Raw genomic sequence first — 72089 nt, 5'->3', positions numbered from 1 at the left:
AAAATTTTATTAAATGGCTTCTGAGGTCCCTTCCTTATCTAACTCTAAGATCCTATTACTTTTTTTGGGGGGGAGGCATTTGGAATTAAGTGAATTACTCAGGGTCACACAGCTAGTAAGTGTCTGAGATCAGATTTGAACTCAAGTCATCCTGACTCCAGGGCCTGTGCTCTAGCCACTGAGCCACCTAGCTGGCCCTGTCTAAATTCTCTTATAGAACCATGGAGGGGATATCTTGCTCCACCCCAGCAATGGCAGAATCAGGGAACTCCTCCAAATTCAAGTGACTAAAGACTGGACATCTTCCATTTAACCTTCAACAAACAATTATACTTGTTGTGTTCAGAGAATACTGTGTTTAATGTTGAGAGGGCTAGACATGGAGATAAGACATGGTCCTTACCCTCATGGAGCTTATAGCATAGTAAGGGGATAACATGAAAACACACTGTAGTCTCTATATGTCACATGACATCTGAGGGGAAAGGCTTTTTGCCAATTCCCATGAACTCTGTCCTGAAGATACTTGGTGAAGATCATGAAGAAGATAGGAGAAAGAATGGGGACTCTCCTGTTTGCTCTCCATTATCAACATTAAAATATTGTGTGGGGCAGGGGACAAGGATTTGGAAATCCAAGCCTCCCAAAGGTTTGCTGCAAGAGAAAAACTTCACTGTTTGATGTTGGCACATCATCCAAAGTCCCTCCCTGTTTAACGAGCTTTAAGCTTTCATTCGAGACACAAGACACTTAAGGGAAAAAACATTGCCACAAGGCTAATGACGACCACAGCTGCCAGCACGCCTTCCATTGCAAGCAAGTGAAGACTTGAAATGAAGTCAAGCTCTGGTTTGTTTTAGGAGCATCACTGTGACATGCCCGTGCCGGCAGAGGCTCAAAGTGCATTCCTTAACACTAGGACTCTGAGGTGCTCCACGCCAAGAGCCCAGTAGTAATAAGAAAGGGTGGGGGGAGAGGTGTGCATACAGTTCTGAAGCTCTATTCAACTACTGTTCTTTGAGGCTGTCATGTAGGTGCTGGCTCTGATATTCTGATGAAGAAAAGAGTGGAAAGGATGAGGTCAAACAAAGGGTCGGGTAGCTTCTACTTTCTCAATAGAATGGATGGCCAAGGTGGTTTATCAATTTAAAAACAACATCAAAACACCACAAAAGCCTACTTTATCGTTTTTTTTAATAGAGTAATTATAACAGGTGAAATTATATATTTAAGCCAAAAGCAGACCAAAAATCCTCTAGCCTAGTCTCTTGAAGCTATGGGATATGGTCATAAAATATTACAAATCAAATCCAACAGATAAGTATATATGGTATGCCTATGAAGTGTTGGGGCAGCTAGGTGGCAGAGTGGATAGAAAGCCAGGCCTGAGGTCCTCTTCCTAAGTTCAAATCTAACCTGAGACACTTACTAGCTGTGTTACCCTAGGAAAGTCACTTTACCCTGTTTGCCTCAGTTTCCTCATCTGAAAAAGGAGCTGGAGAAGGAAATAGCAAACCACTCCAGGATCTTTGCCAAGAAAACCACAATGGGGTCATGAAGAGTCACCCATGACTGAAAATGACTGAACAACAACAATAAAATAAAGTGTTGAAGGTAGTTTTTGTGTGTAGCTTACAGAATCTTATGACTTGATATATTGCATTACACCTAGCATATTGAGTACTGATTCTGTTCAAAGATCTGTGCTGGGTTTTAAATGTAGTTACAAGTTGTGGTTCCTCTTTTTAAGGAGCTATTAGTGCAGCTGAAGAACTTTTATATGCCCACCACAGGAGAGAGAAATGACCTCGGATTATTCTTGTTACCAGTTTTGATGCTGTGAATTACCTTGCAGACATGGGAATTTATAATCTTCTTAGAACATTGGAAAACTAGGCACTTTATGAGTGAAAACTATTTGTTGTGGTCATTTATAGATGTAAAGACTTATAGCAAGAAATTTACAAATATTCCTTCTTTAAAAAGTTTTTCTAGGGGCGGCTAGGTGGCGCAGTGGATAAAGCACTGGCCCTAGATTCAGGAGTACCTGAGTTCAAATCCAACCTCAGACACTTGACACTTACTAGCTGTGTGACCTTGGGCAAGTCACTTAACCCCCATTGCCCTGCAACCCCCCCCCCCAAAAAAAAACCCCAAAAACAAAAAAACAAAAAAGTTTTTCTAGGGGGCGGCTAGGTGGCGCAGTGGATAAAGCACTGGCCCTAGATTCAGGAGTACCTGAGTTCAAATCCAACCTCAGACACTTGACACTTACTAGCTGTGTGACCTTGGGCAAGTCACTTAACCCCCACTGCCCCACAAAAAAAAAGAAAAGGTTTTCTAAATGCCCCCTGAGATATTTCTTATGCCCACATTAGACAGGCTGGTACTCTGAAAGGCTGTGGTTAGGCAAGTATTGCAGAGACTTGGGTATTCACTTTAGGACACAACACCAGTGGATGGATATTTCATTCCACTACAGGAATAGCAGGATCAGAGGAGAACTCCACATTGGATTGGTTTAAAGGGGATACACTAAGTTTATGTCTGATACTAAAATATTACACAGAGTAGGAAATTTTCTGATTAAAAAAAAAAAAAGAATAAAGACCTCATAGACCTACAGCCAGTCATAGTGGCCCCAGATAATTGTCTATACTTTTTATTTCTTACCTTCTCCAGTCAGGTCTTCTTCATTTTTTGTTTTGTTTTTGGTTTTGGTTTTTTTGCACGGCAATGAGGGTTAAGTGACTTGCCCAGGGTCACACAGCTAGTAAGTGTCAAGTGTCTGAGGCTGGATTTGAACTGAGGTACTCCTGAATCCAGGGCCAGTGCTTTACCACTGCGCCATCTAGCTGCCCTCAGGTCTTCTTCAAATGTTTCACATCAATGTTGGTCATTGGGTTAATACCCAGGGCTTTGATATAAGTGTAACAAGCACAGCACTTGGTATGCAGTGTTTGCCATTGTCAATGAGAAAATTCTGTGCGGAGGTCACACATAATAGGGGTCCCCTTTAGAAGGTGAGACCCATCAACTACGCCCATTTGCAGATGATAATGGGTTGATTGGTTCAAGCCCCAGAACACTGTATAGTAGTTGAGATCCACAACCACCCCAAAAAGTTTGGTTTAATGATATAAATAGGAAAGAAACAAATGGAAAATCGACCCAAACTATGACATTCAGTTATATGGGCAGGTCATTGAATTAGTCTACGGATATATTGAATCAATCAACCAATCAATAAGTATTTATTTAATGCCTACTATATGCCAGGCATTATGCACTGATAGGTACTGCCAATAGACAGTGAACTGGCCCTGGACTGAACTAGAAGAAGAGATCATTTTTTTTTTTTAGCAATAACATTCTCTCTGAAAAGGTCATGTGTTATGGACCACCACACTCTCTGAAGGTTCAGAATTACTGATGACCCAAAGGGTAATGGAGAGATGTATGGTGGATAGAAATAGACTGTAGCATGTGTACATTGGTAATTTGGGGCATAAACTATATTATCCAGGAAATGGATGATTTGAAAACCATGGAATGATAAAAGACCTAGAAGAAGACCATCGGTGTAACAGGTAGATATTCTGTGGAGGACTTTTGGGAGCATGTGGATAAGATTAACACAGGACAAGAACTCATGAGTGGTATACGTAGTGCAGATGACAGAGCACTGGGCTTGGAATCTGGAAGGCCTGAGTTCAAATTTGACCTCAGACACTTACTTAGCTATGTGACTCTGGGCAAGTCACTTGACCTCAGTTTCTTCATCTGTAAAATGGGCATAATAATGGCATCTACCTCCCAGGGTTGTATGAGGATCAACCAAGATAATCATTATAAAGCACTTAGCACAGTACCTGGCATATAGTTGTTGTTTTGTCCTTTGTTCTCAAAGAGGATCATGATATTGGGGTGATGTCATGACTTGCACTAAATTGCATTTAAGTGAGAGAGGGCTGTGCAAGTTCACCAACCTCACTCTCCTCCAGAGCCATCTGGGTCCAGTGGCAAGATATAGATCAGGATGACTGGAGATGGCCCCGGATGTTGAAGGTAGTTGGGGTTAAATGACTTGCCCAGGGTCACACAGCTAGTAAGTGTTTGAGGTGAGATTTGAATTCAGGCTCTCCCAACTTCAGGGCCAGTGCTCTATCCACTGCACAACAAATACAAGAAGAAAGAAAGACAACCCCTGTGTTCAGGGAACTTACATGGGGGAAAATAACACCTAAAAGGGAGGGTGGGAGAAGAAGCAGGTACCTAGCTTGGGGGTATTGTTGAGAAAGTCTGAGGGACTAAGGACCTCCTGGAAAGGAATGAAGATATAGCTGGCCTGTGCTTCCTCCTTTAACAGGTAGGTTCTGGAAGGAACCAACCAATCTGAGGGAGAGATAGTAGGAGCAGAGGGTATTTCCAATGCTAACGCCCAGGAGTAGGGAGAGTTTCTAGACTAAAGAGGTTTCTGGAGCATGATAGACAAAATCTGGGAGATTCAGGAATGCAGACAGGAGAGGGATGAATCAGTTGTCAAGTTTTGTCAGTTCCATCTCCATCACATCTATTATATCTATCCCTTTCTCTCTACTCATACAATTAATTCCCCAGTTCAGGCCCTAATTGCTTCTCATTTGTACCTTGTGTACTTTCTACTCATTACTATTTGTTCTATGCTCTGGAATCAAGGAAAACAAATGCAATCTGTATTCCATGATTGTCCTTCATATATTTCAAGAAAGATGCTTCTCTTCCCCAGTCTTCAGTTCTTTCAGTTGATCCTTATGTAGTATATTTTGGAGTATTCTTACTTGTTTAGTTTCCTTAGATACAGAATTACAGAAGTTTGCGTTTGGGAGGGACTTCAAAGCCCATCTACTTTAACCTATGTCTGGAGGAGAAAGTGAAGCTGATGATTTTGCACAGCCCTGCCTCATTTAAATCCATTTCACTTGCAAGTCAAGGCTCACTGTTCTGATGTCATCAGTCCTTTGAGAATGAAAGATGCACAACAATAATAAACAAAAATTCCCATTAAAACAGAACTTCTTTTCTGTGTGTCAAATCTGGACTCAGACAGTTACTAGCTGTGTGAGCCTGGACAAGTCACTTAACCTCTGTCTGCCTCAGTTTCTTCAACTTTAAAATGGGGGAAAGAATAATACTTACTTCCCAGAGTTCTTGTGAGAATCAACTGAGATAAGATTTGTAAAGTGCCTGGCACAGGCTGTGGTTCAGCTGTTTCAGTCATATCTAACTCTTTGTGACCCCAACTGGAGTTTTCCTGGCAAAGGTACTGGAGTGGTTTGCCATTTCCTTCCAACCTAGTGGAGTCCACTGAACTCCTACATTTTGTTTTTAAAGATTAACTACTGTCTAGTCCCCCATGCCCTTATTCTTTATGTGAGTAATTTTTTAAAGTGTACAACTTTGGCCCTATTAAATATCTTTACATTATGTTCTGGCCTATCAGGATATTTTTTCATCCTAACTTATCATCTAGTAGATTAGTTTCCTCACTAGAAATTCCATATATCATTAAAATCACATATTCAGATCCCACCCCCTCAAACCCAATGGGCATAATGCTTAAGAATTAATTAATTAATTGTTATTTCATTGTCATTTGAAAACCTGATAAACAGGCCATCTGTGCCTCCATTCAAGTTAGCGATAAAAAGGAGAAAAGCCTGTGACCAAGGACAAGCCTTTGGACTATACCATTTGAAGCCTCCCTCCAGGTTAACATGGATCCATTAATCAGTACTCTTTGGTTCTGGTCATTTAATCAACTCCAAATCTTTGTATAAATGCAACAATTATTCTTGTTATTGTTATCAGGTGCTCTACTTTTAACAGAAAGAACACTCTAACAGGCATCCTATCTAGTTGAAATTTCCCATTATTACTATATGCATCACAAATAGATGGCACTTTAGAAGGTGCTTGATCCTTTCTGCTCCCTTCTGGGAATGCAAGGACAAAGAATCTCACCAGCTTTTATCCTACTCCCTTTCTTTTCCAATGTTAGAAGTTAAGCCACAGTTTATTTATTTATTTATTTATTTGTTTGTTTGTTTGTTTGTTTGTTTGTTTGTTTATTTGTTTGTTTGTTTGTTTGTTTATTTTTGGGCAGGGGTTAAGTGACTTGCCCAGGGTCACACAGCTAGTAAGTGTCAAGTGCCTGAGGCTGGATTTGAACTCAGGTCTTCCTGAATCCAGGGCCAGTGCTTTATCCACTGCACCACCTAGCTGCCCCTAAGCCACAGTTTATTATAATAGCTAGCTCAATTTCAGCTTAGGGATAACATAAGGGCTCTTAGTTCCCCACCGGGCCTTTCTTTGTTGTTTTATGTAGTTTATATCAGGCAAAAAATTATGAGTACAGTCATAATACCTCTGAGCTCCCACTTAGGAAAATTCCTAACATTCAGACAGAGGTTTCTCTCTCTCTCTACTAATTTAAAGTTTTGTTGATTTCCAGCTAACTCCTGGTCACTGCGGATTTGAAGCAAAGTCAGAATTCAAGAAACATTTAGGTAAAAGAAGTGAGCAGAGAATATTAATGTCTATTGTTAGACACACCCAGGGAGGGGAATTTGAGGAAAGAACAGACCTTTTCTTAGAACTTTCTTTTGTGCTCACAGTGGTGAATATAGCTAGTAGCTTCAGTCCCAGTCCTTTGCTCAGAGATGCCTTTATGGGTCAATTGGTTCTCCTTGATTTCTCCCTTCTCTGTTACAGAGCTCAGCCTTCCTTTGACTCTCTCTTTTTAATTTCCCCTTTTGATTTATTCTTTTACCCGTTGTTCCAGTGCCACTGACTCTTTCTAGCTCCATTCATTAAGTTCTGGGTAGGGATAGGGATGTCAACTCTTCCCTTTCATTCTGTCTCTTACTAAATGTTTGTAAATTCTGGACCATGACTCAAGTCTGCCTTCTGGCTCAAAGATCACACTAGTCCCAGTTTACTCTCAGGGCTGACAGGCAATGCTTGTAATCTCTGAACTACACATACCAGGATGCCAATCAATTCTCAAAAACCTATTACATTCTCATCATCTCTGCATGCCAGTGTTCTTCCATATAATTGCTTTAAAATCTGAACTTGTTAAGAAGCTTCCTCTGTATCTTTCTCAATCTTTTTAAATGCCTTTCCTTCTTTATTGTAATCCCTTATCAGGACCATTCTAGTCTGTACTGTCAAAAGTACATTTGGGAGAATATCTTGTCCTGAGTCATTTCCTTTTTAAATTTCATTGGAGAGAAGGGATGAGTAGAGGACAACATGCCCTCTGGGTACCCAACCTACCAGTGTTAGTGAGAGTTGGGGAAGCAGTCCCAAAGGGATGTTACATTGATGTAGAAATGAACTGAATGCATTATATGCTTTTGGCCTAATGACACTGACATTACTGTAAGGAAGTATAGATGACTAGCAGTTAGCAAAATGACTAGCATTGCACAGATAGGCCAAATGTTTTTGGAAAATGATTTGCAAAGTTTCTAATTAGAAAAAATACCAGACTAGTAGTTTTCAACAACTAGGAATCTGAGTCCTAGTTATACAGTACTGATGGAATTGGGAAGGGCCCCATGGACCTGGTACGTTGTTTGAATAAGTTAGAAGCAGGGCATATATGGTACTGCTATAAGTAATAATCCTGATAATAATGATGACGATGATAGCTAGCATTTATATATCACTTTATGGTTTGTAAAATATGACATATGTTAGCTCATTTGTTTCTCATAACTACCCTGGAAGGTAGGTGCTATTATCATCCCTGTTTAAAGAGTTAGGAAACTGAGGCTAGGAGGTTAAATGATTTATCCAGGGTCATGCAGCTAGTAAGGGCCTGAAGAAGGATTTGAACTTAGGTCTTCGTGACTCCAGGACCATTACTCTATGCACTGTGTAAATTAGCTGCCCCAAAGTCCCCAACTGTGGGGAGGCAGATTACATAAGGCAAATGGTCATTTCCATGCATACCATCTTGACTTTAAGTTTCTTGGACCCTAGTTTGGACACTTTGCCTTTTTCACCAATAGGTCTTCTTGTGAGGAATAAAACCCGCAAACATTGTAGGTTCATGTGTGATATTATTCAGATACGGTAAATACAGGTCAGTTATGGTCAGGGGAGTGAGAAGGAAGAAAAGCCATATTGACTTTAATGGTGCAGTGAATGGAATACTATCAGATGTGATGAAGTTTTCATTTAAGCTATTTGGGAGTTGACTGCACAATCTATGCAAATTATATGTAAATACCTCTGAGGTATAAGCAAAGTGTTATTTTTTCTTCCCATTTCTCTCCCCATATATCTTCTTTCATCTCCAACTCTTTTCTTGGCCAGAGATCAAGCACAATTTCAGAAATTCTGTTGAGACCCCAAAATGCCAGGGGCCATGGGCTATGTCATCTGTTTTTTTTCCATAGTTTTCACTTCCAATTAGTTGAATGCTGACAATATGCCTGGAAGAAGACACAATCCTTACCCTAGAGGCTTGCAATATAAATTAGCTCAGACTCCTGAATCATCTAGTCTCACCATCAGGAAATGTGAGGAAAGACAGAATAGATAGGGCTGGCTTCTACAGATCTTTTCTACATATGTACCTGCAAAGAAAGCTGTGTTCCTTAGTTTCAAAAAATAACAGCTTGTGTTTATATAGCATCTTCTGGTTACAAAGTACTTTACATTGTGAATTATCTCATTTTATCCTAACAGTCCTATGAAGTTGGTAATGCAAGTAGAATCATAGCTTAAGAAATGGAAGGATTACCTGTTGTTGTTCAGTCTTGTCCAACTCTTCATCACCCCATTTGGGGTTTTCTTGGCAAGGATACTGGGGTGATTTGCCATTTCCTTCTCCAGCTCATTTCTACAGAGGGGAAACTGAGGCAAAAAGGGTTAAGTGACTTGCCCAGGGTCACACAACTAGTAAGTGTCTGAGGCTACATATGAACTCAGGAAGTTTATTCTTCCTGACTCTAGGCCTGGTAGTCTATCCACTGTACTACCTAGCTGCTCCTGGAAGAATTACAGGATCTTAGATATAGAGCTTTAATTTAAGAGATGAGGAAATTAAAACCTTCCTGGGTTACAAGGTCAGTCAGGGAGTAAGGGACAGAGCCAGTATTTGAAGCCAGGTCCTCTGACTTAAAATTCAACTGTGTTTCACTCTCATATTTCTTCTATCCTCCCCATTTGGAAGATTAGGAAATTGAAACTGAGAAGCTAAGTAGTTTGCCTAAGGTCATACATCAAGCCAGTAAAAAGCAGAGCTAAGATGTAGATGCACTAAGTCTTCTAGTCCAATGTTCCCTCCATATGCTGCCTCTGACATGAAAAATGATCTAACATAAATAATGGAGATCTAAAATGATTCCCTTAATGGAAATGGACCTACATGTACAAAAATATTCATAGCAGCTCTTTTTGTGGTGGCAAAGAATTGGAAATTGAAGGGATGCTCATCAATTGGGGAATGGCTGAACAAGTTGTGGTATATGAAATGTAATGAAATACTATCATGCTATAAGAAATGATGAGCAGGCGGATTTCAGGAAAACCTGGAAAGACTTCCATGAACTGATGAAAAATGGAATGAGCAGAACGAGGAGAACATTGTATATAGTAATGCAGTATACAGTACACAATAATAACAACATTGTACATCAAATATGTACAGCAACATCAACTATGAATGCCTTAGCTATTAGCTTGGATCTTTTGATCCAAGACAATTCCAAAGGACTCATAATGAAAAAGGCTATCTACCTCCAGAGATTAGTTCTATTTTCACTTATTTTGGTGTTTTTTTTTCCTTTTGGTCTTTTCTTCTTTTACAACATGACTAATATGGAAACATGTTTTACATAATTACATGCAAAAATGACTTCCTTAAAAACCATTAGCCATCTGATAACTGGAATTAGACTGTTAGTGATGAAAACAGTGACTAGAGTTATGCATCTGATAAGTGGAAATTCAGAATCAATTGGCATTGATTATCTACTAATAAGTTTTTATGAAATTATGAAATTTGGTTCTACATAACAGATACTTAATAATAGGTTGGCCACATAACATACCACATAGCATCCTTTTATTCATAGATGTGTGCCCAGGGAATAAAAATAAGTTGGACAATTTTAGCTCAAAGGTAACCTAGTTTGGAAGGTGAAACTAGTACTCCAAAGAATTCCAATATGGATTTTGATGATCAGATATTCAATTCTAGCTATGTTGCTGTTCCCTCCTCTCTGTATGGAACAATTGACTGTATGAAGTATATTTTTTTTTGGTGAGGGGAGGGGTTCAGACCTGTGATTTCATTGGTACAGTGAATATCTTGTTAAGGAAACTACATCTAACAGTGCTGATTGGCTACTGTTCTGTCTCATGCCTAGAAAGCATTTCGTTCTCAGCTTTGGCCTCTTCTTTCCTTCAAGGCTCATTTCATTTTCTATCTTGGCCCTAACCCTGCCCTTTGGGACTTAAAAATCACACCTCTACTGCTGTCTCATCCTGTGGCTTTTCTCAGCACCTGCGCTCTGCTCACCACTGGAACATCCATCCCTGTGCATGGCCTGCCTTCCCCTTCTTCCATTGGTGAAGTCCTCCTGAAGCCTCTATTCTGTGAAAAGTACCAGGCTGGCCTGCCTTCATTCCCTCCCAGCTCAGTTCCTCACCCTCTGGACTTCAAAATCCTCCTGGAGCAAGTGCCTTCATCCCTCAGACCTCCTTCAGCTCCCTTTTATGTGTTGTCCTTTCCTCCTTAGAATGTGGGCTCCTTGAAGGAAGGAACTATCTTTTTTCATATATTTGTATCCCCAGCACTTAGCACAGTGCCTGACACATAACAGGCTTAATAGATGATGATTTATCGTAGTCTTAGATGGCTTTCTGGAGAGCTGAGAGGTTGAGTGCCTGGTGACTTGCCTGGAGACTTGCCCAGTCCTTCACACTTGTGTCAGTGGGAGGATTTGAAGTCACATTTTTCTAGCTCCAAGGCGGGCTCTCTACCTGCTTACACCAGGATGTTTCTTCAAGCAAATCATATGCTACTTAAAAAGAACTTAAGCAGGTAATTGTGGCTTGATAGCTTTCTTTCTCTCAGATGGATGATAAGGTTCTTTTTTAAAAAAAATTTTTATCTTGGACCTCACAAAGAACATTGCTAAGGAGGCAGCACAGAAATTCAGGCTCAAATCCTGCTTCTGATGCTTAATGAACTGTATGCCTGAGGGCAAACCCTTCAGCTTTTCTGAGCCTCAGTTTCCATATCTGAAAAATGGAGATCATAATAGCATCCACCTCCCAGGGCTGTTGTGAGAATCAGATGAGATAATAATTGTAAAGTGTTTAACACAGTGAATGGCACACAGTTAAGTGCTGCAGAAATGTTAGCTGTTATTATGACTCTCACCTGTTGTCATCTTTGTCAAAGTGACTATGATACGAGCAAAGAACCTCAATTTTTTTTTTTTTTTTGCTTTCGAGTCAGCAATTCAAAAGGCATTTGTTAATCGCTTCCTATATGCCAGGCCTGGTGCTAAATGTTGTGGGGATAAAATTTTAAAGCACTTTGCAAATCTTAAAATATCACATAAATGCTAGCTGCTATTGTTATTTTTAATAATAATAAAATTATAATACAAAATATGCATTAGAGGCATTGAAACATTATTAAAAGGTAAATCTAATGAAAGGATTTAAAAATGCATATGATACTTTATAAACATTTTTTATATGATCTCATGACAGTTGTGAAGGAGAAACTACAAGTATTATTGTCCCCATGTTACAGATGAGGAAACTGAGGTTCAAAGAAGCTGAATAACTTGCCTGTAGTCATTCAGTGTATTAAGTGTCAGAAGCAGGATTTTAGCCTGGAACTCTCCTGATTCTGAACTTGTTCCAATATGATGCCTCCTTGGCAAAGTTCTTTGTAGGGTCCAACTAGAGATGGAGGTAAAATGACTTGTCTAGGGGTCACATAACTGACAAGTATCTGAGGTAGGATTTGAACTCTGATCTTCCCAACTCCAGGCCTAGCACTCTATCCATTGTACCACCCAGATGCCCCTATGGAGGGCCTTCTGTGTTTAAAACGTTCACTAAAGTCCAATCCAATACATCATTGAAGCCTGCATCTAACTGTGGAATCTTGAAGGTTATGATAATAGAATCCAAGTTTCTGCAGGTCTGACCAAGATGGAAAGGGTCTGAGTATGGGCTTGGTGAGTTCAGAGACTTATCACTAGAGGTTTGGACTCGATGTAATTTTCTTTTTCTTTCTTTCTTTCTTTCTTTCTTTCTTTCTTTCTTTCTTTCTTTCTTTCTTTCTTTCTTTCTTTCTTTCTTTCTTTCTTTCTTTCTTTCTTTCTTTCTTCCTTCCTTCCTTCCTTCCTTCCTTCCTTCCTTTCTTTCTTTGGAGGGGGCAGGGCAATGAGGGTTAAGTGACCTGCCCAAGGTCACACAACTAGTAAGTGTCAAGTGTCTGAGGCTTGATCTTTCTTTCTTTCTTTCTGGCAATGAGGGTTAAGTGACTTGCCCAGGGTCAGACAGCTAGTAATCCCCCAGACTAACATTTAGGGGGCAAGGTGGATAGAGTGCCAGGCCTGGGGTCAGGAAGACTCATCCTCCTGAGTTCAAATCCAGCCTCAGACACTTAATAGCTGTGTGACCCTGGGCAAGTCACTTAACCCTGTTTGGCTTAGTTTTCGCTTATGTGAAATGAGCTGGAGAAGGAAATGGCAAACCACTCCAGTATCTTTGCGAAGAAAACACCAAATGGGGTCATGAAGATTTGGGCATGACTGAAATGACTAAAAAACAGTACTTAAGGGAGTAGATAGAAATACTTCTAGTCTAGTACCTCCTCTTTTTGGGGAGAGCAGAGTACTAGTCTCCAGCCCTAATCTCCTGCTTCCCTTCCTGGCAAGAATAAAAGTTGCCCTTTGATAAGGGGTGGGGGGTGGAGGAGAGAAGAGGCTAGATATATTTTTCTGCCTTTCTTTGGGTCACACAATGACACTCCTATATAACAGCAGGGGGACAGACCATGCTACATGTGTAGCCTCTCTATGCATGGAGTCTTTTTTGTGTGTGTGAAGCAATTGGGATTAAGTGACTTGCCCAGGGTCATACAGCTAGTATAAATGCCAAGAGTCTGAGGCAGGATTTGAACTCAGGTCCTCCTGATTCCAAGCCAGTACTCTATCCACTGTGTCACCTAGCTGCCCCTATGGAGTCACATTACAAATGGATGCTAAGTGAACATTTAGAAAGGTAAGCAGTGACTACTTTTCAAGAAAGCATTCTGGCTGTACTGGGTGATCTCAGATGTTCCTTCTAACTTTGAATTTCTAGGAGCCTGTCACTTTATTGTTTACCAAGGCATAGCTGGGTTGTGATCTGCCTTGGCAAGAATAGCCACATGGATGAAATCATAAAGCTTTGAAATGCACTCATACACACACACACACACACACACACACACACACACACACACACGCAGAGGTCCATTTATTTAACACACCAAGGTTGACAGTTTTCCAAGGCACTGTGTTATTCCCAAATAGGGAAATACACAGACATGATCCTGCAGCTCTTAGATTCATAGCATATAAGTCGGAAGGGACCTTACACATTATCTAGTCCAGCTCCTTCAATTTACAGGCAAGGAAACTGATGCTTAAAGAGGTGGTGAGACTTACCTCAAACCACATAGATGGCACACATCAGGGCAGGGATTCAAATCTATATCTTTGAGTCAAATGAGAAAACATGTCAGTCAATCAATTGATAAACCCTATTGTGTGCCACATATTGTGCTAAGCACTGGGGAAATACATTTTTTAAAAAAGCAAGGTGGTTTCTGATCTCAAGCAGTTTGTAATCTACTGGGGGAAGACAAAATACAAAAGAAAGCTGAAAAGGGAAGGAGATTATGGGAGGGAAGAGAAGGCCCTAGATGCCGGGCATAGTGGAAAAGTGAAAAAACTCAGAAAATACCCAGAGTAGTGCAGCCAGGTGTGAAATGAGATTTTCTGTGCTGAGCAATCTCTTTAAGTGGAGGTTTGGAATTCATGGCTCCACCCTCCAATCAGAGAGGCAGAGGACAGAGATGAGGTGGAGGACCAACCCTGCTGATGAGATCTTGCAGGATAATGAAGTCATCCTAATAATAAGCTTTTTGGGGCCTGGTGGAGAAGTCAGAGAAGTCCCAGAATAGTGCAGCCAAGTAAGAAATGAGGAGAAATATATAAAGCACTGGACTTGACATGGGGAAGACCTGAGGTCAAATTTTGCCTCAGACATTTACTAGCTGTGTCACCCTGAGTAAGTTTCTTAACCTCTCTTTGCCTCAGTTTTCTTATCTTAAAAATGGTGATAATAATAGCAATACATTTCCCAGGGTGGTTGTGAGGATCAAATGAGATATTTATAAAATCTTAAAAACCTTAAGCTTTGAGTAAAATTGATTAATGAATTCTTCAGTTGTCATATAAAAATAGCACAATGACCAAAAGGTAAATTGGATAGTCCCAGTTTCTAGTAGGTTCTTCCTCATCTCTGAATTTTAGTTTTGTGGGCTTCCTTCAAGACTCACCTTAGAGGCTGTTATTAGTTTTTCCCAGTCCCACCCACCCACCCACCCACCCAATCTGGCAATGCCTTCTCTTCTAGGGTGATCAACTATTAAATCTATATATTTTTTATATTTCCCTAGTTATTTACATATTCCCCCCACTCTAGCCTCTTGAGGTTAAGGATCTTTTAGAATTTGCGTTCTAACTTCTTCATTTAGCACTATTTACCACACATGTTGTTGTTCAGTCATATCTGACTTGGCAGAGTACTGAAGTAGTTTGCCATTTCCTTCTCCAGCTCATTTTACAGATGACGAAACTGAGGCAAATAGGGCTAAGTGACTTGCTCAGGGTCACACAGCTAGTATCCGAGGCCAGATTTGAACTCAGAAAGATGAATCTTCCTTCTTTCAAACCCAGTGCTCTATCCACTGCCAAATTTGAACTCAGGTCTTCCTGACTCCAGACCTGGCACTTGATTCACTGTACCACCTATCTGCCCCTTACCACATATAGTAAGTGCTTAATAAATGCTTATTGACTGACTGACTGATAAAGTACATCATGAATGGAAGAGGCTATTATTATATTGTGATGTAGTAGAAATAAGGGTAGATATGCGATCAGAATGACATAGCAAGTCCAGTGCTCTATTTACTATGCCACAAAGCATGGAACTGAATATATGGAATCAAGAGGAAGACAGGATCAAACTCCAAAGTCCAAGGCCTAGACTATTTATTCTATGCTTGACTAGATTAAGACTCTCTCTGGGACAAAGTCCAAACTAGCTTTGCCCCCCAGAGTAGCAGGAACACCCGGAGGAACAAACCTCTTTTGCCTGACTTCATGCCCAGTCTGTACAAATCAATACTGATGGCACCACCTTGTGGCCATATTAAATTTTAGTTTTTCTATTTCCATACAGATAAATTGAAAGAATCATATAAGATTTCCAGCCAAAAGAGGCCTAAGAGGTCATAGAGTCTGATCTCATAGATTAGGAAACTGAGTAGCTTGTCAAAGGGCAGGCACATCATGATTTAGTGTACAAGATAAGACTATAAACCAAATCTTCTCACTCCCAGTGGCGTGTTCTTCCTACCATACTATACTGCCTCAGGGGTCTATTTTTTAAAAAACATTAATTCTTATTTTAGGGAAATATTAAACTTAATTGAGACATTCCTCGTTAAAAATGTCTACATATTTCCTTAGGAAAAAAGTGATATATGACTAGAGCAAAATAAAGAACAGCACCTTTTTATGCTATCATAGGCTTTTTTTTTAAGACTTGGAAGGAACCTTAGAGATTAGCCCAAGCTAATCACTAAGAAGATTGAGTTTCAATGAGATCAAGAGATTTGGTAAGGGTTGTCCAGTTAGACAATCCAAGAGGAAAGACAGGAACCCTGGTCTGCTTCTCTGTCCAATACTCTTGTTATTACGTTGTCAACCAGTAATGGGAAAAGCACAGGCTCTGCTGGCCATTGTTGGGCCTTAATACGTGACTTTAATCTGAAAGGATGGTATGTGAGGATGGGATCTAACAAGAACAATAATGACAACTTACTTCCTCAGTACAGTCAAAGATCTTTGAAAAAGAAATTATTAATATATTTTGGTTTTATATCAACCTATCCACCATCTACATTTCCCAATGTATCCTTGTTCCTATCTCTCAGAGAGATATTCCTTCATAACAAAGAATTTTTAAGAGAATTTTTAAAAAAGCAGTTCAGAAAAACTAGCCTAAAAGATATGATATTATCTATACTGTTCTGTACCCCTAGTTCCCTCCTTCTGTTAAAAAAAAAAAGGCAGGAAAGTACCTTCTCATATATCTTCTTCAGGGCAAAAGCTAGGTCATTACAGGGCAGCTAGGTGGTGCAGTGGATAGAATCTGGGCCTGGAGTCAGGAAGAATTATCTTTGTGAATTCAAATCTGGCCTCAGACATTTCCTAGATATGTGATTCTGGGCAAGTCACTTCACCCTGTTTACCTCAGTTTTCTTATCTGTAAAATGGGCTGGGGAAGGACATGGCACAACACTCTAATATCTTTGACAAGAAAAACAAAAATGGGACCATGAAGAGTAGGACACAAGTGAACAGCAGCAACAACCACAAAGGTCATTATAATTTCATAGCAATCGGTATCAATTGTTTGTTGTCATTGTTCCTTCCATTTCCATTGGAATAGTTGTGAATATTCTGTTCATGTGTCTTCTGTCTTCCCATGCTTCTCTGTAATCCTCATAGTCATCATTTCTTACAAAACAGTAGGATTCCTTTAAATCCATGTACCATAACTTGTTTAACCATCCTCCAATGGATGAGCATCTACTTTGTTCCCGGTTCTTTGACAATACAAAAAGTGCTGCTATAACTATTTTGGTATATATGGGCCTTTCTTTTTGTGATTGATCTCTTGGGGCTAAATAAATAGTAGAGGAATCTGTGTCAAAAGATGGGACATGTTATTCACTTCCTTTGTATCACTACAAATTGCTTTCTAGAATGATTAGACTCATCATCCACAACTTTCGTCATCTTTTCTTTTTTTTGTGAAGCAATTGGGGTTAAATGACTTGCCCAGGGTCACACAGCTAGTAAGTGTCAAATGTCTGAGGCTGAATTTGAACTCAGGTCTTCCTGACTCCAGGGCTGGTGCTCTATCCACTGTGCCACCTAGCTGCCCCCTTGTCATCTTTTCTAATTCAGCCAAGAATCTTTGATCATTTTCATAGCCTCTCAGAGGCCATCTACTCTAATCTAGATGACAATTGGTAGTTGCTGGAGTTGGGAAGATCTGTGTTCAAATTCAGTCTCTGAAACTAGCTGCGTGACACTGGGCAAGTCACTTAATCTCTGTTTGCCTCAGTTTCCTCAACTGTAAATGGGGATCACAACAGCACTTAACTCACAGGGGTGTTGTAAGGATCAAATGAGATAATATATGTAAAAAGTATTATAGCAACAAGTGCCTATCACATAATGGGTACTACATTAATGCTTGTTCCTTCTCCTTAATTTGACAACAAACTTCTATCATCACTGACAAAGGGCCTTATACATAGGTAAGTTTGACCACAGTCAAGTAAGGGATGGGTGAGAAGGCTTCAGAGATCCATGACTCTATAAGGGAAGATCCTCATCCCCTTCTCCTTGCCTTCATAGGTAAGTATGTGGGTAGTTATGGCCAAAAGAATTCATTACCTAGTAGCCAAAGTTCATTCTCTACTCACCAACCCTTGACTGATGACCTTCTCTGAACTTCACAGGCCCTCTCCTTATATAATAAACAAAGAGTCCATTGCCTACACTTGAACAGTCTCTATTTTATGAGCACATGCCAAATCTCCCATTCTGCCGGCTTAGACTTCAGAAACCCAAGTTCATCTCCACATTGGGAGGAGGTATCAGAGAACTCTCATTGAAGGATTTTAATATCTCTTGAAAAAAGGAGTCCTGGAGACATTAACTAGCTGTCCATGAGTCACTAGTAGTCAGGAATAGAACTTGAGGATTCCTACTTTTGTGGTGATTCCCAGTCAACCACACCCCTTTTGTATCCAGGCTAACTATGGGTGAATTCTGAAATCTTGCACATTTCAGGGACCGTGAATGGGTCATTATACTCTATTTTGGGCTAAACCAACCTTAGACAGTAGAGATTGCCTGATTGCCCAGAGTTCACCAACATAGGGATTTTCACCTGAGTTTACTCCACCAGAATTGAGGAAACATTCTTTTTATCCTCCGGGTAATGCTATACTTCCAGCCAAATGAACAGCAGATGAATAGAAACCACAAAATTAAAGGTAATGCTGGCGCTGGGGCTCAAACCAGAAATGCTGATCCAAGAATGAAGAACCCTGAACAATTTCAGACACGTCAGACACACAAGTCGGACCAGCTTTAGGCAGCTATCCTTTATGTGACTGGCACCGACACAGAAGATACTGTACTGTTCCTGCTCATTTACCTTGGCACTGGGCTGAGTCAACCCCCTTGTACTCTGGCTCAGTCTTATGCAGACTGTTATGTACAAAGTCATCTTTGTTCAGGGCTTGTTTTCATGATCACTTTGAGCCTCTGTTCTCCTTAGAAGGATACTTTTGTTAGATTTTTTTTGGGGGGGGGAAGGACATCTCCCCTCAGGGTTCTAGAGTACCCTGAGGGTTTAAAGTGTTTTTTTTTTTCTGCTGCTGTTGGCTCAAGCCCTTACCAACTACAGTTCCCTCACTGTTAGCAGCCAGTGACTTAGGGTCACTGAACTCTTACCATCAGGTAACTTTTTCTTTCTTGTGGGGTAATGAAGGTTAAGTGACTTCCCCAAGGTCACATGGCTAGTAAGTGTCAAGTGTCTGAGGCTGGATTTGAACTCAGGTCCTCCTGAGTTCAGGGCCAGTGCTTTATCCACTGCACCACCTAGCTGCCCCCCTACGTAGCTTTTACAAAGGGATAATTACTTCAAAGATATAGCAAGAACAAATTTTCAAACATTTTCCCCCAATAACCCAGGGACATAACATCATTTTGAGATTATTGTTGCTGTTCAGTCCTTCTATCATGCCTACTTCTTTGTGACCTCATGAACCATACTATCCATGGGGTTTTCTTGCCAAAGATACTGGAATGGTTTGCCATTTCCTTCTCCAGTGGATTGATATTGGGTGGGGTAAATTAGGCTCATGACTTATCTCAGTTCTTAGAAAGCATTGGTCCTACTGAGAACACAAAGGTGGCATAGCCACCTGCTAGTCTCTGCTAGGCTAGAGTCCTGAACGTCATTCCAGATGCTCCCCACTCCTCAGGATGCTGATGTTACAAAAGATCTAGCCTGGATTTCAGTGGCTTGTGTTCTGTTTTTAGCCTCTGAAACTCCCAAGGTGGAAGACTCTACTTCCTAAAACTAGAATAAAAAAGAATAAACAAAAAGCCCAAGGACCCAGACCTATTTCTTAGCCCATATATAGCATCATGGCCTAAAGGCCTACCCTTTTATTGTATGGTCTCATTGACTATGAGTGGAATCAACCTTGTTCCTCTAGAAGCAATTGCAGCAAAGAGACAAAAGTTTGGTCAAAGATGACTCAGGCCTTTTTAAAGATGTTGATAGTTTTAGCTATCCAGCCAATGGAAAACAGGCTCCTCCCAACCATCCAATAGATCAACTAGAACCAGTTACAAAATTTCCATGCATGCACTTCCCTTATGCATCATCATGATTCTCCTGGAAGCAGCTCCCTAGCATCTTCTACTTCATCTTAGCAAGTTGATGGGGGTGAATACATGTTCCAGACCTCCATTACATATATATTAAGAAATGAAGGGCATATAAAAACAAAGGCTATCAATAACACATTTAAAAAGGATATCTTGATTGTAATAAATTCAAAGATAATAGCTATAATTCTGGTACTCGCAATCCATTCTTCTCCTTAAAGCATTTTGGTTGATGATGGAAATGTAGGATCTTCTCCTACATGATACTTTAAACTTCTGGTGACTCTCCAGTTATTAAAAATACTTTAAAATTTTGCCAGTGGTATGTATGTTGGGACAGCTAGATGGCACAGTACATAGAGTTCCAAGCCTGAAGTCAGGAAGACTCATCTTTATGAGTTCCAATCTGGCTTCAGACCTTTACTGGCTATGTGACCCTGGTCAAGTCACCTAACCCTGTTTGCCTCAGTTTCCTCATCTGTAAAATGAGCTGGAGGAAGAAATGGCAAATTATTCCAGTATCTTTGCCAAGAAACCCCCAAATGGGGTCATGAAGAATTGGTTATGACTTAAAAATGAGTCAACAATAACAACTGAACAACAATGTGCCTTAGTGTACTGGAATTGGCATATGAAATGGTTCATGGGGTTTGGAGATACGATACTGGACCCATAGAGGGCAAGAATTCTTGGAAACAGGAAGATGGCAAACCACTGAAAGAGAATGGGCCAAACAGGTCCCTTTGGGACAGCTCTCTTCTAACAGTGTCAAACTCCTTGGGAATCCATATCGTTAAAGGCTATCTAAAATTTTGAACACGGCAAAAACAAACAAACAAAAAACCTCCCAAAACAAAACAAGAAAATCTATAAAAGTTTTGTGTTCAAGAGACACATTACATTGGGGTGCAGTGGTGAATTCAATTTATGCAGATAGTCAGACTAGGTATTTCAGGCCAAATTCCTCAGACTTACACAGTAGATTCCTGGGATAGTTTTACCTTGAATGGGTATAAGTGTACAAACAGTTAATGGCTGTACTCTTTTGTACAACAGTAATTTATCTCCATTACCATATTGCTTATTTAGCTGTGAAATACCTGGAAAAATTGAATGAATGGACCAATGGGCAAAGCTAAATTTTCCAGCTTTGACTTTGAATGAGCTGATTGGCTCTGACTCTTTTGTCTCAGATGAAGCAACGTTTAGGCCAAGAGATTTAGATTTTACATGTATATGATAAAAAAAGGCTTTTATTCTCTTTGGAGAATAAATAGAGAAAACAATATGACTCTTAAAAGATAAACTGAAAAGTTATAAATAGGCTTAAAAATCAAGCACACAAATAGAAGTTAGTGAAAGCAAGACTTTGCTGTTGTTCAGTCATTTTTCAGTTGTGTCCAACTCTTCCTGACACATTTGGGGCCATCCCTTATCTTTTTTCTTTCATTTCAGTCACTTTTCAGTCATGTTCTATTCTTTGCGACCCCATTTGGGGTTTTCTTGGCAAAGATCCTAGAGTGGTTTGCCATTTTCTTCTCTATCTCATTTTACAGATGAGGAAACTGAGACAAACAGGGTAAAGTGACTTGCCCAGGGTCACACAGCTAGTAAGTATCTGAGGCCAGATTTGAACTTATGAAGGTAAGTTTTTCTCACTCCAGACTGGGTACTCTATCCACCACCCCACCTATATGATTCGTAGGCAAGACTAGACAATGCAAATGAGAAATACTGAGAAGATTTAGTTCACTGTAAGCTCAATTTGAGTCAAGTGTGAGATAACTTCCTTCAAAGTGAAAATGTTCTTAGGCCATATTGATAGAAATATTATGTCCAGAATGATAATAGCAAGGGAAAGATAGTTAGATTGCTTCTGGAATATTCTGTTTGATTTGGGGGTGCCACATTTTAGGAAGGGAATTGACAAATGAATGAAAGTATGTCCAAAGGAGAGTGACTCAAAACCATGCCATTGGAAGATCATTTGAAGGAATTGGGGATGTTTAGCTGGGGGAAGAATAGACTTTAGGGGCAGATAATATCTGTATTAAATTATTTTATGAGGCAAAAAGGGAAAAGGACCCACATGTACAAAAATATTTATGACGGCTCTTTTTGTGGTGACAAGGAATTGGAAATTGAGGGGCTGCCCATCAATTGGGAAATGTGGTATATGAATGTAATGGAATTCTATTATGCTGTAAGAAATGATGAGCAGGAGGAGTTCAGAGAAACCTGGAAAGACTTGCACGAACTGATAATGAGTGAGATGAGCAGAACCATTGTACACAGTATCATCAACATTATGTGTTGATAAACTGTGATAGACTTGACTTTTTTCAGCAATATAATGGTCCAAGATAGTTCCAAAGGAGTCATGATGGAAAATGCTCTCCAAATCCAGAAAAAAAAGAACTGTGGAATATGGATGCAGATCGAACCATACTATTTCTTTTGTTTTTGGTGCTGTTATTTTTCTTTTTTGACGTTTTTCCTTTTTGCTCTGATTCTTCTCTTATAACATGACTAATGCAGAAATATGTTTAATGTTGTTGTGCATATATAACCTATATCAGATTGCTTGCTGTCTTGGGGGGGGTAGGGAAGGGAGGGAGGGAGAAAAATTTGAAACTAGAAATCTTATAAAAACAAATGTTGGGGGCAGCTAGGTGGTGCGGTGGATAGAGTACCGGCCCTACAGCCAGGAGGACCTGAATTCAAATCTGACCTCAAACACTTGACACTTACTAGCTGTGTGACCCTGGGCAAGTCACTTAACCCCAATTGCCTTGCCAAAACAAACAAACAAACAAACAAATGTTGAAAACTATCTCTACATGTAACTGGAAAATAATAAAATACTTTTATAATTAAAAAAATGTTTTATGAGAATTAGACTGTTCTTGGCTGGAAAGGGTTGAAGTCACAAGAAAGTAGTTTCAACATAAAGAAGAACTTATCCATTAGAACTGCTAAAGAATAAAATGGAATTTCTATTGAGGTAATGAGTTCCCTATGAGTGGAGCTATCAAAAAAGTGCAATGGGTTGCCCTATGAGATTGGAGCTCTCTGTTGCTGAAAGTGTTCAAATAGAGGGTATAGTGTTCAATAGAGACTTTAGGATCAGAGTACTAGGAAGGGGGAGGAAACAAACATTTATTAAGTACCTACCATGTTCTAGGCACCGTGCTAAGTGCTTTATAAATATTATCTCATTTGATCCTCAAAACAACTCTCTGAGGAAACTGAGGCAGGGAGAGACTTAGTGACTTGCCCAGGGTGTCACAAGTTAGTAAAAAGCTGAAACCAGATTTGAACTCATGTCTTCCTAACTCTAGGCTTAGCTCTCTATCTATTGTGCCACCATTTGACTAGATAAACTCTTAAATCATCCTTTCTAGCTCCAAGATTCCACGTTTCTTTGAATGGTCTTGATATTTGTATACTTATTTTATTTTTTTTCTATATCCCCAATTCCTTCAAATGATTCTCCTGTGTTTGGTTTTGAGTCACTCTCCTTTGGACACACTTTCATTTGTCAATTCCCTTCCACAATGTGGTATCCCCAAATCAAACACAATATTCCAGAAGCAATCTGACCCATTTTTCCTTGCTATTACCATTTTGGACGCTATATTTCTATCAATATGACCCAAGAACACTTTCACTTTTCTTAGGTGATAAGCTCCTGAACATCAGCCCAAATAGATACTTCATGAATAACCCAGGATGGTGGTGATGTCTTATGATGCTGCTGACATTTGACCTTTAAAAACCTAGGGGATTTCCTTGGCTCAATCTGGAAATCTTCAACCAGATACCTATTAAGGCAAGTTGTCATAATGTTGGATTGTGTGGTTATTTCCAGGTCCCCTGGTGACTCACTGCTCTTTTAATGACATTCCCAAGCCATTCATTAACCTGGGTTAATGTCTCTGTTTGATGTCTCCTTTGTTGCTATGGAATTGTAGTGTTTGTTCAACAGAAATAAAAAAAGAGGGGTAAGAGAATAGCTTCTGTATATACAGGTGTACTGTATGCACCAGTGCTTCAGCCAATCAAATCTCACACAAATGTCATCAAGACATTATAACCAAACTCCACCATAACATTCCTAACACCACTATTAGGCCAAACAGCCAAGCCTAGTCAATCTTCTTAATTTCTCCCACCCAACAACAGCTTGGTTTCTACTTTGGTGGATTCCTCTACCCTTGCCCCAGTTTGGACTCTACCCACTTCTAGCACCAAGGGAGTGATTCTCTCACTCCTAGCTACTAACAGACTATAAGTCTACTAATAAGGTTATTTTGACTAGTATCATGTTTTCCAGCAACCTTAACATTAAACAATGTATGTCTTTATCCATTGTTAGTTTGAGAGTCCCCAAATACATTTATTACTATTAAAAAATACATTTTATTGATGCCTTTCATCTTTCAGTTATAGCCAATTCTAGGACACTCTCCACGTTGAATCCTCCTTTGTGATTAAAAAAAATAAATACAATTAAGCAAAAATATCTAACATAGTGATCATATCTGTCAATGTACAAAACATTTTGTCCTTTTTCTCTTCTATGAGGAGGGGATATGTTTTATAATCTCCTGTGGGAGACTTTCATTGTTTTTTTTTAATTACTCAGAGTTCAACTTTCTTTTAATAATCTCTTCATTTCCTTATGCCTAAGGAGAGATGTGGTTATAAATAAGAGAGTGGTGTGGCTAAGGATTCATGAGAAATAACTATGTGTTTGAATAAAATTTGAATGGAATTTGTTTGAGTTGAGTTCAAACACTGAATATATTTGAATCAAAATTGGAATATAGAGGTGATGGGGAATATAGTGATAAGTACTCTAAATTTGGGGACCCTGTCTTTCATATATAACTTTACCTTTCTCTTTGTATGTGTGTAGATTATATACGTGTATATGTTGTATATTTATGTACATACACGTAAATGTATTTATAGTTTGTATTATATTATTGTTTATATTATATGTAATAATAGAATATTATTATATAATATAGTTTATATTATGTATTGCAACCCCATATCTACATCCATACATATGTTGGAATATATAATATATATTATATATGTGATTATATATGTATATATAGATAGATATGGATCTATATATCTATTTCTCTATATCGGTTTATATGGATTATTCATTTTTCTCATGACATGCTCTTGCTATGGCTACTCTTCCAGTGATTTGACACCATCTCATAAAGTCTTTACAGGCTTTTTTGTTTCCTTCTTCTTCATGATCATTCATTTTGGGGGCAAAAAGAAGGGAAATGAGTCTACAGAAGTCTGAATTGAAGTGACAAAGCAGGAAGAGAGAGGAAATAGTATTCTTTGCTCACCCCTTTACCTCTTATGTACCTCCATGGTCCATCTTGGTTTTCTTCCAAAAAGAAATTATTTAAGAAGTGGGGAAGATTTCTCATGATTATGAAGAGGGAAGATCAATAATATGTTTTTCTTCTTGTTCTAAGGAAAGAAAGGATAATGTGAAGTGGTAGGTGGAAGGTGATAAAAGGGAAGGCCAAAGTTAGGAAAAGAAGCCATTAATGACAGTGTTGGGAATGGGGTAAAAGTTGTCCTTCACTCATTTATTCACTTACTCTCTCAGTCAACCAACAAGTATTTCTTAAGAGCCTACTGGTACTTCAGCAAGTCAGTAAACATTTATTAAGTGCCTACTATGTACTTGGCTTTGTGCTAAGCCTGGGGATACAAAAAATGCAAAAGACAGTCCTTGTTCTGGAGGAACATACAATCTAATGAAGGAGACACTATACAAACAAGTAGGTACAAAGAAGCTATACATAACATAAATTGGAAATAATAAACAAAGGGAAGGCACTAGAATTAAAGGGTTTGGGGAAAGGTATTCTGTAGAAAGTGGAATTTTAGTTGGGACTTGAAGGAAATAGAGAAGCCAGGAGGGGAGGATGAGGAGGGAAAGCATTCCAGATGTGCAGGACAGCCAGTGAAAATACTTAGAGTTAGAAGATAGAGCTTCTTCTTTGATGAGCTTCAAGGAGGTCAGAGTCTATGGAGACTGCAGGGGGTGTAAGGTGTAAAATGACTGGAAAGGTATCTGTGTGTGTTGGGGGTGGGGAGAAGTTATGAATGCTAAACAGACAGATTTATATATGGAAGTGATTGAAAGACTTTGGCGTTTACTGAATAGGGAGGTAACACAGTCAGATCTGAGCCTTAGGAAGGTCACTTTGACAGCTGAGTAGAGGAGAGACTGAAATGGGGAGAGATTTGTGGCAGGGAGATCAGTGGGTTATGACAACAATACAGGTGTGAAATAATGGAGGGTTTGTACCAGGGTGGTGTCAGGGTCAGAGGCATACACATAAGATGCAAAGATAAAGTTGAAAGATCTTGACAACAAACTGGATATGGGGAGTGAGAAAGAGTAAAGAGTCAAGGACGATATGTAGGTTATAGAATTGGGTGATTTGGTATATGGTAGTATATTCAACTGGGCAATTAGGAAGAAGGAAGGGTTGTGGGGAAAGATAATTAATTCTGTTTTGGACATGTTGAGTTCAAGATGTCTATGGAACATGTAGTTCAAGTTCTCCAATAGGTAGCTGGAGATGAGAGAATGGAGAGCCATAGAGAGATTAGTGTTGGATTGTAGATTTGAGAATTATCAATACAGAGATAGTATTTGAATCTATGGAAACTGATGAGATCATCAAGTGAAAAAGCAGAGAGGCTGCAAACTATTAATAACTTCATGAAAGAATGCCCAAATCACTAACATTAAGAGAAATGCAAATAACAACTCTGAAGTTTTATGTCATATGCTGCAAATCTGCAAAGATGGAAAAGATTGAATTAGTATTGAGGGGGTTTTCAGAAGATAGACACAGTGGTACATTGTTGGTGGAGCTATAAATTTGTATATCATTTTTGAAAAGGAGACACAAGAAGTGGTAAGATAGGTTGGAAAACCAGGAGGGAGTACTGTCACATAAATCTAAAGAGAGTATCAAGGAGAAGAGGGTGATCAATGCTGTCAAAGTCAAAAGAGGTTAAAAGAAATGAGTATTGAGGAAAGGCCATTAGATTTGGCTTTTAAAATATCATTAATAACACTGGAGAGAATAATTTTGGTTGAATAATGAAGCTGGAAGCCAGAATGTACTAAGGATACAAAGACAAACATTTAAGAGTCCTTGCCCTCAGGGGAGCTAACATTCTACTAGGGCAGATAGCATCTACCCATATAGATAAATACCAAATATGTGAAAATACAAGATAGTTTGAATGAGGTGTACTAGTGGCAATAAGGGAATGGGAGGAAACCAGGAAAGGCTTTATATAGAAGGCAACACTTGAGACTAATCTTGAAAGAAACCAGGAATTAGAGAAGATAGAAGTAAGGAGTGAGAGCATTACAGGTATAGGGGATCGCTATTTGCAAAAGAGGAAATGTAGAATTTTATGTTTGGAACAGCAACTAGTCAAGTATGGTGGGATCAAACTACAGGGAAAGGCATAAACTATAAGAGAACTGGATAGAAGGTTGTGAAGAGATTTAAATGTTAAATAGAAAAGTTCATGTTTCATCTTAGAGGCAGTAGGAATCCAAAGGCGGGAGTAACAACAGCAATTGTCCTTCAGAATTATATCCCCTCTATGCAGACTCAAATTGCTTTGCTGCCCTGGTCTTAGAGATCTCCTTGGAACCAACTCACCAATTACTACAGGTGTTAAAGCAGAAGTGGACTGACCATATGTTGGGATGTTGTATTGGGAACTCCAGTGATGTACAGGTAAATTGAAAAACAAAACAAAACAACAACCCATCTCTCTGGGGAGGAAAATGTATGCAAGATATACTTTAAAATTTAACCTCTTTAATTGTAATTTTTCATTATCACCTTCTTAAATATAGACTCTCAAGAAAACAAAAAAAAATCAAGCCATGATTTGTAGAGTTTGTCAAATTACATTGTAGACGGTGTAAAGACTTACACTGAAAATGTAATGTAGAAGCTGCCAGATCTTGTGCTATCCTGACTGTGGCTCCACAGTACTTGAATTGTTTATTTCTGGCTGCTTGAAACATTTTCTCCTTGAACTGGGAGCTCTGGAATTTGGCTATGATATTCCTGAAAGTTTTCATTTTGGGATTTCTTTCAGAAGGTGATTGGTGGATTTTTTCAATTTCTATTTTACCTTCTGTTTCTAGAATATCAGGGCAATTTCCCCAGACAATCTCTTGGAAGATGATGTCTAAGCTCTTTTTTTGATCATGGTTTTCAGGTAGTCCAATAATTTCTAAATTATCTCTCTTGGATCTATTTTCCAGGTCAGCTGTTTTTCCAAGAAGATATTTCACATTGCCTTCTATTTTTTTTATTCATTTGTATTTACTTTATTGTGTCTTGGTTTCTCATAAAGTTACTAGCTTGCATTTGTTCAATCCTACTTCTTTGGAAATTATTTTCTTCAGAGACCTTTTCCATTTGGCTTTTCAAGTTGTTTGTTGACTTTTTTTTCATGACTTTCTTGCATTACTCTAATTTTTTTCTCTACCTCTTTTACTTTACCTTCAAAGTTCTTTCTGAGTGTTTCTATAGCTTGAGACTAATTCATATTTTTCTTGGAAGCTTTCGATGTAGGAGCCCAGACATTGCAATCCTCTTCTGAGGGTGCATCTCGATCTTCCTTGTCACTGAAGAAACTTTTTATGGCCCATATATTTCTCTGTCTGATCATTTTGCCCCCTTATTTCTTGACTTTTAACTCTTTCTTAAAGTGAGGCACTGTTTCCAGGATGCACTGTCCCAAGCTTCAGGGGATCCAAGGTGGTATGATGTAAGGAGGGGCAGGTTCTTCACTCACCTGGCCTGTGCTCTGGTCTGTAAATAACCCCAAGTCTACTTGCTGTTCAACCAGGCTACAAAATTTTGTTTGCTGTCAATGATAGCTCTGGTGAGCCTGCACCCCTCCCATATCTTGGACCACTACTCAAGATTGTTTCCTGGTTCTCAGATGGTGTAGAACAACTGAATTCCACCTCAGTTCCAACAGAGACCCCTGTAATCTCCCCCTGGCCAACTGCTCTACCCTCTCACCAGACCTTGAGCTTAGTTCCAGAAGACACCAGTGCTTCAGCTGATTCAGAGGCTCTAGGGGTAAATTTCTCTGGTGAGGCCTGCATGGGGCTGGATCTGTGTTGGCATGACCATGGGGATGGGCTCAACTCCCATCATGACACAGCAGCCCCCTCCTGCTGACCTTCTAAGCTGTCTTTGGCTGGAAAATCATCTCAGCCCATCCTTTTGTGGGTTCTGCTGCTCCAGGAATTGTCTTATGGCATTATTTGGAGTTTTTTTTGAGTGATTATGTCAGGAGCTCTGAGAGGTTACTGTCTTTCCTCCTTCATCATAATTCCCTTACACTGAAAAATTAACAGTTGGCTCAGGAGCCAATTCAAGCTATCTCTGGCACAGCCCTGCATCTCAGATAAGGTGTGTAATAGATTATCTCTAGAATCTCTTGCAGCTCTAAACTTTGGTGTCCCTAAGATTCCTTTCTTCACTCTGTAGGGATATTGATCCCTGTGTAATGAGAGGACTGGTCATCAAGGTTCTACTCTGTAGACATTGTACCTATATGCTTTGCTGGCTTCAGTCCAACTATGTTGAAACTTTGGTGAGTAGAGGGCCAGAGGGTGGAGTACTGAACTCCACCCCAAATCTTACTTTATACAGGTTAGAAATTCTACTTCCCATTTTCATCTCTGCTTGATTTCAATGCCAGGAAACAAGATCCCCCTCTATTCTGTCCTACTCCCCTTTTCAGCTTTCTTTTGTGTATTGTATTCCTTGGTTAGGCTCCTTGAGGTCAGGGACTGTCTTTCTTTGTCTTAATTGTATCTCTCTGCTCTCCACCTCCACCATTAGCATCTAGGTGGTACAGTGGACAGGGTGCTAGGCCTGGAGAAACTTACTGTGTGACCCTGGGCAAGTCACTTAAACCTGTTTGCCTCAGTTTCCTCATCTGTAAAATGAGCTGGAAAAAGAAATGGCTAACTACACCAGTATCTTTGCCAAGAAAACCCTAAACAAGGTCAACAAGGGTTGGACGCAACTGAAAATGACTGAACAACAAACAATCAACCCTTAGCACCATGCCAGGCAATTAGTAGGTATTTAACAAATATTCATTGAATATTGAATTGAATGAGTTCCTGAGGGGTTGATGCTATGTGATGACAAAAAAGGTTTCTAACTGGCTATGGAGTGGGAAGAACTGATGGTTCAAGAGTAAGGCTATCCTGGAATGAGTTGTGCATACAAAAAATGCAACCCGCCTATTTCTCAGTCTCTTTTCTTTGATAGCTTTAAGCTGCTGGACATTGGGAGGAAAGTTGCCTTATCTCTCACCTGGATCCTATGTGTGCATGAGCACATGGAACCTCTGTTTCTTTTGTCTATCATTTCCTAATTTTAGGTAAATGAATATTCTGAGGCAGAAGTGCCCAGGTAACCTGGTGGTGAGTTTTGGTGATCCAGTGGTTCCATCAAAAGTCTCATCGACAACTTGAGGTGGTAGCTGTGGCTACCAGAACACTAGTGGCGGATGATGGAAGACTTTAAAGGTGAAAAAATAGTCCTGCTGATGGAGTAGCTTTAGATATTGAGACCCTTTTTGGCACCTGTTGTGGATTCAACATAGCAGAAGTGTGCTGGAGCCAGTTCAAACCAACTTGCAATTGCCTATTGCTACATTTTCAGTGTAAGCATTTATTCCTTGAAAATTGGCAATAACTATAAATCAGGTCTTGATTTGTTGTTTTGTTGATCAACTTAAGAAAGTGATGGAGAAAATGTTAATAATGCTGATTAAACTTTAAAATGTGTCCTGTGTTTTAAGAGAGCCAATTGTTAAACTTTTACCAACATACTCTTTCAACAGAAGTAATGATTCTTCGAGCCCAGTGGAAACCTGTACATCATGATAACTTCCTGAGGAGTCCTCAAAGAGAAAAAAAGGATTTACAGGAACAGGTGTCCAGAGAAATTCCTCATCCAAGTGTGTCCTCTACATACATGCTTCACTAGCATTGTATTTTAAATCTGAGCAACTCACCCCAGGGAATTTGTTTGTTCAAGGGGAGCACATGCTCTCAGTTTGGGGGTAAGATTTTGTAACCATTATTCTCATTATTCCTTCTTAATGAATCCTTTTTCCCCCTAAACACTAACAGAATTCAATCGATTCTGATTAAAGATGGGGAGCAGGTCAAAGGGATCTCAGGAAAAATAGGGTTAGAATCACAACCCATAAGGGTTATACTTAAGAAACCTGTGGTCATTGTCCTCCGAGGTCCCCAAACTGCTAGTGTGGGGACAATTTGGGAGAGTGAGCCCAGAGTGGGGGTACTTTGCTAATTTTAAGATAATTTCTCAGAGCAAGGGTTTTCTCATGGAGCAGACTGGACCAGCCTTGTTTCTTCAGTTGGAAGCTTTTTAGCCTCTGGTAGAAACTTTGGAGAAGAGACACTGTTTCATGCTCTCTTGGGCTCTTTCACCAGAGAAGAGTTGGACCTCTGTGAGCATGGGAACAAAAAGAAAAACAACAACTTATATGCCTGAGGAACACACAGCCAAAGACAGGACAAAAGAGCAGGCCAGCCTTAGACACCAGAGCTGTGCAGAGAAAGGACAGGATGGGTGAGGTGCCCAGTTAAAAAGTTGTGCCTTCCAGCAGTGTTCTAGCAATGTCCAGCCAAGGTGCAAAAATGCTTTGAAGGCAAAAAAGCCAAATCTCCCAACAGGCGGAGGCAAGGCCCTTCCCTGGGGTTATGCAATGGAAAAAAGAATCAGACAGTGACTCAGAGCCTTAACTGTGTGTGGGAGCCATTGAAATAAACTGTCAAAGGGGAAAAGTGTATTGCAACAACTTCCCCCTATGGCATGGGGCACTATATAAATTAGCTATGGGGTGGAGGCAGATGTCTTAGCCAAAAGGATTTTCAATGAGCTAAGGAAGCGCCTGCAGGTTACCAATCAGCCAGCCTGTCCTTCTACATGCCTGCGATGGGGTGGAGGAAGATAACTTCCTTTGCTAGGAGTTTGTTGGCTGGCTGACAGGTAGGGAGATTTATTTCCCAAGCATTTGTAGGAGGAAGTAGGACAGAGCACTCTTCACTTTAAGCCTGGGTTGTGACCTGGGCATGGGAGGCCTTTTCTTGAGTTTGTGCCATTTAGCCCGGGAGAGATGTTTCTGACCCAACACTGATAGTGCTGCTGGTTGATGCTGCTGGTTGATAGAGGAAGGATGGACAGTTTGAGAGGTATATTCCATCTTGGGGTGAAGAAAGAGATCAAAGCTACTTTTCCAGGAGCCTGCCAGGCTCCAGAAGTGAGCACAGGCAGATGGCTGGGAGAAGCCAGGGATAACCAGGACAGGGCCCACCTGCCTGGCTGGAAGCATTTGTCTGGGAACAGAACAGAGGTGTAATTCAGTGTGGAGCCAGAGAAAGAAGCCAGAGCATACAGAAAATCACTATTTTCCCACTGCCCATGCCAAAGAGAAAAATGGCCACATCAGAAAGACCTTTGATGTGAAATTCCTCAGTGAGATGCCTGTGAATTCTCCTTAATGGATTTTGGGTAACACTCAGTATTTTTAGCAAGTTCCAAGAACACAAGCCTGATCTTCTCTCTGAGGCCAGCCATCTGGCCACAACTCTTCTGAGGTAGCAGCAGCCTCTGTCACTTGGGTTTTGTTAATATAGAACCAAAGCCAGTCGAGTGGAAAAAGAAAAGAGATAAACTTGATGTTGGACTGCATTAATCAGGTAATTTAGTCAAAATTGCAGAACTGATACTCTCAAGTAGCCCTAATCTAGGTCTTCTTATGGTGGAGAAAAGGAAGATTATTTTACCAGTGGCATGGTTTTAAATTCTGTTCCTTCAAGAAAATAAAGAACTGGGGCAGTGAGGTGGCACAGTGGATAGAACACTGGTCCTGGATTCAGGAGAACTTGAGTTCAAATCTGGCCTCAGACACTTGACACTTATTAGCTGTGTGACCCTAGACACTTAATCCTGATGGCCTTGTTGAAAGAAAGAAAGAAAGAGAAAGAAAGAAAAGAAGGAAGGAAGAAAGAAAGGAAGAAAGAAAGAAAGAAAGAAAGAAAGAAAGAAAGAAAGAAAGAAAGAAAGAAAGAAAGAAAGAAAGAAAGAAAAGAGAGGGGGAAGCTAGGTGGCATAGTGGATAGAGCACTGGTCCTGGAGTCAGGAGGACTTGAGTTCAAATCTGGCCACAGACACTTGACACTTACTAGCTGTGTGACCCTAGACAAGGCACTTAATCCTCATGGCCTTGTTGAAAGAAAGAAAGAAAGAAAGAAAGAAAGAGAAAGGAAGGAAGGAAGGAAGAAAGAAAAGAGAGGAGGAAGTTAGGTGGCACTTAACCCTCATTAACTTGAGAGAGAGAGAGAGAGAGAGAGAGAGAGAGAGAGAGAGAGAGAGAGAGAGAGAGAGAGAGAGAAAGGACTCTTTGCCCCTAGTTATTTGCAAAAATAAAAAAGATTTCCTTTGTTAGAACCTCCAGTAATGCTGGGGTGAGATAAATGGATTTTTTTTTGCCTATGGATGGCTTCTAGGATCTTTTCCACCCATGATCATGGAACACAGCCCACAGAGTATAGACCATTGGAACTTAAATCTTGGAGACAGCTTTACTTGTTTGTTTTTCCATTTGGGTGTACAATTCAGCAAACAATTAAGTTAAACAAAAAGCATCTAAGATGGGCAAAGTACTCACCATGTCAGCTACTAGACAATTCTGTCAGCTATGGCTCTCTTATTTTCCCAAGCAAAACATTAAGAATTTCCTTTTTCTTGGGAAAATCAACCCCTCTCAGCCTCAGTTTCTTCAACTTTAAAACAGGGATAATAATTGCATATTTCTCACAGGGACATTGCAAAGATGAAAGGAGATAACATATAAAGCACTTTCCAGATGTTAGAAGTGCTATGTAAATGCTGTTATCAGTAGCAGTGGTAGTGATGGTGGTAGCAGCAGCCACAGCAATAGCAGCAGCAACCACATGAGATGTCTGGCAAAGTCTGCTTAAGGGTCCCAGCTCATTCTTTCCTTTGGAAGGAGGGGGGAGGGAAGGGAGAGGATGGCTGTCTGTTCTCAACTCTCATGATGTCAGGCCACTAGGGGGTGCTTCCAGTCATGGGTTATACACAAAGGATACCAATGGTATCTCAAATGCTCTCACTGTTGGTCTGGAAGGAGTATGACAGAGCTGAAATTAGGTAACCAGTTGTCACCAATCCCTGTTAATACCTTGTACTTCTTGTCAACTACTCCCAAGTAAAGATAACATGAAAGGTCCCTGGAGGAAATGTCTAGGTGTTTTATTGGGTCTTTGTCCCAGCTCTTTAGGACTGTCATGCTGATTTTTTGTCCCGAAGTGGATAGAGTATAGGGCTCAGGACTTCCTGTGGAGTCAGGAAGACTCATCTTCATGAGTTCAAATCTAGCCTGAGACCCTTATTAGCTGTGGGACCCTGGGCAAGTCACTTAACCTTTTTTCCCTCAGTTTCCTCATCTGTAAAATGAGCTGGAGAAGAAAATGGCAAAACAGTGTCTTGACCAGTGTCTTTGCCAAGAAAACTTCTAGTGGGATTATAAACAGTGGAAATGACTAAAAATCCATTTTGAAGAGTTTTAAGGACTTTGATTGCATTAACATCCTATTCTCTGGAGAAGAGAAAAAAGATCCATGAATCTGAATCTTTTAAAAAAAATTCTATAGTGTTCTAATGGCCTGAGGCAGGAGTAATAAGGTAAGGAGATCAAATCTTAGCCTAGATCAGTGAGGAAAAAATGCTGACTGGGCAACTTTAGAAGAGTTCTTAGAAACACTCCAGATCCTAAACTCAGTCATCAAAATTAGAAGTTGAAAGAAAAGAAAACAAGCATTTGTGAAGCACCCACTATGTAGTAGGAACTGTACTAAACACATTACAAATATTATCCCATTTAATTCTCAAAACAATCCTGTGAGATAGGTGCTAATATTATCTCCCCCCACCTTTTTTTTTTTTACAGTTGAGGAAACATAGGTAGTCAGAGATTAAGTAAGAATATAGGTAGTAAGAGGTTAAGTAAAATATAGATTGTAAGAGATTAATCAGTGCCCAGGGTCACATAGCTAGTAAGTGTCTGAGAATGAATTTGAACTCATTCCTTCCTGACTCCAAGGCCTAGCACTCTACCCACTCTGCTGCTTGACCATGGCTTAAACCCAAATCACTCTGGCTCTTAATGACTGGCTAATAATGGGTCCCTGTCCTGGATTTCATTTGGCCATTGTTTGGGTTTTGAAGGCACACTGTGAATGTAAATAGCAATAGTTTCCATTCTGGCCAGAAACCCCATGGTTTTCCTTTTTCAGACTGATTTTTTTTCTGAGTAAGCAAACTAGGCCATCTTTTGTTGCATTTTTTACCTTGCCTTAAATCACTGAATGGGTGTTGCTTCAGACAAACTGAGGCCTTTAGCTCAAAAAGGCCAAGGTCTCTCCCTACATCCTGGCCCATAGCCAGTTTTCTTGATTTATGTCTTGCCACTGGACCTAGATGGCTCTAGAGGAGAGAGTAAGGCTGATGACTTTGCACAGCTCTGCCTCACTTAAATCCAAATAACTTCCATTCACTCTCCTGGTGTAATTGGTCCTCATAGAGAATGAAGTATGAACAACAATAAACAATCCTCTTGAGTACTAGCTGCCTGTAAAAAAGAGTCTTGGAAATTATATAGTTTTTATTTATTAAGGTTTTTTGGCATAAGTCATGTGTAATTCTAGAGATAGAAGGGACCTAAAAAGACATCTAGGGCAGCTAGGTGGTATAGTGTACAGAGTGCCAGGCCTAGAGACAGGAACCCCCCCCCCCCCCCTACACACACACTACCTTCTTGAGTTCAAATCTGGCCTCAGATACTTACTAAATGTGTGTCCTTGGGCAAGTCACTTAACCCTATTTACCTCAGTTACCTCATCTATAAAATGAATTAGAGAGGAAAAATGGCAAACCACTCCAATATCTTTGCCAAGAAAACCCCACATGGGGTCATGAAGAGTCAGGACTAAAAAACAACTGAGAAACAACAAAAGCCATCTAGTACAATCCTATCATTTACATTGAAAGAAACTGAGGCTGGAAAGTTAAATGACTTGTTCAAAGTCTCACAGGTTCTACATATCAGAGGTGGGATGCCTCTATCTTCTTCCTTTGTACTGTCTATACCCCATTCTAGTAATGCATTTCCTCCTCAGTCTGCCTCTGCTTTTCTGGCTTACCTCGAGATCCAGTCCAAATGACACCTCCTGCAGGAGGCCTTTTCTGGTTCCCCCAGCTGCTAGTAACCTCCTCTCTAAGGTTACCTTCTAAATAATTCTGTATGTATTTTAAATTTATCTATTGATACACATGTTTATTCTCCTCTTAGAATGTAAGGTAATGAACATGCTGTCAGTCAGTTCTTTTCTGAACTCATTTCAAGCTCTGAGTTTAAATGGAAACAGCTTGTTCCAGGGAGAAATGGGTTTCCCTGTCTTGGCTCTGCTTGATCATTGGCAAAGTTTCTGCTTTCTTTGGGGACAGGCCTTCTCTGGCTGCAGGCAAGACCCCCTCACCCTGGAGCTCCCTGTTCCCTTCAGGGAGCATGTTGGGGAAAAGGAAAGACAAGGGATCATCTTTTAAAGGCTTGGCCTTGGATCTAGGGGAAGCTGTCAAACAGGGAAATAAATATACAGAAGAGGCCCCAGGGAAAGAAGAGATGTCAGGGCTATTCAGAGATGGAAGGTTTCAGGAGAAGGAAAAACTTCCCAACCTACAAGCTCATACAAGCACTGCTCAGGGGAGAATATGAAGGAAGGAGAGCTGGGCAGCCAACAAGAAAACTTCACATCCCACAAACTGGTTTAAGCAGAGTCCTAGGTTGGCATTGTCAAATGCCTCTCTGGGCTGTTCTTAAGGATTTCCACCCCTTGGTCACCGCCCCCCTCCTGCACCCCCCTTCTTTCCTTATGCCTTTTCCTCTCTCTCTGTCTGTCTCTCTGTCTCTGTCTCTCTCTGTCTCTCTTTCTCTCTCTCTGTCTTTCTCTCGGACCTGAATAAGCTCAAACCTGGCAGGTACAACATATCACTTTCTGAGCCCAGTTTTGTGTCTGAGTAGAAGTGAGTGTTGCCATGGCTGGCATAGAACAGAGGCTTTTAGCCAGAGAACTCAACTCTGCAAAAGGCCATTGATGAGGAAAGAAAGATGGTAAGTTTTCCCCACCCCAAACCACATCAGGCTCCATAGATTAATTAATCAGATAAATGTTCATTCTTTACTTCACTTTGCCTTCCTATAGGCAACCCTAGGGTGGTATAGAGACCAGATTAATGGAGTGATAGCTTCCAGTGGGAGAGGTGTGGATTAGGAAATCTACCAAGCCATTGTTCTTAAATTACTTCATGGAGTTTTAGACCAAGTAAATTGCATCAGCTTCACCCTCTATTCAACACCTCTTCTAAGAAAAAAAATTGTTATTGAATAAAAAATATATTTTCTCTTTCTCCTGACTCCTCAGACCTGCATAGGGCTGCGGTTCTGCTTAGAATGAGTAGTGTATGACATTTATGAGGTATCTATGAAATTTGTGTTCTTAACAAGATTAGGTATGTTATCCTTGGCAAGAATCCAGAGATGAGGCATAATTAAAGCAATATCACTTTAAAGAGCATTTTCCATATTCAGTATTATTTAGTTATTTGTGGCTGAGTAGGAGGCAGTGGCTGGAAGAAATGGTTGTGGCATGGCCAATTTAGGGGGTTTGGGAGGAAGGGACAAAAATCACTTTTATTGTGGTGGCCAAAGTTTGTGGTGAGTAGTGGCAGCTATAGGGCATTACCATTGCACTGGACAAAACAATTCTCTTCTACCTTTTTTTGTATCCCTTGTGCTTAGCAGAGTGCCTGACACATAGTAGGTACTTCTTGTTGCTGTTCAGTCGTTTTCTTGTTGCTGTTCAGTTGTTTCTTCTTGTTGTTCGGATTGTTTCAGGTGTGTCTGATTCTCTGTGACCCCATTTGGGGTTTTCTTGGCAAAGATACCAGAGCGGTTTGCCATTTCTTTCTGTAGCTCATTTTACAGGTGAGAAAACTGAGGCAAACAGGGTTAAGTGATTTGCCCAGGGTCACACAGCTACTGTATATGAGACCAGATTTGAACTCAGGAGAAGGGGTCTTCCTGACTCCAGACCCAGTACTCTGTCCACTGCAGTGCCACCTACCTCCCCCTAATAGGCACTTAATACATACTTATTAACTGACTTATTGACTTGCCCTACTTATAATGTGGTAAGAAGAGATGCTGAGCTGTACAATGCATTGCACACAGCAAAGGAAATCAATTAGGAATGGTTGGAAAGTGTCCTTTAACTTTACAAATTGTCTCAACATTTCAAAGGTCTTTGGTTTTGTTTGTTTTTTTTTTCTCTGTGTAGCTGCTCTCTTCACAAAGATGGAATCCCTCTGTGAATTAAAAAATAGTCTTCAAGGATTTCTGGGGCTAAGAAATTCATCATCTTGTGGCCAACTGGTGAAAGAATTTACCCACCCTAGCAAAACTGGTCCTCAGACAATGGATCTGCAGCAGATAGGCCTTTTTGGAGTTTGTGGTACATGACATAGCCTCAGATTTAAGGTCATTGGGGGAGAGCATTGGAAAGCAGTTGATGTATAAATAATTATTCCCCACTGAAGCCCTACTTTAATGCCTCTTTATGGTATGGGGGTAACCCTGTGCTTTTGAAAGCTTTATCAATGGTATGTGAACTCGGGCAGGTCCCACCAAGTTGTTAAGGTTCTGAGTGAGGGAATGAATATTTGTCTGCTCTCCAAAGACCAGTTTAGCTAAGTATAAAGAAGCATGTGACCAACAGATAATTGGGGTTTTTTTTTCGTCCCAGTGAATTATTGATTTAGAGATGGAATGGGCCATTGTAGAGACCATGTAGACCAACTTACTTATTCTACACATGAGAGGTTTCTAAATCTCTAGGCTAGTCTAATGTCACACAGGTGGTAAATGGCACAATCAGGATTGGAGCTGAGGCCCTTTTATTCAAAATCCAATGCTTCTCTTCTGCTGTAGTATGCTATAGGTACTTCTGCATACTTTGAAAAGAGGAAGAATAGCTCCCTAAATTACCAAATACCTAACCCCTTTCACAGATTCCAGAAGCTTTAATGACTCACCCTACAATCCACCAATTATATGTAAAAAGCTGAGAGCTTTACACAGTGCTTATTACAACCCATCTGCTCTCTGGGGCCCCAACCCTTCCCTGAACTGGAGATAGACATTTATTTCAAAGTCATAAAGGGAATGGAAGGGGGGAGGGAAGGGAATAAGCATTTATATAGAGCCTACTGTGTTCTGGGTACTGTGTTAAGTGGGTTTCACAAATATTTACAATATTGTCTGATCTGCATAACAATCCTGCTAGGTAGATGCTTTTATTATTTCCATTTTAAAGTTGGGGAAACCGAGGGAAACCGAGGTTAAATGATTTGCCCAGGGTCATATAGCTAGGAAGTCTGAGGCTGGATCAATCCACTGTATTATAATCTACCTCTGATGCAGAGTAAAAGGGACCTTCAAGATCATATTTATAAAGGAACTTATCAAATCCAGAAAACAATTACAAAAATAGAAGGGGCTTATATTCTGTTTTGGTGGAGATCATATGCTAATAAAGCCACAAGCCTTTTGTGGTATTGAGGAAGTAAAAACACTAAAACAATTCACATTCACGTCTTGCTTTATGGTTACAAAATATTTCATATGCATTATTTCAAGTTCTAGTGTTACAGTATCTCTTGTTACAGACTCTTAGTTCTAGCACCTTTTCTCTTTTAATTATTTCCTATTTATCCTGTATATAACTTGCTTGTACGTATTTGTTTGCTTGTTGTCTCCCTGGTTATATTGTGAGCTCTTGAGGGCAGGGGCTGTCTTTTACCTCTTTCTTTTCTTTTCTTTCTTTTTTTTTTTTAAGTACAGTGCCTAGTATGTAGTAGGGGCTTAATAAATGCCTATTGATTGAGATGAAGAAACTGAGGCTCATGGGGTTAACTGGCATGACTAGGACCACATAGCTTGTGAGTCACAGAGCCAGGTCATTTGACTCTAAATCCCATTTTTGCATCACCTAGTATGGAGCCTTTTGCACCATAGGTGGCAGAAGAGATGTTTGTTTGATTCAATTGAATTGAATCCATATGATTTAATTGATGATTCCCACCCAGACTTTTTGCTGGCTTCCGAAAAGGAAAATTGAGACGGAGAAATCCAGAGAAGTGACCAGGTGATATTATGTCTATAGGGAATCACCCTCCCACAGGTATGATTTTTGTAGGAGACACAGTGAGTAATCAGCAAATAAGGAGACTGCAACTACCTGGTGGATTGTGATTATCTCTTAGAAACAAGTCAGCACGGTGGCTAAAACTTTTCTTCATTACAGCATTAATTATCCAAGTCTCATTAGGTTGAGGAGCCCTCTGACCTCAAACATAACTAGTAGAATGAAGTCAAGTTTTCTACAGGTGAGGTGCCTGGTCCAGTTAGGACAGGCAACCAAGCATAATTTTGTGGCAGAATATGTAATCAATTTAGCTCAAATTGTCTGGGGGTGGAGTAAAGGGGACAGAGGCACTTATGATAATAAACTATCCCCTGTGGGTGTAAACTGCTCAGTCATGAAGCGAACTAAATCTTCCAAGGCATGATCTGGCTCATCACACTAAGGCACTGTCTACATGTCAGCTTTGTAGCTAGGGAAGAGATGAAAAATTCCAACAACTAAGTTTTTTGCACTCTTCAATCCTAAGCAACTGGTTCTACTATTTTTCTATTGAATTATCTGATCTGAATGTCTGCCTTGATGATGTGTCAGCACTACCTTAATTTCCATGTATATGGACAAGTAGAAATGATTATCTGGAGAATTCAGATTGGGGGGAAAAAAAACCACTACCGTGGGAAAACAACCATTGAGGAATAGCAGAAATGATCTATTTTTATCTGTGACCTGAATTCACAGATATTTATTCAAGGTTCCACTTCATTTTGTTTACATAGTCATAAGCTTTGAAAAGCTGTCTCAGAATTAAATAGGTTCTTAGAATTAAACAGACTGGAAGGGACTATAGTCAATGACCAGCTGTCACTGAATGACTGACTAAAAGGGACCATGGTATCATAGACTCAAATTTAGAGCTGGAAGATTTTTCTAAAAGCTCCTCTGCTTGGTTTTAATTCTAGGGAAGATTATGCCTCCTATCCCCTTTCCTTCTCCCCCCCACCCCCCCCCATAAGCAGATGACCTGAAATCTTATCCCTATGAAGAATGACTACACTTTCTCAACTCACCCTCGGTTACCTCTCCCCTCTGAGTGGAGGGCTGGTGGACAGAACACTCAACTCCTCCCAAAGCCTTCCTTTATAGAGGCCTCACAACCTTCCTGGTAAGTCAAATTTTCCATCATCTGGACTAGGCAACATATCCCTTTCCTGCCCTCTTGATTTCAGGCTCCTTTTGGTAGATTGGTGGATTTGGTCCTTGAGGTCAGGGACTGTCCCTTTTTCTTAGTTGTATCCTCATTGCTTAGCATAGTGTCTGGCATGTGGTGGGCACTTAACAAATGTTTATTGAATTGAATTGGAAGGGACCTTATAGGTTATCTAATCCAACCAACCCTTCTCTGTCTCCTCTTAGTTTTACCCATGAGGTTAAGTGAATTTGCCCAAGGTGACCTGATGCTTAATGTGTCAGGACCAGGAGTCTCTGACTTCAAATCCAGTGTACTAAGAGCTGATAAAATCTCCTACTTCCTCATTCCCCACAGTAACTGCTGCCATGACCTCTATACAGAAGACTCCTGAATCTATAGCTCCTGCCCTGACTTCTCTGAAGCTCTAGAGCTGTAGCCCATAGGAGATCTCCACCTGTATTCTTGTACCTGCTGGTACAGCAACATACCCACATCAATATTGTCTCCCACCTCCCAACCCAATGTACTCCTCCTTCTGAGCTCACTGTGGTCAGTAGCATCATCATTTCTCCAGTCTGCCATGTTGGAATATTTGCTCTTGGTCTCTTTCCTTTCTCTCACCTTCCACATTCAATCAGTTGTCAAGTTCTGTGGATTCTATATATGTGTCTTGGTGGTGCAGTGGATAGAATGTCAGGTCTTGAATCAGGAAACTCATTTTCCTGCTCAGACACTTACTAGCTGTGTGACCATGTACAAGTGACTTAATCCTGTTTGCCTCAGTTTCCTCATCTGTAAAATGAGCTAGAGAAGGAAATGGCAAATCACTCCAATATTTTTGCCAAGAAAACCCCAAATGAGATCAAAGAAGACTTCAAGTACTGAACAACAACAAAGAAATAAAGACAAAAATTAAACAGTCCCTGCCCTCAAGAGGTTTAGTATCTACTGCTAAGGTGGACTTGATAATGTGGAGACAAGTGTATTAAAAAGAATGGAACAAAGTGGGTGGGTAGGAAGAGAAATCAGATAGTATCCTCTAAGAATAGCTGGGAAAGGAAGAGTCAGTAAATAAACATTTATTAAGCACCAATTATATGCATTAATAACTGAGTAGAAGGAAGGTTGGAAGAAGTCTTTTTGGTGGGAGATGGCACTTGGCCTGAGTACTGAAGGAAGATGAGAATTCTTATAAAGTTCTTAAAAGGCAGAGATTAGGAAGAAGGGCATTCCAGGTGTAAAGAATTAATTATTTGAGGTTTTTATGCCTCTGAGAGCACTGGCCTGGGGCTCCGCAAACCGCACAGTGCTCCACCCACTGGTTGTAGCCGTTGCCATGGCGCTGGCACCTCACTTCATCACCACTCACCTACATCTACATGGGCCTGGCAAAATTATAATGATTGGAAGCCTAGTGAGGGCAGTCATGTAACTGTCAGAGTGGCCATCCCATTGGCTGGGGCTGTGTGGGGTTTTTCTGAGATTGGGGAAGGAGAATTTGGCATTCTAGCTGGATGCTGGAAGTTTTGCTGCGTATTCTTAGCTGATTCCTGGGAGGTGGTATCTTTTGAGGTTGTATAATTTCCCTTTCCCCATTTTATTTCCTTTCCCTTGATCCTACTGATCCTGTTTTTTTTTTAAAGTTCGTTCTTGTTAAAATAAATCCTGTTCTGTTTTGAGAGAGGCTGCCGGTCTCCTTCCTTGCCCCAATATTGCGGCGAGCCGCTTAGCTAACACTCCCTAATTAAAAATTGGTCCCCACACAGGCATATGAGACTGCTTATGCCTGGAGGTATGTGATGGCATGTTGAGTTCAGTGAACAACAGTATATAGCTGAGCCAAAAATAGTTTGGCTAGAGCGTCAAGCATGTGAAGGGTTAGAAAGGACTGGGATGGAATAGGTGAGCAGAGGAGTGATGTGACCAGATTGATCTTAGGTAGGAAGTATAATTCAAGCAACTGTATGAAGTAAGGATGGTGGAGAGTCTGCTGCAATAGTCCAAATGGGTGGTCATGAGGGTCATGAATATGAGCTCCTGGAGAGAAGAGACTATTTTGTGATTTTCTTTCTATCCCAGGTGGTTGGCATATAGTAGGCACTTAATAAATGTTCGTTTACTGATGGCTGGAAGTAGTAATGTAGAAGATGGAATTAACAGGCCTTGGTAACTGATTAATTGTTGTTGTTTGTCCTTAGTTCTAGAAGAGGAGCAATGACATCAGAAGGGTAATGTCTTGCCTTGCAAGTAAATGGGATTTAAGTGAGGCAGGGCTATGCAGTCATGGACCTGACTCTCTCCTCTAGAATCATCTGAGTCCAGTGGTAAGACATAGGTCAGGACCAATGGAGATGGCCCCGGATGCAGTGGGAGACCTTGGCCTTTTTAAGCTAAGTTCTTTCCTAGGTCTCAGCTGGCAACTTATTGAATGTGAGGGGTGAAAGAGAGGAAAAGGCACCCAGTTAACAAATGTGGGAAACCAGGTGAATGGTGGCACCATGGACAGAGATAGGGAAACAGAAGGAGGGACAGCTTTAGAAGAAAGGGAGGCCAGGTGGTATAGTGCTGGTATTGGACTCAAGAAGACCTGAGTTCCAATCCTGCTTCAGCTACTTACTGGCTGAGTGACCCTCAGCAAATCACTTTAACCTATCTCAGTCAGTTTCCTCATCTATAAAATGGGGAGGAATAACATCACCCACCTCACAGAGGTGTAGTGAGAATTGAATGAAATAATATATATGAATGTGATAGGACCAATGTTTCCCCAATGCTGCTTCTTTCCAAACCCACCCACAATATAGGGGTGGGGTCTTAAAGAAGACAAAACTGTCCCCAGGATCTGATTGGCCCTGGCTTCTCTAATGGAGTTTCATAGTTATCTACTGGTATAAAAAGTCCCAGCCACATAGAGTCTTGTTCTCTCAGGTTTGGTGGGCTCCTAAGATCAAGCAACAATCCTATCCTGATGCCCTACTTTTATTTTATTTTTAATTTATAGAATAAAACAAACATTTCCATCATAGTATAATAAAAAAGATGATTGCACACAAAACTGTAAATCTATTATGTATAACTTGCTATTCCTTTTAAATATACAATAATGTTATCACATACAATTCTTTTTCTTTTTTTCTCCCCCACCTCCCCAAGATGGCTACCATTAGACTCAAATATGTAGATAAATGTAAAATCATTCTATACATACTTCTATTTAGGAGCTCTTTCTTTGGATTCAGATAGTGTTTTCCTTCATGTGTCCTTTGTAGTTAATTTGGCTATTTATAATAGTCAAAATGACTTATTTTCTTAAAGTTTTTCTTAAAACAATATTACTGTTACTATATACAATGTTCTCTTAGTTCTGCTCCTTTTGTTCTTCATTATTTTATACAAGTCTGTCCATGTATTTCTAAGATTATATCACAGCAGTATTCCATCAAAATCATATACCACAACTTGTTTAACCATTCCCCACTTGATGGGCATCCCTGCAATTTCCAGTTCTTTGTCACCACAAAGAGAACTGCTATAAATATTTTAGAACATATGAGTATTTTTCCTTTACCCCTAATCAACTTTGGAAATGGAACTAGTAGTGATATTGTTCCCAGATAGTGAAACTGGGCAGAGAGGAGGAGAGTAGGGGAGTAGGGGAGCAGTGGGCTTTGTCCAGATAATTGAAATGCTATTATACTCTCATTGCATATCCTTGCTGTTTTAGGCAAAGTAAGCCCCTTTTTTGTAAATGTTTGATGACTTGCAAGTACCTATTTTTGTCCCATCATATAACCTGAATTAGAAGGTGCTGGTTAGTGTTGGAGTGTCCTGCCCACCTTAAGGTGCATTCATAAATGCTAGTTATTATTATAATGGGCTTAGTTTTAATCATGTTGAGTTTGAGGTACCATTGGGAGATACAGACAGGTGTCCTTTACATTGAGGAGGTGACTGAAGCACAGAATTTAAGTGACTTGCCCAGGGTAACACAGATGATTTGAACTTATCTTCCTGACTCTTCCTGGTACTATATCCACTGATATATCCACTGTCTCATAAGAGGATGAACCTTTGTTTGGGCCTTTGATTAAGTCTCTGTAGGGAGGGTAGAATGTTTGGCAGTGTAGAAGATAGAGTGTTGGACCTGGAGTCATCCAGGAGATGGGATGGAGAACTACTTGGCTCCCAAGTTTTGAGGTTTCAGTGCCTGAACCCCAGCTTGTTAGTGAGTCTTAGAAAGGGGATTTCCTTGTCAACACCAGTCTCAAGGTGGTTTCTCTGGTAATCCCCAATAAAAAAGTTTGTGATCCAGCCTTCTAGAAAGACAGGTTGGGAGTTATTGGACAACACTAGGCATTTGAAGGTAGAAGATCCTGTAATTCAGTCCTCCAGTGAGAGAAGGAGAGTACATGGGCAGCACTGGCCCCTAGGGGAGAAGGGACTATGGGCTGAGAGAAATGACTATTTCTCTTATATTAACAACCATTTACAGTTGGGGAGATCTAGGATTTTTTCCTTCCTATTTCCTGAAGAATAGGGCTGGTAACAAGATTAGTTTTAACATTCTCTTTAATCTTGTTCAGACCCTACTCAACTGGAAAAGTGTAGATCTGATCAAAAGGCAAAGAAATTCTAGTTTAGGTGAATTGGTGGATTCTGGCCCATTGTGTTTTAGTCAATCAGGCCTGGCTGGAAGTGAATTCCCTTTTTTGTCTAGATTACCCTAGGTGGGGTGGTATGGGTATAGATAAGTCTCTTTGTCCAAGTCTGAGTAATCAGAGTCACAGCCCCCAGACCTTCATTTGAATAAGCCCACCTCTTATTATAATATTCATTCTCTCATTTGCTGGTTAACCAATCAGTTGATTTCTACCCTCGGGAACACCCATTCTTTTAAGGGCATATATCTTGAGTGGGTTCCATGAAGGGTCTTTGGTTTAAGAGAGATGGTTAAATGACCATCCTTTTATTAATTATCCACTAGCCATGATTCAGAAAATGATTGTTAATTAGAACCTATGTCTCTTGAACCTTTCACACAAGTAAAGGACTAAGGCAATGAGATGGGGCAGCAGAAAGCCAACAGTTTGCCCTTTCATGTTATTGTGAGTTATTTGGACAAGTAACCCATGTCTAGAAACCCCATGTTCATTGTATTCTATCCAGGGGGAGTCCAAGTAGCATAGTCGCATGAAGCTAGAAGTCTGTAAGGTAAAAGTGTGACTCACTAGAATGTCAATAAATCAATAATTAACATTTATTAAGATCCTACTATAAGCCAAAAACTGTGCAAGGTGCTCTTTGGGGTTGCCTATCTAGTAACCACTTCAGGGAAAATCCTGTTCGCACCCCAAGTTGATCTAGTTTGTTTTTCTCTGATAGTAGTTTAAATCACAGGGCAGTCTGGAATAGAGGTGGTATAGTGGATAAAGTTTGGGCCCTGGAGTCAGGAGGACCTAAATTCAAATCCAGCCTCAGACACTTTCTGCCTATTTGACCCTGGGCAAGTCACCAACCCCTATTTGCCTCAGTTTCCTTATCTATAAAATGAGTTGGAGAAAGAAATGACAAATCGCTTCAGTATCTTTGCCAAGAAAACCCCAAATGGGGTCACTGAGAGCTTGAAATGACTCAAGAATAAAGTAGTCACATGTATTTAAATTTACACTATTTTACATTATAATTATGTAAAACATGTTAAGTGGTTTCAACCAAGTGGAAATATGCAATAAGAATGCATAAAATTTATAAATTCAAATAATGAAATAACTTCAGGTGGCTCATTGACACTAATAGGGACCTGGATATACTACTATAAATCCTTTTGCATTTTCTGTGGGGTGGAATAAAAACTACCTGAGTTATCAAGTGCATGTATGAAACTTAGAGACTTACTCACAACTGTGGAGACCTGAACACAACTTATAGTCAAACTATATTCTAAAGTACTTACATGAATTGATGAATAGTGAAGTGAACAGAACCAGGAGTAAGGTGCACACAATAGCAATATTGTTTGATGAAGAATTGCGAATGACTTAGCTATTCTCAGGAATGTGGTGATCTGAAACAAATCCCAAAGGACTAACAATGAAGCATATTAGCCACCTCCAAAGAAAGAACTGATATTGATTGAACACCATCTGAAGCATGCTGTTTTTTACTTTCTTTCATTTTTCCTTTTATTTGAGTCTTCTTATACAAAATGACTAATAGGGAAATGTTTTACATAATTGCACATATATAACCTATATTTGGTTGCTTATTGCCTCTGGGAAGGGGAAGAAGAAAGAGAGAGATAGAATTTGAAACTCAAAACTTTAAATAAAAATGCTTTAAAAAACCCAACAACTATATTCTAAGATTTCTAAGCATAAACTTTGGAGTCAGAGAGAGGGAGATTGAGGGAGCTATACCCAAGGTTGAACTTGGTCCATGTAAGCCTAGAGCTTAGGGACAATTACTAGGTCATGGGTTATAGTCTCATTGATTACATACATGGGAAAACTGGTACTTGGTAGTATAAAGAAAACAGAAACATTGAAGTCATGAGTAGGAATAGCTTTCAAGGGAATGATAATGAGATTCATTGTGAAACCTAGGTTCATTGATTTAAAGCTGGAAGAGACCTCAGTGACCATCTAGTTTAACCCTCTCACTTTATAAGGGAGGAAATTAATTATAATTATGTCATTTAAATTTTTATATTTATATTTAAATGTCAATAAATTTAAAATTATAGAGGAAGAAATTTAGCCTGGAGAGGTTAGGTGACCTGACTAAGGTCTCACAGGAAGCATCAGAACTGAGATTTGAACCCAGGTCCTCTGACTCCCAAAACAGTAAGTACACTTTCTACTCTACCACACCATCTTCTTATCACCTGTGTCTGATCTGAGCAACCGCTCAGGTATGGGGCCATTCCTGTGTCTTATGTGGTCTGCATTTGGGCTTGTCCTTCTTTTGACTCTGATTATTTACTTTTTTGCTTTCCCTTTGGTGTAAGACACAGCTTCTTAAACTTTTCCAATCATGACCCCTTTTCACCTAAGAAATGTTTACTAGACCCTGGGTATATAGTATATAAAATAGATATACATAACCTTTTACTGTTGCCAAATTTTTCATGACCCTCACATTCAGTTACACAACCCATATGGAGTTGAGACCCACAGTTTAAGAAGCTAGGGTCAGGGTCCCCTCAATCTTTAGCATCTTATTTAGCTGGAGGGGTGAGGTGGAGTACACAGGCTCGGGTGTGTTTTACTAATTTGTAAAAATCCAGTGGGTCACCTAGGTGGCAAAGTGGATAGAGTACTCAAGCCTGGAGTCAGGAAGACTCATCTTCCTAAATTCAAACACTTACTAGCCAAGTGACCCTGGGTAAATCACTTAACTCTGCCTCACTTTCCTCTGGTAAAATGAGCTGGAAAAGGAAATGGCAAATCACTGCAGTCCCTTGGCCAAGAAAATCTGAAATGGGTTCATGAGGACTTCTGGGGAGGAGCCAAGATGGCAGAGGAAAGGCAGTGAGCTCTTGAAATCATGACAGGATTGCTCCAAAAAACATCCAAATAATGCCATAGGACAATTCCTGGAGCAGCAAAATCCACAGAAGAATGTGCTGAAATCATATTCCAACCAAGGATGGCTTGGAAGGTTGGAAGGAGGGAGCTGCTGTTCTGAGACAGGAGTGGAGCCCAACTCCACAGTCACCCTGACACAGATCCAGTCCCAGGAAGGCCTCTTCAGAGAAAGAGATCCCCAGAGCCTCCAAATCAGCTGTAGAGACAGTGTTATCTGGAACTAAGCTCAAAGTCTGGTGAGAGTGCTGAGCCCTGGGCAGGGAGAAGATTATAGAGGTCTATGCTGGTGCTGAGGCAGAACTTGGGCTTTTCATCCCTGCTGGGAACCAGGAGGAAGGCTTGAGTAGCAGTGGCCCATGTGGGGGAGGGGCACAAGCTGATTGGAGCTGACAACCACAACATACAAAGCTGGTTGATTAGCAAGTTGGTCTGGGGTCATCTACAGACCAGGGAACAGGCCAGGTGAGTGAAGAACCTCATCTTCCTTAAATCATACCACCTGGGACTTCTGAAGCTTGGGATAGTGCAGCCTGGAAACAGTGCCCCACTTCAGTGAGCTAAAAGTCAAGTTAAAGAAAGGCAAGATGAAAAGACAGAGAAAGGTGAGGACCATAGAAAGTTTCTTTAGTGACAAGGAAGATTGAGGTGCACCCTCAGAGGAAGATGTCAATGTCAGGGCTCCTATATCTAAAGCTTCCAAGAAAAATATGAATTGGTCTCAGGCCATAGAGGCACTCAAAAAGGACTTTGAAGATAAAGTTAGAGAAGTAGAGGAAAAAATGGAAAGAGAAATGAGGGGGATGCTGGAAAAACATGAGAAAAAAGTCAACAGCATGAAAAGCCAAATGGAAAAGGAGGTACAAAAGCTCTCTGATGAAAACAATTGCTTGAGAATTAGGATTGAACAAATGGAAGCTACTGACTTTATGAGAAACCAAGACATAATAAAGCAAATTCCAATGAATAAAAAAAATAGAGGGCAATGTGAAATATCTCCCTTCCCCCCCCCTTTTTTGGTGGGGCAATGAGGGTTAAGTGACTTGCCCAGGGTCACACAGTTAGTAAGTATCAAATATCTGAGGCCATATTTGAACCCTGGTTCTCCTGAATCCAGGGCCAGTGCTTTATCCACTGTGCCACCTAGCTGCCCCTGTGAAATATCTTCTTGGAAAAAGTGCTGACCTCGAAAATAGGTCCAGGAGAGATAATTTGAAAATTATTGGTCTACCTGAAAACCATGATCAAGGAAAGAGTTTAGACATCATCTTCCAAAATTAGTTCATGAAGAGTCAGACATGACTGAGAAATGACTGAACAACAACAACAAATCTAGGGGTCAAGCCTCTAGGTACATGCTGATGAAGAACTGGAAATGGTTATTAATTTTCCATTATTTTTGAGGGTGCCTAAATATGATGTTGAAACAGAAAGAGACTTCATAAAGATGTGGAATCACAGGGATATAGGAGAATAGATTTAGAAGTGGAAGAGACCTTAGAAGCTATGAGAAACTGAGGACATTGTCACTGGCCCAGGGTCTCACACGTTATAAGTAGCAGAGCCAGGATTTGAATCCAGTTCATAAAGATAGCATACAGATTTAAACTTATGTGCTTAACTTTGTGAAGCTGCTAGTTAGGTTGATAGATTCTCTTAACGTTGTAAAATGAAATCTTTAATTTTCTTGATTAATTAATGCCATCTTGTTAATTTCTGGGTAGTTTTCTCATTTATTTTAAATTTGCCCAGTGGCAAGAAGAAAATATGAAAAGAATTTCTCTCCTGTTATCATTGGATAAATAATCAGCTCAGTTTACCCCTGAGCTTCTAATTTGTGAACCATTAACTCAGGGACAGGCATCCCATGGCCTAATGAATAAAGACTTGGCATGGATCCAGGTCTTGCCTCTGATGCATACTGGCTGTATGAATGAGGGCGTAGGCAGAACACTTAACCACTTGTTAATATTTCACTTTTACATAGCACTTTTATTACAAAGCACTTTATATACATTACTATTTATTCTTCGTAAGAACCTGTGGAAGTAGGTAGGACAGAAGTTACACCCCTTTTATGGAGGATGCTCAGATGAAACAGCTTGTCCAAAATTACAGAAGCTTCCAAGTGATAAGTGGTGCCTAAATACAGGGTCATTTTTCATTACACTGTGCCCCATTAGATTGTGAACTCCATCAGGACAGGGTTCATATTTTTGCCTCTTTTGTTTGATTTTGCATTCCCAGTGCTTAGCACATGTGCCTGGTACATAGTAAGTGCTTAATAAATGTTTGTTGGTTACATTATAATTTTTTCATATATTTAAAAGAATAGCAAGTTGTGCATAATAGATTTGCAGTTTCATGTACAATCATTTTTTCCCTCTATAATATTATATTATGGAAATGTCTGTTTTATTTCTTAAGTTCAGAATAAAATAAAAAAATAAATAAATGCCTGTTGACTCAAGTTGAACCTGGACAAGTAAAAGTAATCTTTGAGTACCCAAGCAACCCTTAGAGAATACACACTGCAGAGTAGGTATTGGCAGAATTCCCTAGACCAATGGAATCACAGGTCCTTGTCAAAAAAAAAAAATCTCAGGGCTAGACTCTCATCTCCTCTCCCTTTGACAAGAGGCTCTTATCACATCAGGCAGGCTACCAGTTGGCTGTGGGAGCAGGTTTTTTTTTTTTTTTTGCCATGTGGTTCTCTCTTGACAGAGGAAGAATTAATATGCTTGCTTTCTGTGCAGCTGGCTATGCTTTGCCATCTCCTCCTGCCTGAGCATGTATAGCTCTTTAAAGAAGACTGCATTACTCTGAAAAGTGCTTCTCTTGAGTTCAATTTCCACCAGGACTGGTTCTATTCCAGATCAGCAGATTTCAATCATGCTGGGTGCTGGGGCCTCCCTCATACTTCAAAAATAGCAAGACAGGGATTGCCATGTTACGGCTGAATTCTTAGGGACTTGCTTCTGACTCTGTCTGTCTAACACCAACTTATTCAGTACTGTTAGTTTTGTGATGAGAAGGTCCCCAGTAGGCAATGTAAATTTAAAGCATTTCTTTCTCTTCCTAGACTAGTTTTTCCAAGAAACCCTGTTAGTAATGGATCAACTTTTCTCATCTGTATATACTTTAATGTTCCAGGGAATCTGTCATCTTAGTGATATGGTCAATCCCTCCAATAAGACAGGTCACAATCCATCAATCCCCTCCCATTCTATATGTCTCTTGTCCTTGTTCTTTTATAAATTTCCCACAAAGGATCCACTCAATGTGGTCAAGGCCTTTCTTGCTTTTTTCTGAAATCATGAGAATACCAGTTGGGTACATGACCATTCATTGGTCATACCTTGGGTTTTTTTTTAATGTGATGAGACTTTCTTCTCTTTTTGATCATACATTTCTTTAATGGCATCCTTTATTACATTTCTTCTTTGTAGATCCTAATCTATTATGTGTGGCTCATACCCACTATGCCCTTCTCTAGTGTACTCCAAGTAATAATTTTTACTTCTTCTTCTTTTTTTTTTTGGTGAGGCAATTGGGGTTAAGTGACTTGCCTAGGGTCACACAGCTAGTAAGTGTCAATGGTCTGAGGCCAGATTTGAACTCAGGTCCTCCTGAATCCAGGGCCAGTGCTGTATCCACTGTGCCACCTAGCTGCCCCATAATTTTAACTTCTTTGGAGATTGTAGTATTTCATAAATTGTAGTAATATAATAATACTGATAGAATATAGGTATTAAAAATATAGGTCTTTGTAACTGGAAGGAGTATGGGGTCATTCAAAGAACTTGGCAATTCCCCAAAGGCAAACCAGCCTGTTTTCCTGACTTAATCTGAAAACCAGTTAGGCAATTGTGCTCAGTGGTGAGGATACAAAAGGAGGCAAAAAGATAGTCCTTTCCCTCAAGGAACACAGAATCAAAAGGGGTTAAAATAAACAAAGAACTACATACAAACATGCTATATACTGTAGAAACAGGAAATAATTAATAGAGAGAAAGCACTAGAATTAAGAGAGTTTGGGAAAGGTTTATGGTAGAACATGGGATTTTAGCTGGGACTTAAAGGAAGTCAGGAAAGTCAGTAGGAAGAATGGAGAAGGGAGAACTTCCAGGCATGATGGACAACCAGAAAAAAAGCCAGGAGCCAAGAGATGTCTTGTTTGTGAAATGGCCAGGAGTCCAGTGTCACTGGATTGAAAAGTAAATGTTGGGAAGCATGGTAAAAGAAGACTGGAAAGGTAACAGGGGGTGAGGTTATGGTGGTCCGATGTTAAATGCTGAGTAAAGCATTTTGTAATTGATCTCAGAAGCTACTGGAGTTTACTGGGTAGAGGGGTGACATCGTGCTTTAGGAAAATAACTTTGGTGGTTGAATGGAAGACGGGTTGAGGTGGGGAGAGACTTGAGGCAGGCAGACCCACCAGCAGGCTATTATAATAGTTCAAGAATGAGGTGATTAGGGCTCAAACTAGAATGGTAATTGTCAGAGGAGAGAACGGAGTGAGAAATCAACAGGCCTTGGCAACAGCTTGGGTATGGGGGTTGGGGGTGAGAGACAGTTAGGAATACAGGATGGCTTTTAGGTTGTGATACTGAGGGACTGGAAGGATGGTGTTGTCTTCCTCTATAGGGAAGGTAGGAGGAGGAGGATTAAGGGGGAAAGATAATGAGTTCTGTTTTGGACATGTTGAGTTTAAGATGTTTATTGAATGTCCAGTTGGAGATATTTGAAAGGAAGTTGGAGATATGAGATTGGAGGGAGGTTATGGCAGGACATGTAGATTTGATAGTTTAGCAAACAAATGGTAAATTGTCTATTTGTAGTGTTTTTCTAAAATATATGCACCAATGGACAAGCTTAATAGGTTGTCTATCTAATTGAATGTCATAATCTGGATGATAGAAATTCTTCTTTCACCTGGTTTTTCCATTGTGATGAGTTAGGTTAAATTCTAGTGTGGGTATGGATCATGTCCAGGAGGCTCGGCAATGTTCTGGGACTTGATGCAGCCATCATGATTTTATCCACTAGGAGGAATTTCTAGAGAGCTTCACTACCTAAAGGGAATTCCTCTTTGACTTGAATTCTGTGCTGAATCTCCTCTATGACAATGGTGAGCACCTTCTCAAACAAGGATATTTCCTTGGTTTATTTATTTATTTATTTTGCCTTGCTTGATAGTAGAGATCTACGGACCGTTGAACAAAATTATTTCTATTTTTGTCTTTCATGAAATTGTGAATAATAGTGACATAAACATGGGGAGACAACTTGTTGGAAAAGACAGTCTATGGTAGTGTTTTACTTTACCCAAACAAATGTTTTTTTAAATAATAAGCATAGCAGGATATTTTATTATTTGCATATTTTAGTCAATTATGTGATGGCAAAGATGTAGTGACTGTGGAATATTACTTGTGAAATCCATCCTGTTCCCTACTAATATCCTTAACTGTGTCTGTGTAGTGATTATCATTAAAAAAAAATTGTGTGGATGGGAAAATAGGCATATAAATTAGTTCTTTTCTTGATTGACTTTTTGAGTATTAATAAGGTTCAAGATTCATTTATTCATCTCTTTCTCTCTCTGTGTCTCTTTGTGTGTCTGTGTGTCTGTCTGTCTGTCTGCCTGCCTGGTCTTTCTCAGGTATATTTCCTGAGAGAGTATAGCAAGGACAGAAGTATAAACCCATCTCCCTTGAACTGGCTCACACTGCTTTTTTTGTTCGTTTATTTTGAATTTGATTTTCCCCCAATTACATGTAAAACAATTTTTAACATACATTTTTAAAACTTTGTGTTTCAAATTCTTTTCCTTAGACTGTTTTCCTCACATATCTACATCACCCCCAGCAAGAATGGACTGAAACTTAAAAGGGATGACTACCAAAACTTCACCCCACCATGTTCCCTTCTGGGTACGGCATAATTATTGGTTAAATTGTTCCCTTGCTTTCAGGCCATGATATCTTGGCTACCAGGTACACTGCTGGGTGGGTCAAACAGGTGGTTCCTCAGGGTTGGTCCAAGATTTTTTCCATGCCTTTGATCGCTCCTCCTTCAGATGCCTTGTGGTCCTTCAACACCCACACAATTATGTTGCCTTCAACATGCCTCTTCTACTTATACTGGGTTTGGTCCAGCTACATTTCTTACCTTTAACTTTATTAGTGCTGTGTCTATTTCTCCTCTATAATCATATATGGGTCTAGGATGATAGGGTAAAAGTGTGGTTTTTCGTGGTGAAAAATTTTGTTAAAATATCTTTACAGATCTTTTCTATTTTTCTTCTATTTGTTGTACTCCTTCCTTTTTCATCTTGCATACCATTGGAATTACTTTGCTTAGATGGGTCTCCTGCCAAACTTTCTTTAAACTAGTTTTGCCCTCTACCACTTCTGATTGCTTTATGAAGCAATGCTGATCATAATCTTTGCTCATCTTCTATAAGATTTTAAAAATGAGTTTATATTCCAAACTAGTATTGCCTTTGATGCTATAGCTCTCTACTTGGCAAATAAATCAAGAGTTTGATGACAAAGACATTTTAAAAATTCTTTTGTTCTCCTTGTTATAGTAATGGACAAAGATAAATTTCTGTAGGAAATTATTGTGATTTGTCTCTATGTCTTTTGCATGTCCCATTTTAAACCATTAATAACTTCTTTGGAGCTTTGTACACATACAGCTTTTCTCATTTTTATTCTTCTACCTCTGTATTAATTATGATCTTTGTTCTACTATTTTGCACACATTGAGTCAGAAATAACTGCCACATCAGTAATGAGTCATTTCCTGTCTGTTAAAAAGGAATCAATTTAGTGTTTTTGTAATGATACTTGGTGCTTGCTATGTCTAACTTTTAACCCTTTTCTGAAGACAAAATACTTCCTGAAATATGAACATGAGGCTTCTGTGGAGTCTACAAGTCTTTCCAGTCTCACTCCTTATTCCTGTTCCATATTTTCCAACAAATTTCTTGCAGTCTTCCCCTTTGCCTTGACATCATCAACTTTGATTCAACTTTGAGGATCTTTTTGAATCTGTAGAATTTCTCTATCTCTTTATCCCTTGCAATTATTATTACTATTATTTTTGGTGAGGCAATGAGGGTTAAGTGACTTGCCCAGGGTCACACAGCTAGTAATTGTCAAGTGTCTGAGGCTGGATTTGAACTCAGGTCCTCCTGAACCAGGTCTGGTGCTTTATCCACTGTGCCACCTAGCTGCCCCACCAATTATTTTCATTGTAGTCTTTTGAAAAAAAAAATCCCTTTGTATTCTGTCTTCCCCAACCTTTCCCATTTTCTTCTACCTTACTGCTCTGCATGTACCCTGAAACCCAGTGACCCTGGCTTCTTTGCTGGTCTTCACATAAGATACTCCATTTCCTGACTAAATATTTTCACCAGCTATCCCGCATGCCTGAAACTCTCTTCATCTCCTTTTCCCTAGCCTCCCTCACTTCCTTCAAGTGCCAGTAAGTTTCCATTTTCTACAAGAAGCCTTTCCTGATGCCTCTTAATGCTAGTGCCTTCCCTCTGTTGATTATTTCCAATTTATCCTGTATGTAGCTTGTTTGTACCTAATTGTTTGCATGTTTTCTCCCCAATTAGACTGTGAGCTCCTTGAGGGTAACTTTTGTTTCATTGTATCCACAGCACTTAGGACAGTTATATATTTAATAAATGCTATAATATGAAATGACTAAATGTCCCATGAAATGATGCTTCTTGTTGCTTTTGAGTGCATGTTCAAACCAATGCTGCCAACTCTTTTATTTGCCTCTCTAAAGGGACTCTTTGAACCATCTGTCCAGCCAGCTAGAACTTTCTTCTGTATTCTGTTTTCATCTGTAACTAGAATGTCAAGATTGATTACATAAAAACCGAGTGTTGTACATATACATAAAGGGAATTTAAACTTTTCTTTACTAGTTCTGGCTTAAAGAAGGCCCTTTGTGCCATCAAGTAAAGCAAATCCATGTGGTTTAAGAAAACCTAGGTGACAGCTCATTATACAATACATAAATGCTAGCAAAGGTCATTTAACCAAGATATCAGGGAAGCTGATATCTCCTTAATGGTGAGGGGATTTGACACTGTTATGAGATCAGTCAAAGGAACTGGCATCTGGCTGCCTCATGAGTAAACTTTATAATTATGATTTCATTTTATTCCTCACATCAGTCCTGGGAGGTAGGTGCTATTATTATCCCCATTTTACAGATGAGGTAACTGAGGCAGACATATTGCCCAATTTCACAGACCTAGTAAGTGTTTGAGACCAAATTTGAACTCAGGTCTTTCTGATTCCAACTTCAGTGATCTATACACCATGCTTCCTAGCTGCCTCATATTATGAACTGGTTGTGTGTGTATAACAGGCTTAGGTGTTTTTTAGACCCAGGTGAGCTATGCTACCCAGCTCCCCTTTCTAGCTCTCATTGAAGAAACCTCAAGGAGTCACTGTTCAGACTAGACATCAAATGTCAGCTCAGTGTTCCCCACTCTCCACATCCATCTCGCACCCCAAAACAAGATACAACAAAAACCAAACCCATGACTGGGCATTCTTACTCTATATAGATGCCATTTAAAGGAAATCAGATATTCCCCAAATTCAAGTTTCCAAAACAGAGAGCAAAAGGGGATTAAATTCAGGTAGGACAAGGTCTCAATACAGTGCTCCTTTAAATGCTGAGTTCTTTTAGTGCATTTCAGAAATGATTTAATACTAGCAAAGAGTAATTTACACACCTCTTTGCAGAAGAAAATCCACAGGTACGTGACCTCCTACAAATCTCTCCAAAGGCAAAGAAAGAGTCCTGTTTTCAAAATGAAATGGAGTCTGTCCTAGGCAGAGGCAAGCTCAGATTCAGAAATGTATACTTTATCTCCCCTATGTATGTGCATTTGGTTATCTTAACAGTTCCCTGACGTCCCCAAGAGGCAGGGGAAGTAGAAAAATAAGAGCCGACAGGCTCAGTAATGGGGACTTGGTGCCATACTGATTCCACAGGAGCTGGGAACCACACCTCAGTCTCCTGACTCCAGACTCTCACGCCAGCCATGTCTCTGGGCTTCCTGCCCTGGGAAGGGGCCTGGGAGGTTGTTGCATTTGCCAGGGCACCCAGATCCTGTCTGGCTTTCGATAAATGTCGGGCAACAACAATAATGATAGTAATAACACAGAAAGGACTGTTTATTCTTATGGAAATTCACATGGATGAGATAACACTATGGGCTCCCACTCCCCTCCCCCCAAGTCTGCAGTGTGAGCAAGAAGGGGGAAAGAAAGGATGCACTTTGCATTCTTGATACAGATTCTCCTCTAGCTACAATGCGGGGATTGTCTTTCATCTTGAATTCTGCTCCTTCTCCTTAACTCTCTAATTTTCCTCATCTTGTCTATGGATGAACCCCTCTTCTGAAGGGTTACACACTTGTAGGTGCAGAGCAAGTTCTGGCTAAGCCAGAGTGTGCCATTATTGGTGTAGATTTTTGGGGAAAGAAATGGGACTTCTCTAGTTATGTGACATCAAACTCAATAGTCATTGTGACCAGATCTGGCCCTTGGACTAGGTAAAGCAGCTGATGTTATGTGAGGGCCACCTAGATGGTAGGATTCAAAGGACAACACTGCCTAGTCCCAAATGCCCCACATCCTGCTAGGGCAGCACACTCCTTTACTTGAGTCTTAGAATTTAGTGTCCTTCCTATAGGCCAGATGACAAAGGTGGGAGCATTATTTCTAGAAGGCTAGACTTAAAATGAACAGGGAGAGAGATGGGGGGAAGAGAGAGACAGAGAGGGGGTGGTATTTGGAAAGAGGGGGGGAGGAAGAGGAGAGAAAAAGGAAGAGAAAAGACACACAGAAAGAGAGGGTGAAGGAGAGGGAGAGGGAGGGAAGGAGGTTGATTGTCTAGCATTTGACCATGTGTACATTTATATATAATACATAATATTAATAGTACATATAATATATAATATCAATAGTATATTAATATTAATGATGGTATATAACAATATTATATATTGTAACGATTGGAATGACGCCACCTGCTGGAGACTTACTGTAGAAGAGTTTCACCCATGAAGCGAAGGTCTTTGAGGGCAAGACCAGGAGTCTTTTCTTTGGCGTCACTTCCTGACGCGGGCTAGTGGGAGGAGGAAGGAAGAGACGGGCGCTGAGTCTCGCGCTTTTTCCTCTGGACTCTGGTGGAGAGTGGAGCTAAAAATGTGCTCTCCCTTTAATAGATAGAAATCTAGGCCTTTCTCTCTCTCTTTACCAAATTCTTATTCTCCTTAATAAATGCTTAAAAGTCTAACTCTTGCTAAAGCTTATAATTTATTGGCGACCACTCATTAGATATTTTAGACAGTTTAGCTAGAATTTTAGCCCTTAACAATATCTATATAGTAGCTGTCCTTGGAAGTCATAGAAAGCTCAGCCTATGGCGGATGGGACATAGTTTATTTAAGCTTTAAGGGCATTGGGTAAGGAATATCAGAAGCATGTCAATGAGGTGAATGGGTTATGGGAAAGGGGAAAGTAAATATCAATTGAACAGTGGAGGACAGGTCTGGATATGGTGCAGTAGTGGGACATCCAAGTGCAGCAGGAATCAAGGATGTAGATTCTGGACCAGGGATGTTTGGGAAAATGAGATGGGGAAGATATGGGTGGCATCTCCCTAAGTAACAGAACAGAGGAATAGTAAACGAGAGGAGCAAAGAGAACATTGGACTAGATTTTCTGATCCGGTTTGCTACTTACTGGTTTTGTGACATTGGGCAAGTCACTTAACTCCTCTGGGCTCCAGTTTCCATCTCTCAAATGATTGTTGGCAGTCTGACCTTGGTACAGTCACTTAACCACTTGATTCCCCAGGCAACCTTCTTTTTTTTCTTCTTTCAAAAAGTAAGCATTTTGGGGGCGGCTAGGTGGCCCAGTGGATAAAGCACCGGCCCTGAATTCAGGAGTACCTGAGTTGAAATCCGACTGCAGACTCTTGACACTTACTAGCTGTGTGACCCTGGGCAAATCACTTAACCCCCATTGCCCCTCAAAAAAATAGTAAGCATTTTACGGGGCAGCTAAGTGGCACAGTGGATAGAGCACCGGCCCTGGATTCAGGTGGACCTGAGTTCAAATCTGACTTCAGACACTTAAAAATTAATAGCTGTGTGACCCTGATCAAGTCACTTAACCCCAATTGCCTCACACACAAAAAAGTAAGCATTTTAATGTGGGGAAAAAAATCTCTATTACTGAGGGAGAAAGGTGATTTGAATGGACCACAATTACCCAGATTGTCTACAACAGAGGTGTCAAATATGAGACCTGAGGGTTATATGAGGCCCATATCATCTCAGGAAACATTCTAAGTTGCAGAATTGAATATTTTCATTGATAGAAGGTATTTCTTCTGTGGAAGCTCCTTGCAATAATGAAATCACAGGTTTGGACCTTATCTGTGTGACATTGAGCAAGTTGCTATTGGGGCCTCAGTTTCCTCATCAGACTATATGACTTCTGAGGTCCCTTATACTTCTAAGCTATGATCCTTGGAGTCAGTGCATAAAGTTTTACCAAGCTTTGAAAGCTCCCTGATCCGTTTTGTTCATATTGGAAGTGGCTGCTGCTCTTGCCCATGAACAGATTGTCACCATAGGAGACTGTTGAGCCAAGTATTACTCTGAGAAGGGCCATTTTCCATTTCTCTGTAATGAATTTGAGAGAGAAATCTGAAGACATGTTCTTGAGGTTGGTTATAAGACTATTTTCTCAAGCCATGCCAGCTGGCAATTGGAACCCCAGTGGTGACTTGTTTTGAGTATTGGACAAGGAATCTTATCGATTTCATCCCTTTCAGAACCCTGAAGTTTAAGGCCATTCCAGAACACCAGCTCAAATGTTCCAGGATAGTCTAGGAATTTCCCATTGGGGAAATGGCTGTTTTGAGTTGGGTTAATTTCACAAGGGTGTAATGTGATTTGCAAAGTTATGACCCTAACTCCAGTTAGTGCATAGGGAAAGATATCTCATTAGAGATAAGCCTTTGTCCAAGAATGAGCTGGGATTGGTTTTCAAAGGGATGTGTTTATTTTAGCACTTTCCCTCTATTAGCTGTAAAACGGATGAACATTTGAGAGCTGAGTCCTGTGTTTTCTACGAAATTGGTAGGAGTTTTTCTGAGAAAGTTCATTATTAAAGAATTTGATCATCTCTTTATGTTTGGCAGCCCTTATTAACAAAGGAAACTGGGAGGGTGCCTGACTGTCAGCAAGATTTTGTATTTCTATAGTTTTTCAAATATAGGGCACGTAGGTAGCACAATGGATAAAGCATAGCCCTGAAGTCCGGAAGACACACATTCCTGAGTTCAAATCTGTATTTAGACACTTAGTAGCTGTGTGACCCTGGGTAAATCACTTAACCCTGTTTGCCTCAATTTCTTCATCTATAAAATGAGCTGGAGAAGGAAATGGTGAACCACTCCAGTATCTTTGCCAAGAAAACCCTAAATGGGGTCATGAAGAGTCAGAAGTGTTGACACTACCACCACCACTACCACCACCACCACCACAACAACAACAGATTTTTTTCAAAATTGCCTGAAAAAGAAGTTTGAGCTTAGGCTCCAGGCTGACTATGCTTGGGTCTGTAAAATAAGATTAGAGTTAGGGGCAGCTAAATGGCACAGTGGATAAAGCACCCAGCCCTGGATTCAAGAAGACCTGAGTTCAAATCCGACCTCAGACACTTGACACTTACTAGCTGTGTGACCCTGGGCAAGTCACTTAACCCTCGTTGTCCAGAAAAAAAAAAGATTAGAGTGGAAGAATTTTTATTATCTAGCATTACCAAAAGAAGTATAGTAGCAAGAATGAAAACTAGGTGAGTGCTTTTTGGGACTTCTTATGGATATTACATAGTATGTTAGAAATAGAAGTTACTTTGGCCATCTTTCCATAGAGGAAATATCAAGGTATTCTTTTGTCTTCATGAACTAAGAGGAGGAAAAGCTAACCCAACTTTCTTTTTGCTTAATAGCACCATAAAATTCTAGAACTGGAAGGAATGCTAGTACCCATATAAGTCATGTAAGTCCCAAACCATTAGAGCTAAAAGGGATTTTGAGATCATCTAGTATGACCCCTCATTTTACATATGGGGAAAACAAGACCCTGAGGGAGACCAAATGGCCTACTCAAAGTCATTGACTTTATTAGGAACAGAGCAAAGTCTGGAGAAAAGATTCCTTGATCCCTAGTCCAACATTATGGGACTAGGTGATCCAGTAGATTGAAGACAGGCCTAGAACTCAGGGAGACAAGTTCAAATCCATTATTAGATGTATTACCCTAGGGAAGTCATTACCTCTATCTGCCTCAATTTCCTCATCTGTAAAATGGGGATAATAATAGCACCTACCTTATAGGGTTGTTGTGAGGCTCAAATAAAGATGACATACATATATAAAGTGCAGAACTTAGTGTTATATAAATGCTAGCTATTGTTGTAATTATTATTACATCTACTATGCCAATATCCCTAATTAGCAGATAGGAAAAATATGTTGAAAAACACAGATTAAAAAAAGGTCTGGGGCAGCTAGGTGGCACAGTGGATAGAGCACCAGCCCAGGATTCAGGAGTACCTGAGGTACCTGAGTTTAAATCCGGCCTCAGACATTTGACACTTACTGGCTGTGTGACCCTGGGCAAGTCACTTAACCCCCACTGCCTTGCAAAAATATAAAAAATTAAAAAATACAAAATAATTGGGTGGGGAGAAAAGGAACAACTGGGGATCAATATAGACTTTATGAAGGAGATGGCACCAGACCTGAGCTTTGTAAGAAAGTCTTTGTGCCTTAAACTTAATAATAGCTGGCATGTAAACACCAATTTGAATGCATATAAGCCATCACACAAGCAGCATTTATGAAGTGCCTGACTCCTCTTGCTGTATGTGGTGTGATGGAGATACAAAGACAAAAGTGAAAGTCTCTGCCTTTAAGGAGCTTATTGGGGGAGGCAACATTTATACAAAATAAATACAAAGCAAATAAAGGGCAACAGTAACAAATTGGGGAGGATTGAGAAATGTCTTGTGCAAAAGGTGACACTTGATCTTAATCTTGAAGGAATCTAGGTTTTCTAGGAGGCAATGAGAGAGAGAGAGAGAGAGAGAGAGAGAGAGAGAGAGAGAGAGAGAGAGAGAGAGAGAGAGAGAAAGCACATTTTAAGCAGCTGGCACAGCCAGGGTAAAGGCATGGAGATGGGACATGATCTCACAATAACCCTGAAGGTAAGCATGGCATTTATGATTATATCTATTTCACAGGTGAGGAAAATAGAAGACTTAAGTGACTTGTCCATGATTATACAGCTAATAAAGATTTTTTTTGTTTTGTTTTTTTTTGTTTATTTTTGCGGGGCAATGGGGGTTAAGTGACTTGCCCAGGGTCACACAGCTAGTAAGTGTCAAGTGTCTGAGGTCAGATTTGAACTCAGGTACTCCTGAATCCAGGGCTGGTGCTTTATCCACTGTGCCACCTAGCCGCCCCTAATAAATATTTAAGGAAAATTTTGAATGTAGATATTTCCTCACTAGAAGTTTGGCATGATAACTACTACAGTATAATCTTTCATGGAATAGTGCTTAATTAATGTTTATTGAATTAATGGCTGAATGAGTACTTCCAAGGAGGAGAGTTCTCCATTCCTCCCTTGTCCGCACTCCTCATCACTTAATTATGCTATGTCATGAAATTTCATCAAGGTCAAATTCTAGGTTGGTACTCTAAGGGCATTTATCATCCTTTATGTGTTCATTTATATGTACTGAATGTTGGAGTCTGCATGCCCAGAGGGGCTATGGAAGAGAGCATGTTTATTTCAGCATCTATGATGCTAACATGTTAGGTAACTCATATTGATCACTGACGTCAAAGAACCTCGGGAAGACCTAGCTTCAAATCCCACCTCCTTGGCTCCCATTTTCCTCATCTCTAAGATGAGAGAGACTTGAATCTCCTTCCAATTCTAAATGTATGATCGTATGAACTGTGCAAAGCACTGAAATGATTGTTTCCCCTCTATTGGCTTTATGATGAGAAAATGGAGAAATCAAACATCACCCAGAAAATCATTGATACAAGCCAAGTATAATTCAAGAGTTTATAATTATTATTTTGCCCCTCCCACTTCCACTGTTATTTGGACTTTTCTGTTCCATTATTGGAGCAGCTAAGTGGCATAGAGGTAAAGTCCCAAGCCTGGAGGCAGGAAGACATCTTTCCGTGTTCAAATCTGGCCTTAGACACTTATTAGCTGTGTGATCCTGGGCAAGGCACTGAAACCCTGTTTACCTCAGTTTCCTCATCTGTAAAAGGAGCTGGAGAAGGGAATGGTAAACCACTGCAGTATCTTTGCCAAGAAAACCCCCAGTGGGGTCATGTAGAGTTGAACATGATTGAAAAATGACTAAACAACAACACTCCCTTATTCCTTATCCCTCCTACTCTCTATCCTCTTGCTCCTTACCCCCTTGCCCCAGATATTCTAGAAACCATAAAACTCTTCTCCCATGTGGACTGCCTAATTTTGTGGAATGGAAAACTTATCAAGATTTTTTACTCCATGAATTTAGGGAGAGGGTTTGGCTATGAAGAAATACTGTACAACCAAATTGGGACAAGCCAAAAAGAGGGGGGAGAAACCAAACAGGCTTAAGTCTCCCTCTAGTGGACATTCACCACTGTGCGTCTGTGTTCTTCAAGATAGGTATTTTAGAAACAAATAAGAATATAACTTAAAACGTCTTAAGCATTGGCACAGCTAGGTGGTGTGGTGGATAGAGCACCGGCCCTGGATTCAGGAGAACCTGAATTCAAATCTGGCCTCAAACACTTGATACTTACTAGCTGTGTGACCCTGGGCAAATCACTTAACCCTCATTGCCCCACCAAAAAAAAAAAACCCAAACAAATAAAAGGTTCTAAGCAAGTGTTTTTAACCTGGGTTCCATGAATTTATTTTTAAAAACTATTTTAGTGACTGCATTTAAACATAATTGGTTTCTTATGTGTTTTATTTAATGCATTTAACCTATTAATCTGAGTTGGGGTCCACAGGCTTCACCAGACTGCCAAAGGGGTTCATGACACATGAAAGGCTAAGAACCCTTGCTTTAATGCAGTGGTCTCAAACTTGGATGGAAATGAGGGGCCACAACACTATACATAAGGTCCCCCACAGACTGCATACTGGCTTAGAAAACGGCATATTAACATTGTTGTTAATATTGTTGTCATTTCAGTCATGTCCAACTTTTCATGAACCCATTTGGGGTTTTCTTGGCAAAGACACTGGTGTGGTTTGCTATGTCCTAGTCCAACTCATTTGAGAGATGAGGAAACTAAGGCAAACAGGGTTAAGTGACTTGCCCAGGGTCACATAGCTAGTAAGTGTCTGAGGCCATATCTGAACTCAGGAAGGCTCATCTTCTTGACCCCAGGCCTGGCACTCTGTGGTGCACTGTAGCGCCACCTAGTGTCCTATTAGCCTAGCTGCAAATCAACATTCTGTTCTATTGTATTTTTATTAATTTTGTTAAATATTTCCCACTTACATTTTTATTTGGCTTAGGCTACACTAAGGAGTATTGGGGGCCATGTTTGATACCTCAGCTCTGAGGAATTGCTACCAATTGTTGGATTTTTCTATGTGACATATTTGTGTCTAGGTTCCATCTTTATTTCTGGAGCATTTAATTTCCTTTCAAAGAAACATTTTCTTCTATAAATTTCTGAATAGCCAGATGGAGTCAGGAAGACCTTGGTTCCAATCCTACCTCAGACACTCACCAGTGATGTGATCCTAGGCAAAGCCATCAACCTCTCTGAGTCTCATTTTCCCCATCTGTAAACTGGGGAAAATAACAACACCCACCTCACAGGATTGTTGTCAGTATCAAATGAGATAAACTATGTAAAATTCTTTGTAAACCATAAAGTATATACAAGTAATAGCTATCATCATCATTATTATTTTAAATCCTGTGTGATAGAGAGTGGTATATCTGGAGTTTGAATTTAAATCCTGGCTTTGTTACTTCATCAACTTGTCTCAGCCTCTCTCTCTTCAATTTCCTCATCTGTGATGCTAGAACTGACTGGAAGCAAAGGTGGCTTTAGGGGAAAGGAAAGAAAGGCCAGTTTTGCCCGGCACCCTAGCTTGGGATTTCTTTGTTAGTAGAGTCTTTGTATTGTGATAAAATAATGGGATTTGGCAGACACCCCAGGGCCCCACCTGGCCCCCAGTCAAATTTGAACTCAGGTCCTTCTGAATCCAGGGCTGGTGCATTATCCACTGTGCCACCTAGCTGTCCCCTAGCATTAAGTTCTAAGGGGAATGGGAAGGGCATTTTGCAGAAGGTGGGATTTTATCTGAGACTTGAAGGAAGACAGGAAAGTCAGGAGGTAGATGTGAGAAGAGAAAGCATTCTAGGAATAAGAAACAGCCAATGAAAATGCCCAGAGTCTCCAGATGGAAGATTTTGCATGAGGAAGGCCGACAAAGAAAAAGAGGGTAGAGATAGAAGATGAGAGGCCCCAGTACAGAGCCTGGTGAATGGTACATGGATAATCCAACAAAAGAGACTGAGGAGTCATCAGAAATGTAGAACAAATAGAGAGAAGTGTCAGGAAAACCCAGGAAGAAGAGAGTGTCAAGGTGGAAGGGGGTAGCCAACAGTGTCAAATACTGTGGAGGTCAAGAAGGATGAAGAATGAGAAAAGGCCATGGATTTAGCAATTGAGACCATCAGTAACGTTGGAGAGAAAAAGTTTCAGCAGAGGAATAAGATCAGAAGTCAAATTACCTAGGTTTAAGAAACAAATGAGAGGGGAAGAAAAAGAGTTCCGGAACATAAATGGCTTTCTGTAGGAGTTTGTGAAAGGAAAGGAAAAGAGGTTTTGCGTGATAGCTTCAGATGATGACAGGGTCAAGGGAAGCTTTTTAAGGGTGGTGAAGCGGTTGGGCATGTTTGTTGGCTGCAGGGCATGTTTGTACGTTTCAGGGTTGGAGGGATTGAAGATTATATATAGAGAGATTGAAGATTTGGGAGAGAAAGAGGATGATCAAATGAACAATCCCTGGAGGGGGTGGGACGGTATAGGATTAAGGACACAAATTGAGGAGTTGGTATAGGCTAGAGAAGACACCTCTTTCTCTGAGATTGCAACAAAGGAGAGAATAGATGATGCTATAGAAGGTGTTTAAGGTTTAGAAATGGGTAGGTCAGGGCAGCAAGGTGGCACAGTGGATAAAAACACCGGCCCTGGATTCAGGAGGACTTGAGTTCAAATTTGACTTCAGACACTTGATACTTACTAGCTGTGTGAGCCTGGGCAAATCACTTAACCCTCATTGTCCCTAAAACCAACCAAACAAAAAAACCCCAAACAAACAAAAGAAATGGGCAGGTCTCCAAATTCTTCCTTAAAGAATGAGGCAAGATCCCCCATTGAGAGAGGAGGGATGTGTAGATTAGAGGTGTCAAACTCCATTTCTATTTAACACTACTGTAGCAGTTGGTTTAAAGAGAAGGTTAAGAACAAATGCTATTGAGAGAGTGATGAGTTAACTAGGGAGTAAAAAGTCTGTTGTGTCATACAAGATTGGGTAATACAATTTTGTATTAGACTCATCCCAGGCAAACTTAATCTCTGGAAGCTTCCTCATTGGACTTTTCAATATTCATAAGAACAGATGCATTTCTTTCTTTATCCAGAAGGGAAAAGAACAAACACAGAGATCAAAGATGAAAGCTTGTTTCTTGGGGCACATTGTCTCTCATTGGACTCTGACAAAAAAGTTTAATCACTCACCAAGATGGTGCAGCCAAACATAAAATGTTCAAAAATACTGGGATCATAGAATTTAGAGCTGGAGTTGACCACATGTCATTATATAGATGATGAAACATATCTAGAGAGTTTATAGTACTTGCCTGAAGTCACACAAATAAATACTAGAGGTAAATTTCAAACCAAAGTCCTCTTGACTCTGAATCCTGTGATAAACCCACCATACCTTGTTGCCCCTTTCTAGAACTGTCTACCGATTAAGCACACCTATCTGCTGTTTTAGGAAATGTTCTTTTGTTCAGTCCCTTCCCCCTCCCTCTTTGCTTTATTTAGCATCCCTCACCCCAGTTCTCTCACAGTTTGCTTTCTCTCTACCATTATAACAGTTTATGGCTGTCTCCGTCTTGAAGTATTTTGTTCTCTTGACTCTTGTGGTAGATTATTCACCTGGTTTGACTTCTTCCTTTCCTCACCAACCTCACTCCGGCCCTCACTGATTGGCCAATAACAGGTCCCAGCCCAAGCCTCACTTGGTCATTGTTTGGGTTTTGAAGGCTGAGGAGAAGTATAAATAGCAATTATTTCTGTTCTGGCCAGAAACTCTGAGGGGCTTCCCTTTCTACTTTGATTTTTTTTTTAGTGGGCAAACTAGGTCATCTTTGCCTCATTTCTTACCTAGCCTTAATTACTGAATAGGCATTGCCTCAGACAAACTGAGACCTGGGAAAGATCTTAGCTTAAAAAGGCTAATATCTTGCATTTCCAGTTGTCTTGACCCATTTCTTGTCACTGGGCTCCAATGACTCTGGAGGAGAGAGTGGGGCTGATGACTGCACAGCCCTGCCTCACTTAAATCCAATTAATTGCAAGGCATGATGTCATTGGTCCTCTTCAAGAACAAAGGACGATAAACAACAACAAGAACAACAAGACTTTCAGTGCTTCCCTCTTGTAGTGTTCAGTGGACTCAGCCACCTACTGATGCTTCCCTCTCCTCACTCCCTCAGCCAAGCTCCTGGATCTTGCTTCACCCTGCTGTCCATACTAATGGATTAAAGACATTTAAGAAGGACTTTTGATTCTCAAGATGTTTTTGTTGTTGCTGTTAGTTTGTTTTTTGATTCATTTCCTTTTTTTACCCCTCACTCCTTTTAAAGTTGACAATTGAGAGCTGGAAGTGTTTGTGTTTTGAATATAGGGAATGTTTATATGAGGGCATGGCCAAGTTGTTAAGCAGGCAAAGTCCATAGCCAGTTCCAACACTATTACTCACTGTCTGGTTCAGCTCCCCTGATTTCCCTTTGCTCACTGCCACATCACACTTGACCACCAAAGGTATACTCTTCTCCCATGGATAGATACTGTTGTGTGTCCTTTGTTTCTAAGAGGACCAATGATATCACAGGGTGATGTCTTGACTCTTGGGTGAATTGAATTTAAATAAGGCAGAGTTACACAAAGTCATCAGCCTCATTCTCTCTTTCAGAGTCATTGAAGTCCAGTGGCTGAACAAAAGTCAAGACTACTACAATGGTCCTGGTTGCAGTAGATGACCTTGTCATCTTTGATGTCTGACCAAGCTTTAAGTGCTCCACAATGCCTCTGTTGGCTGTCTTCATACCATTGGAACAAATTGTTCTCATCTGCCTATTCTCATAGGGGAAATCTTTACATGTTTGGGGTACATCCACCTGACTCACCGATGGGTTTGAGATCTGTTGATTATCCTCAGCTTGATTTAGCCCATCTGCCAAGACAGTTTTCTTAGGGTGTGGGTACTATGCATGCTACAGTTTCTTGGAGCCACAGGTGAGAGTTGAGTGCCAAGTAGATACCAAAGGTGGATGAGCAGCCCTGGAAAAAGCTCAGCAAGCCCCCATACCAGAGGTGCTAGTCCTCCTGAACACCCCCTCCATCCCATATGTGCTGACATCCTATGTATACTGACTGATGGCCGGGTGGTAAAATGTATTTCATGTGATAAACCTGAAAATGGCTGAAAGATTAAAAGGATTCAAAGAGTTGGAAGGGAATATGAGTACTTTCTTTGAAGGGAAGTGCGGAAAAGGACAGAAAAGGACTTAAGAAGGCTTGTGCAGGAAAGGACCAGAGAAATTACCTAATCCAACCTCCTCATTGTGCAGACGAGGAAACTGAGGTCCTGGGAAATGAATGAACTCACCCATGTTCAGTTAGCCTGTGTATAGCAGAGCTGAGATTTGGACCACTGTTCTAACTTTGAGGTCCAACACTCTCTCCATGACACCATGATCCCCTTCTAAATGAGAGATAAAGTTATACACACAAGGGACATTTGTGTGGAGTAGAACTTTTTCAGTTGGTCTAGATCAGGGACTCAACCAGGGGTCTATACATTTTAAAGAATATTTTGACAACTATATTTCAATATAATTGGTTTGCTTTGTAATACTATGGATTTTATCCTTATACATTTAAAAACATTATTCTGAGAAGGGGGTTGTAAGTTTTCACAGACTGCCAAAGGGATCCATGATACAAAAAATGTTAGGAATCCCTTGAATAGATACTAAACAAAGATGTTTAAACTTAGGTTTGAGTAGGCAGTACTTCCAAATATGATTGGATCTTTGATTTTTTTTTTCCAGAGCCTTATCACCAAGTATAGGTCCCTAATCCATTCCATCTGTCCCCAAGTCATGCAATACTTCTTATCAGTTACCTTTGGGTTGGGCACAGTGGATAGAGCACTAGGCCTGAAGTCAGGAAGATTCTTCTTCCCCAAGTTCAAAGCCAGTGTCAGACACTTACTAGTTGTGTGACCCTGGGCAAGTCACTTAACCCTGTTTGCCTCAGTTTCCTCATCTATCAAATGAACTGGAGAAGGAAACGGCAAACTACTCCAGCATCTTTACAAAACCCCCAAAAGGGGTGATGAAGAGTTAGCTACGACTCAAAAATAACTAAGCAACGTTATCAGAATCTCTGACCCCACTGGATAAGGAAAGCACTTTCTTAACTACCCTGAAAAGATTCTTCTGGGCTTCATCTCTTCCTATGTCAAAGCTTGTTTTCCTGTATGGGCCACCCACTCACTTCCTGATTCTTGTCTGACGGACAGTATTAGTTCCACAATATTTACTAGTGTGACCTTCAGCGAGATAATCAAACTCAACTGGCCTCAGTTGCAAAATGAGGGGGTTGAGCCAGAGTTCTTTTCTGCTCTAAATCCATAATCTTGCAATATAAACTCATTTGTAGTCCGGAGGTGACTAGGATGTCTTAAATTCAATGAATGTTCAAATTGCCTCAGGTTACCTGCCCTGCCCATTTCCCTAGGTTCCCTTTGATACCTTATTACTCATGTGTATCAAGGGAGGGGTAGAACCCTGCCTAAAGTGTCTTAATTCCACAAGTGTGAGTAATACAGTGAATTTAGCTTAAATCACCAAATCCTATGAGAGATTCAATGAATCTAGAGGACAACTTCATTGGCAAATATGTTTGAGCCAGATTCATGGAGCATTATGCCAGGTGCTATGGGTAGAGACAAGGGAAAGGCCCAGTATCTACCCTTCTGGGAGATTATAGTCTAATGGAATTAAAAAGATCCATTTAAATTAGAGAAATACACACACTCATGAGAGAAATACGTGATTGTCCACAGTCTTTTTTTTTTTTTCCAGGGCAATGGGGTTTAAGTGACTTGCCCAGGGTCACACAGCTAGTAAGTGTCAAGTGTCTGAGGCCAGATTTGAACTCAGGTCCTCCTGAATCCAGGGCTGGTGCTTTATCCACTGCGCCATCTAGCTCTCAGCAGGGGTATAAAATCCAAGTTCTGCCTTAGCACCAGCACAGACCCCTATAGTCTCTCCCCTGCCCAGGGCTCAGCCCACTCACCAGACTGTGAGCTTAGTTCCAGACAACACTGGTGCTTCAGCTGATTCAGAGGCTCTGGGGGTCTGCTTCTCTGGTGAGGCCTTCCTGGGACTGGATCTGTGTCAGGGTGACTGTGAGGTTGGGCTCAACTCCTGTATCAGCACAGCCGCTCCCTCCTTCTGACCTTCCAAGCTGTTCTTGGTTAGAAGATGATTTCAGCACATTCTTCTGTGAGTTTTGCTGTCCAGTCTTCTTACAGAAGGTAG

Source organism: Dromiciops gliroides, chromosome 1, assembly GCF_019393635.1.
Source record: "Dromiciops gliroides isolate mDroGli1 chromosome 1, mDroGli1.pri, whole genome shotgun sequence".
Lineage (NCBI taxonomy): Eukaryota > Metazoa > Chordata > Mammalia > Microbiotheria > Microbiotheriidae > Dromiciops > Dromiciops gliroides.
The sequence above is the reverse complement of the archived record's forward strand: the minus strand, read 5'-3'. Positions refer to the sequence as shown.